The 72,089-nt window shown below is 34.6% G+C and overlaps 4 protein-coding genes across 5 annotated transcripts; 3 read left to right on the top strand and 1 right to left on the bottom strand.

Annotated features, from left to right (window-relative positions):
• Window positions 1-20,173: 20,173 nt before the first annotated feature.
• On the top strand, window positions 20,174-30,262 carry LOC114323387 (protease Do-like 9). 2 transcript variants are annotated; one of them, XR_014356575.1, is made up of 10 exons: window positions 20,196-21,050; window positions 21,558-21,757; window positions 21,844-22,024; window positions 23,886-24,077; window positions 25,560-25,792; window positions 29,015-29,116; window positions 29,285-29,335; window positions 29,437-29,541; window positions 29,623-29,855; window positions 30,007-30,262. XR_014356575.1 is itself a non-coding variant. In XM_082908931.1 (9 exons), exons 1-9 carry the CDS (start codon window positions 20,441-20,443, stop codon window positions 29,719-29,721), a joined length of 1,773 nt encoding a protein of 590 aa, XP_082765057.1. In that variant the 5' UTR covers window positions 20,174-20,440; the 3' UTR covers window positions 29,722-30,262. The 2 variants fall into 2 exon arrangements, 1 of the variants encoding a protein (XP_082765057.1); XM_082908931.1 differs by having other exon boundaries at window positions 20,174-21,050; window positions 29,623-30,262.
• Window positions 30,263-30,562: 300 nt separating this feature from the next.
• LOC114323388 (WAT1-related protein At5g40240) lies at window positions 30,563-34,602 on the bottom strand. The gene is made up of 7 exons (XM_082908932.1): window positions 34,177-34,602; window positions 33,999-34,061; window positions 33,763-33,879; window positions 32,994-33,243; window positions 32,542-32,703; window positions 32,246-32,397; window positions 30,563-30,906 (listed from the first exon to the last, which is right to left on the bottom strand). The coding sequence occupies exons 1-7, from the start codon at window positions 34,434-34,436 to the stop codon at window positions 30,735-30,737; spliced, it is 1,176 nt and encodes a 391-aa protein (XP_082765058.1). The 5' UTR covers window positions 34,437-34,602; the 3' UTR covers window positions 30,563-30,734.
• A 30,812-nt stretch (window positions 34,603-65,414) lies between these two features.
• Window positions 65,415-66,344, top strand: LOC145813146 (uncharacterized). The gene has a single exon (XM_082908418.1). The coding sequence runs from the start codon at window positions 65,415-65,417 to the stop codon at window positions 66,342-66,344; it is 930 nt and encodes a 309-aa protein (XP_082764544.1).
• Window positions 66,345-68,810: 2,466 nt separating this feature from the next.
• On the top strand, window positions 68,811-71,841 carry LOC114320009 (putative inactive receptor kinase At2g26730). Its single transcript, XM_028267098.2, has 2 exons — window positions 68,811-70,182; window positions 71,077-71,841. Exons 1-2 carry the CDS (start codon window positions 68,895-68,897, stop codon window positions 71,658-71,660), a joined length of 1,872 nt encoding a protein of 623 aa, XP_028122899.2. The 5' UTR covers window positions 68,811-68,894; the 3' UTR covers window positions 71,661-71,841.
• Window positions 71,842-72,089: the final 248 nt, after the last annotated feature.

Consider the following 72,089-nt stretch of genomic DNA (forward strand, 5'->3'; position numbering starts at 1 on the left):
AATAATTAGATTTAGAACGATTAAATTAAGCTCAATTGCTTAGCCTTAATCAAATTTGATTAGGCACACATATATAAGGGCCTTATTAAACTTAATTTCTCCTCTTGAATTCATTTTGGCTGAGATTAGCTCTCTAGAGAGAGAGAGAGAACCGACTTTGAGAGAGAGAGAAGACATCTTTGTGCATTTTAGCTCAAGATTTGTGAATTTGGAAGCTACACTCAAGAATTGAAGCTCCTAAGTGAGTAACCAACCCTTAATTCATGGGTTTGAGTTTGTAACCATATGATTTCAAAAGATAATAGCTGACCAAGAACAAGAATTGTGTTATAATTGATGAATTTGAAGTTAATATGCACATGCATGTATAGAATTACTATGATTTTTCATAATCAAGCATGTATCAAGTTGAATATGGAAATATGAGTATTAAAGCATACATGCAAGCATAGTTTTGTTGATTTTCATGGTTATGAGCATCATTTGTACTATTTGAAATGGAATTGGGGTCAAAGACTAACATGCATGTTGAATTGGTAGAGATATGAATTTTGGATGAAGTTTGAATGCATGGGTTTGATCATACAAAAGAAATTAGGATTTATTTGAGAATTAGATTGTGATTTTGAAAAATTTGGTCCCATACACTTATATTCTCATGTGGTATAATGTATTTGGATGTTTTGAACCAAAATCATGAGTTTTGGACCTTTGAAGGTCGAGTTTGAGCTTCAAGAACAGTTCTGGAAAACCCAGAATTCAGCATGTCCGCTCGAGTGGGGTAATGGCCGCTCGAGCGTGAAATGCTAGCTCCCAGCAGTTTTGCAGACATTGTCATCCGCTTGAGCGGAGATAATCACGCTCGAGCAGGGAAACTTGCACTCAAGCGCGGAACCCTATTTCAAAAATTTTGTAAAGTTGAATTGAGTTTTGTTTTCCGTTCTCTTCCACTTCTAAGCACCCTTAGGCATGCATTAAGCATTATAAATGAATTAAAAGGGATAAGAATGAAGCCTAAGAGGGACGTATGAATTAAGAATGGATTGAATCGTTTCCATATGTGTGTTATGTATTGTGTAGGGTCAAGCTCAAGGGAAAATCTTCCAGCAGATCACTGTGAGTAATATCTTAGTAAAGATATTTTGAAGTATATTATTTGTCCTATTGCTTTCTTCTATATAAGACTTATAAGATCGCTAATCTGAATTGTGGACAAATATTTGATATGCCGAATGATCAGGCCAAGGGCCATTTGATACGATTGATTGGGCCAAAGGCCGTTTGATACGATTGATTGGGCCAAAGGCCATTTGACACAAATGATTGGGCCAAAGGCCGTTTGACAGGAATGATTGGGCCAAAGGCCGTTTGACAGGAACGATTGGGCCAAAGGCCGTCGGATATGAATGAATTAGGCCCGAGGCCGTTTGATGTGTTTGGAACCACAGTCACCTGACCTATATATATATATATACTAGATAGAAATATGAATTGGGCCTAAGGCCGTCCGATGTATGTTGTTCTAAATACCGTTCGCGTAACTTCTTCATTTGATATTATTCACTAGGCTTTCACTCACACTCATTCATGTGTCTGTAGGTGAGCCAAGGGAGGTCCAAACCCAGCCTCAGTGAAGTTTGTGTGAAACAATCAAGGTTTTGAAGAGTCAGCCTATACGTCTCACGCACGAGACTTGTTTTCGGCTTTTTGCTATTTTGTTATATTGTTTTGTCATGTTGGCGAGAACTTTGGATTACGGTTGTATATAGTTTTGATTGGCTGACCATGACTTGAATGATCCTGTTGTGTAAAGCTTATATGTTAATTTTTCTTGATGTGAGTTATTAATGTATGATTGTGAAATGTTATGACATGCCATGTAAGTACAGCTCTATGGACAAAAGTTTGAAATTGCTTCCGTTTGGCCCCCCTTAACTCTGTTAAAATATATCTTATTTGGTTTAAGGTCGTAGGTAATCTCGTAATTACTGGCCGGTTATGTCCTTAACCCATGGGGACGGGTTTGGGTCATGACAGAAACTTCCATCGCTCGAGCAAACAGCACACTTTCGAAGTTATTGCTCGAGCGATCATTCTACCACTCTAGTGAAAAATGAGAAGTCCTAGAAGTTTTACAGAGCTACAATAGAATAATTGGGAGCATGCAATCTCTACTCAAGTGACTACTTCACCACTCGAGTGGTCACGCCTACAAATGACAAACTACTGAGAGCAATGAATCTCCGCTTGAGCTACAAAAAGACCGCTCGAGCGGTCAGCCAATTTTAGCTGTCACATACCCATACAAGTCTCCATACTTTGAATACATATCACATATCAATTTAAAAGACACTCATAATTATAGTACTAACAATTAATGAAAAATCACATGTCAAGTGCAACGCACATGCCTAATCACTAGTCTATACAAAAATATTGAAGAGAATCAGAGATATCCCTACCTCTACCAAGGAGAGAATGAGACCCAAAGATCCAATATCGATGAAAACACGATCCGCTCAGATTAATATGAGGCCCCCCTTGTACTCTTCATTTTTGTATAAGAAACTAGGATGAGATTCTCACTCTAAGAAGATAAAATCTAAGGTTTAAAGAGCTTGGAGCTCAACAATGGCTGAAAAGATAAAGAAGAGAGAGAGAGAGAGAGAAAGAATATGAAAAGAATAAGGAAATAAAGGGCTAAAATGACTTTTTAAAGTGCTGATCCCGAACAGACCGCTCAAGCGAACATTTTACCGCTCGAGCGATGAACGCAATCTCTCTCAGAAGTTTTGCAGGTTTACAATGAAAATACTAGAAGTCTCGCGTCTCCGCTCGAGCTACCACTTGATCGCTCAAGCAGTCACCCTAGATACAGCTAGTCACACAGGTCACTTCCTAAGGCACTCCCAGTATATCAACCTTATTTTCATGTGTAACCATTTAAGTAAATGCTTTCATTTAGCATCTTACATTTATATTTCATTTATGTAAGTTTACAATAAAAATAAGGAAATACCCCCATTTGGATTCAAGGAAAAATATAAAAAAATCAAAATCCAATTAATTCAAAAAGTGACTCCCCATTTTTAGTGCAAAAATAATTTTTTGACTGAAATTTCTAAGTTTGACGTTGAAGTAAAGTGATTACTATCTCATAGAAATATCTCATAAAATCAAATTAGACTATTTAATATATAAGGAAGAATTACTGCCACATATTATTTTCAAAATCGTAAGTTTTGAAAAATCGAATTTTTTTACACTTAGAAAATTTTCAAACTAAGTCTAATTTTTGACATAAAACTCGGATCTTGATCCGAACCATTACATGTTTGTAATTAATTTAGCACTATCTCATGTAATTTACATGCTATAGATTCAAGCTTATAGGATTGTGAATTTATCAATACATGTAATGGTATTTTGAGAATATTGATGGAAATACGAGAAATGGTGTTCATATTATTATTAACTCTGAATAAATGTAGAATTACATATCGCTTCCGCATGTATAATCTATTTGATAATTGGGATTGGTCAACGAATACAGATTGTACCCTATGGCTCGGGCTTTCTACAATTTGAGAGCGTTACAATAGCCTTCTTCTTAGCTATACCTACCTTCGGCAACCCCCTTTCCTTGTCTCTATGACAATCCAACACCTCTAGTAGGCCCATCATCTTCATTACACACCACCACCCACCTCATTTTCCTTCTTGATGACCCTCGCCCCTTTCCTTTTGCATTCTAGCAACTAAAACCTTTCTCATTCTGATGATTGGAATCTTTTCATTTGCAAAACCCTAGCCACAAATACTCCCACAACCACCTATCTCCTCCTCTCTTAGCCCTTTCCCATTTCTTTAACTACCTTCTCCTTTGCAAAACCCTAGCCATGAAACCCAACAACCGCACCCCTTTACCGCAATTGCGAATTCCAGCAATCACCACCTCTTTACTGTAATCCTGAACCCTAGCCAAAATTGCATTAGTAAGATCACAAGAGAGAGTAGAAGAAGAAGAAGAAGAAGGATGATATGGAAGAGTGGGGGTGTTGGAGGGTAGCATAGGGTTGTGGGAGAGTGAAAGGTGACAATGAGAGGTTGGAGACGGTGTTCGGAGCTAGTGAAGGTGGTGTATGGGTTAGTGTTAGAGTTAGGGTTAGAATTAGGATTAGGGATAAAGATAAAATTGATATTTTATGTTAGGATAAAATAATAATAGAAAAAAAAAAATTAAAATAAGAATGAAGTGGATGGGGTCCTAAGAACCACGTAACAACACTCCTCTGTAAATTGCTTTTCATTTTTTTACTTGTTTTGTAATTTTGAAAAATTAACCATTAATTTACCCACCCCCGGCGCCGAATTGTTAAAAAACAAAAAAAAAAAGGAGACGACACAGTTTTTATTTTATTTTATTTTTTATAGGTAAGGAATGAAATACTAGTGCCAAAACAACGTGATAAATCCTTTGTTGTAAGGAAAAAAAAAATCATTTTTCAATACCTGGACGTCCGGGAGGACGACTGGCCAGTCAACTGGAAAGAGAAAAATGATTTTTTTTTTCCCACACTCAGAAGCATCACTTGCTCTAGAATTGCTATGAAAAACACACTGGGCGTCTCTCGCTCTCTCTATCTTCACAATTCACAATTTGCTCTACAATTGTTATGAAAAACTCGAAAACTCACCTCAATTTACCCATTTATTGATCTGGGTTTGTTTTCAAACTCAACCAATGTTCCTGGTTTAGTGGCCATTTTTTCTTCGTGGCTTCTGTTGAAACTCAACCAATGGTTCATGGGTTGTGTTATCAGATCACAATTTGTGTTGCGAATGGTTGTGAAAACTAGAAAACCTACCTCAATTTACCTATTTCTTGATCTGGGTTTGTGTTAAATCTCAAACTCAACCAATGTTTCTAGTTCAGTGACCATTTTTATTCATGGGTTATGTTGAAAGCCAACCAATGGTTCATGGGTTGCGTTCACAAATCACAATTTGGGCTATGAATTGTTGTGAAAACTAGAAGACCCACCTCAATTGACCTATTTCCTGATCTAGGTTTGTGTTAAAACTCAAACTCAACCAATGTTTCTAGGTCAGTGACTCAGTGACCAATTTTTCTTCATTTGTTAAAGAATGAGCAAAATCTATACATTTTTATAACGTCGAAATGGATGCTCTGCAAGAGGCTTCAGTTGCTACTACAAGAAACAAAGGTCTGGAGCCACACAAGGCAGCACTTTAGCCAATAGAGCCAATCAAAAAATGCATACAGATGAAGAAAATCAAACAATGCCATATCAATCTGTTGTTAGTAGAATGCAAACTAATTTAAGTGATTTCCATATTTGGTTAAAGAGATGGTTGACCGGGGTCGACCTCTAGTGTAAAATTTTCACAAAATTTTGCTTGAGGTGGTTATCCAGGAGGATGTCTGGCCGAACGTCTGGCCGATCGTCTGGTGGTCCACACTCAATGGTGAAAAATCTAGAAATCCCCTAGATATTTATTTGTGATTATGTATCAATTTTAAGCAGTAAACAACAATCCCAATCAAACAATCAAGACAAATTGACACAACGATTTTACGTGGAAAAACCACAATTGGACGCCTCCAATTGTAATAAAAAACCACGGGCAAAAGCCACAAAACAATCCACTAAAAAGACATAAAGGAATTACACATGTATACTCTCAATTACCTAGCGAATCCACGCCCGAATTGAACTAACCCCAATATGCCACTTCTAGCCCCGTCTTCACCTCAGAATTGTCATGATGATGAGTCACTCCAGAATCCACCAAAGCTTCAGGCTCGAATTCTTCAGAATCCATCGAAGAACAACTCTCTCTTTTGTGTAGAATAAATAAACAATCATTTGATGTATATTTCTTAAACCATGAGTTGAATACTTAATTAAACATCAAAGAAAACTAACAAAATAGCCCCAGATATAAACCCTAGAACCCAAAAAGAAGATCTGGAAGCGTTACCCTAGATTTGGACTAAAACACGTATTTATAGAAATCTGTTCCACGATATCCGCTCAAGCGCCGGAATGGCCACTCGAGCGGACCTACGCTCGAGTACGGGAAATTCCGTTCGAGTGGGAAAAACCAACTCGCAGTATTTTTGCAGGCGATCAAACTTTTGGAACCAAGGATTCTCCGCTCGAGCGGGGGAATGTCCGCTCGCGTGGACAGGCAACTTCGAATGCATTTTTGCATTTTGCTTTGGGGGCGCTGCCCCTTGACCCCACCTGGGCGCTGCCCCAGACCCACCAAGGGGCGCTGCCCCCTGGACCTCCGCAAGTTGTGAAGTGGCAATCATGAAAGAATTAGCACCACAAGCTTCTCTGCAATGCACAATTCGGGTTGGATTCGCATCTAAAAACTCATAGCCTTACTGAAATAAAAAGTGCGAATACAAGTACAACTGAAACGAGTTTTGTCAAACGGGATTGCCAAGAATAAAACCTAACAAATGGCTATACACAATGAATTGCTGAAAGCTACAAGACATCTTCAGTTTGGTGAAAATTTTGGAGTGTTCTTAATTTGATACCAATTTGGTGAAATCATTGGAGGACAAAAAGTACTTCTTTTTCACCAAATTCGAATTTGATGATGAATTTGGTGAACGATTGGAGATGGCCTAACATACACTCATGATATCATTTATTATCAATTAGCTTACTTCATTCTCTTCTCCATTAAACTTATTTTTCAAACTCAAAACATTATTGCCTTTGAAGATTTGGGATTTAAGAATATTGAAATCAATTAGTTTTGAAAATTTGCACACCATAGATGACACTGAAATGACTGGTTTCCATATAAACATTAAAACTATTGATTTGAACATTGAAAAAGTTAGTTTATCACTTAGCTTTTTGGTTTTTTTATTTATCCCGTTCGTATGTTGAAAAGATGAGTTTGTTTGTCTTGTTCGAATGTTCGATTATTTATATTTTGTTCAAATTATTAAAATTAACCACATATTAAATGTTTAGACATAAAAAAATTAAACATTTTAAGTTAGTTCAGTTAAAATAAATTAAACTTTTATTCATTGTTCAAATATAAATTTTTGAACATATTAAGTTTTTTTAACTCTTTATTTTTGAACATGACTAATTTGATAAATTTGATAAATTTTTTTACAAAATTCTATACCCATCCAATGTAGTAATATTAAAACTGAATGTGTTGTTGACTACAAAAGTGAATTTGCTATTAAAGAGGTACGCTCATGTTTCATCATATTTACCATTAACATACACTCATAAATCAAGGGTGAAAATGGCAATCTAAAACGACGATAAAAGACGAGAGTTCAACACCGACAATAAAGATCAATACCGGCAAAGATGGAGGTCAAATGAAACACTCCGTCGGCAATTTGAAATGAAGTGATGAGGCACGACGAGACGTCAACACTAACTATGAAGATCAACACTAGCGAAGATAGAAGTTGAATGAAACCTTCACTGACGATTGAGATTAAGGCCAACGAAAATTGTCTCTGTTCTAAAGATTGTGGGGTGTTTTTATTATGTGTAGTAGTGAAGAAGAAGAGTCTTTAGTGTCTGTAATGGTGTGTATTTAAATAGTTAGTGATGTGTTAATATAAGATTAGTAATGGAAAGTTAATGTGTGAAATAAGATATTTTTAAACCTTAAAAATTATTTTGTGTGTGCGCTAAGTAATGTTATGTATTGAGAGTATTAGTAGTGTGTGAATAGAATCACCCTATTTGTTATTGTCACTTTGGTTGTTGTAAACTATTTCATTTTTTTTAGAGTAAATTACAAACACACCCCACGAGATTTATTTAAAGCACAGATTGTTTCATGTTATTTAGAAATTTACAAACACTCCATTGTCAGAATTTTTTATTTAACAGAATTAACTAAAAAGATATAATTCATAATTGCTCTCCTATACAACAATAAAATTACCTAAATTATTAATTGAAACATATTAATATCATTAAAAACTATTAATTGATTTCATGATTTATTAATAAAATGGGCGATTGTTATGAAATTAAAAATCTCAGGGAATATAATGTAATTTGCAGGATTAAAGGGGTGATTTTTATTTTAATCAAATCTTAGATGGTGTGTTTGTAATTTATCATGTTTTTATTATTTATATATATATATATATTTTCTTTTTTTGTAGTAGTTATTGTTAGGAAAAATCTTTTATAAACTCACACTCTCATCAGTACAAGTTGAGGATACACGTGGTTATAATGGGGACATTGTGATGACCGGGTACGTAAACTGTCCTACTTTCTTTTGTGCATGTTGGGTCCAACACTTTTTGAAATCCATCTCTTGATTTTTGTCTCCTTTAACTTCAATGCTGAGTCCCACTTGTTTCGGGAGGCTTGAAGTTGAATCGGGGATTGTAGACGCGCCCCCGAGAGGGTCTCGCTACTACTACAGTTCGGACTCGATTTGTGTCACGGTTCTTAATCTGAACCAAAGAGTCCAAATCCGGAAAATTGTTTTGAGAAACAAATTTTTGAAAAGAAGTGCCAAACATGGACTGCTTTGCCAGATACAGAGTCGCCACCTAAATATTTTTTATGGGTGAATTTAGGAAACCCTGACTCGGTGCCAAAGGCCACATGTCCGTCATCACCAAAGTTGCCTCGGCTCAGGAGCTAGGGTACGATTGGGGAAGGTCAGCTATGAGCACCCCCTCTCGCCCGATCCGAAGATCGGCCTCTACTAACCGTGATATCCGTTTTTGAAAACGTTATGTGTTCTTATTCCATTTATTAGCCTAGAATTACTATGTTATGCGCGCAGCAAACAAGTATAGACCAAATCGCCTAAATTGGAACAAACATTGCATGTTCGTTTTGAAGATGGTTTGCTACTCGCAAGTAGGCTAAAATGCAGGTTTTGCCATCCTCGAGTGGGCTTTTAGAAAAGATGGTTTTGCCACTATCAAGTGGGCTTTAAAACTCGCAGGTTTAATGTATTATTCCAATTTAGGTAATTCAACCTCCATCCACAGGCATTCAAGTAGTTATCTCACATAAGCAGCTAGCCTCATGGTAATCATGCAATTATGGCAACATTCACACGCATGCAAGGATGCTAAAGCATAAAAGCTCACCTAGTACTCCAAGCCAAAACAAAGACTAGTTAGTAATCATATGCATGATCCTAGTCCATGTTAAGTGGCTAATGCATCGCATACAGAATGCAATTAGGTTAGGCTCGGCTAATCCTAAAATGGCATGTGAAATACAATCATTTGATGCACGTATTCAAGTTAGATTTGAAATACTTATGCAGTTAGTATGATGCGCCGAGCCCGGTGCATACAAGACAAATGTATGGATGCACGCATGCATAGCATAAGGTATGCTAAATTAAACATGTCCTAATTCTAACCATCAAAAGCAGGTAAGTAAAAGGGAGAAAGAAGTGGGGATTAGAAAACATGTACACACTCACCCACACTTATTACAGATTCGCCCTCGCTCGGAGGGACCAAAAGAATAATACAATTCGAATAATGAATTAACTATCCTAGCTAATTAATTATTACAGACCAACTAAATTAATTAAACAAATTAATTAATTTAAGAAAGCAAGAAAAAGGGCCTCGGGAAGAGGGCTCAATGCACGCGTGCTCGGGTCTTGCTCGGAAGTCCACTGCCATGCGTAGGCTGCCTCTGTTTTCCCTGCTCTGCCCCTCTGAAAACTGCCAAAGTCTCAGAATTGCTTCCCTGGACATTGGGAGACACCACCGGCTGAGGAGAATGGCCACCGGGAGTAAGATGTGGTCATCGGCTGTTGATGAATCTAGCGGCCACGAATTTATGGCCGGTCGGCACTGAACACTGCCGGTCGGCCAAGAATGTCTGCAGAACCTGTAATTGACAGCAGCAGAGGGCAAGGCACAGCATGGCAATGCATTTCAAGCAATGTACGCACCGACCATATCCCTTATTATGTTTATGACTCAAAGGGACATGGTCCTTGGTTCTCGAACCATCAAGCGCGCATTTCAATGCGTGATAGCCCAAGAGACCAAGTTGTGCATTTTTCGTTTCAAATGTAATGCAATGCACATAGTCAAACCAAGGGGCTTCTACCTCTATCATGACTCACTTCAAGAGGTGAGGCAATGCATGCACAATGCAATGCAACCTAGGCATGCGAGCTAAGGATGCAACATGGCAATGCAATGTGTACATGCAAGTATGCAAGCAACCATGCGAGGTGAGCATGCAAAAAAGCAAAGAGATGGACTTAAACATGATTAGGCAATTCTCAAACAAGCCTAAATCAGTGGCCAAAGTGCTCCAACATGGAGGCCACCACACGCACACACATGCACATGTTAAAGGGCTAATACTTAAGCACAAAAGGGCAGCTCTCAAGCACACTTGAAAGAGGCATAACATGGACAATTAGCATGTAAATTAAGCTTTGAAAATCACGCAAGAACATGGTGCCAAACCAACCCAAACAATGCAATCAAGGTATGCAAGCAAAGTCCAAGATTCAAAGCAAGCTAAAGGGGTATTGAACCACACTTAACAAGACCAAACATGGCATGAATTCAATGACCCAAAACAGAGTTTTAGCACATAAAACAAAGCCCAAAAGATTACTTAGATGGCGTCTAAATGACTTGAATTCAAAAGCATGCACAATGACCAAAACATGGAGCATGCAACACAAGCCTTTGACACATCAAAGGGACCATGAAATGCAAGCATACAAGCATACTAAATGGACTGAAATGACATGGAAAATGGTCCCAACCCACTAAATCAAAGCAAGTAATGCATGCTATACACTCACACCCTTAAGGCCAACAAGCCAAAAATGCAAAGGGGCTATACAATGCATGCCAAAGTCAACCCAAACAACTAAGGACAGACCTTAATCATGGCGAAATAAACATGAAAGCTTCACAAAGCCAAGCCTAAAATATGCTAGAACAATGGTTTACAACCTAAGGCATGTTAAGGCAACAAAATGGCATTACAAGGCATGTATGCTAAGCAAGCATGGTGTATCAAAACCAACTTAAAACAATGCTATTTCATGGCAAAATAAGCATAAATAATAGCTAAGGCATGGTCAACAAGAGCCTAAGCTAGGTGCTCCCTCAAGAGGCAAAAATGGTCCTTTTCAAGAACAACAAGGAGAGGGGGTGGCCCTCTCCTTCTTGGGACCTCAAGGCACCATCCTTACCACTGAAATCCCTCAAGATTTCAGTGGTGAGGAGGCCCAAACACCAAAGTCCCAAAGCTCACACAAAATAGCACAAAACAAGGGCCAAACAAGGCTTAAGATGGGTCAAACAACCCCAAAGCTTAAAACACTCTTAACAAACTATTTAGAGGCCTTAAAAACAGAACTTTTATGTATTATATGAAAAGCCAAAAAATAGTTTCAAGATAGGTAAAAGTAGTGTGCAAAAATGAGGTAAAAAGGGACTAGTTTCTTACCCTTGAAGTCCTCCTTCACAAATGATGATCTTGTTGCCTCCTTGAGCTCAAATCCAGTCAAGAACACCAAGAACAACCCTCTGGTCCCTCAACAACCAAGAAAAGGTGTAACACTATGTGTTTGTGTGCAATAGTATGGACAAACACACACTAGACACACACAAGAGAGAGATATAGAGATAGGAAATATGTATCAACCCTAACCCTAATCCAGAGCTCCCTCTGAAATTTTTTGTAACCCTCGTGCCAAGAGAGGAGCCCTCTTCTTATAGGCAACTCCCTCTTGTAAGGCTTTCAAAACAAGCCATCCAACAGGGAAATCCCTCCATACACGTGTATGGAGGGGAGCAGAGTGGGTGCCAGCTATCACAGCTGGCACAAAATATCTAATAAAAGTAGATGAACAGTGATCGGCCATTCAAAATTGCCATTTTGGAAAAATAAATGGCCAACCGGCAACAAAGAGTGCCGACCGGCAATATACATTGCCGATGGCATAAAATCACTGGCCGGTGGCCTCAAGCCATGGCGGGTGATGTGTGGGGATGCCTCACAAGGCATTCCCTGCCCCTCCAAAGCAAAACACAAGTGTTTGGTGCAAAACCAAACACAACACGGTCGAGTCGAGAGATCCTGAGGCAAGGCGCGCAACCGAGACCTCCGGAAACTCAAGACGAACACAAACAAGGGTAATCACCAAATGTTCCAATGGTGACGTCCAAGTCTTGAGGACGGTCAAAAGTGGGGTGTCTACAGGGATTTTACACTTAAGCTAGAAATTTTTCTAGGCTGAGGGTTGAGCTGCACGTACTCGGCCTTGGGCCGCACGTACGGGATAAGGGCCGCACGTGTGGGAATATGGGAGATTTCTGGGCTGCACACTGCATTATATACAGGTGCAGGGCAAGTGCGGGGGAGGAGTGCCGCACATGCAGGGATCAGTGCCGTATATGCGAGAAACAAGCTCCACAAGTGCGGAGACAAGTGCCGCACGTGCGGGACGGACCTGAGTCCGAAAACTCTATTTTTCCTCCTTCATTTGGGCTGCGTATATCACTTTTTGGACATTTCTCTCTCACTCTAAAAATCATTTTGCTCCTCCTTCTCTCTAAATACTCTCACCAAATACCAAAAACCCTTGATTTCTTGAAATCCATTGGGTCTTGATCCACCATCTTTCACAAGTTTTGGAGAACAAGCAAGAACTTCACTTTGTACGGTAGAGATCGAATTTTTACAACTTTTGGTTCTAGGGTTTCATCAAATCTCTTTATCAAGCTTGAGGTAGGGACTTCTTTGAGTTATATATACATGTTTATGCAAGGTTGATGTGATTTTGCAGTTTTCTTAAAGACATTATGAAAGGTTTTGGTTTAGCTCAAGAAATTAATGGTTTTGCAAAAGAAATCCATCTTTTGTTTCTTTGAAAGATTTTCTTGAATAAGTGAAGCACATTGTTATAAAAATGATGTTTTGGGTGAGAGTTTACCAAGAAATAAAGAAATGCATTGTTTGGGTGAAAAACCTAGAAATTTGGGGGTTTTGTGGATGATGAGAAATTATGATTCTACTTGTGTTAAATAAATGTTCAAATGGAGATTTCATGACATTAGATGGAAAATGTCAAATTTCTTAGTATATGCGAAATTAGTAAATTTCCTTGGAATCTATTGTTGATGTAGATATGTATATAAATCTTGAAATGACAAAATGTTGAGACCACATGAGATGTGGAAATGTTGCAACACTTGGATAGATGTAAAAGTTCATGAATTGTACATGTTAAATGTATTGGAAAAAGGAAGTGGAAATATTTATTGTCATGAATTTAAATGAAATTATGGGTATCATGTTTGATACTGTTGAAAGAAGAGTGGAAGGTTTAATTATAATGAATTATCGTTGAAAGATTTGACTATGGAGAAATGTTATGTAGCGATGATGATTATTGCATTGCGTATTCATTCAATTGATTATCACAAAATTATTATTAAGTTTTGGCATATATCGTATTGGCATTTCTATCATTGCAATGTTGCAAGTTGTGAGCTGAAATTTCACAACATTTTCATTGAGAAAGAAACGTTATGAAATGAAATCATGGAAATATTTTTGGAGTAAATACATTGGTAAGTCCGGATAGGGGGTGTAGATGAAATTGTTTAAGCTGGCCTGAGTGTCCGGGGTGAAAGACCGAAAACACGTGCGGATGAGGTACCACTTCCCTTCCGGTTAGCAACTGGTAAAGTGGAGTTTTTGGTAGTGTTGGTTATGCCTACTTGCAGACACCAACCAAGGGATCACCTTAGTCGTATTTACCGCACCATGGAATAAAATTGTAAATTTCTAAATTTTTGAGATTTCAAGCTTTTGTTGAACATGGTATTGTTTTTAAAAACATGTAAATGAGATCCTCCTTAAATGGCATTGCATGGCATTTGCATTTTATATTAGAAATCTTTCATAACTGTATATACTTTGTTAAGAATTCTCTACTGGGTTTTACGCTCACCCTTATAGATTTTGGTGCAGGAAAAGATGTGGTGATCCCGCCGAGTTGAGGGCATGGATATATTTTGTAGAGAGTGAATGACTCTTATTTTGTTTTAATTCATTTTGCTGGCCAAGGGCTATAAATGTATGGGTTCGTGAAACCATTTTTGTGTGACCGGGCTTAAGCCTCGGAATATGTAGCCCTCAAGGGCATTTTATTTAATTTTTTTTGGGATTTGATATTCTACATGCTATAGATTCATGTATTTTAAATCATTGAATGTATAATTCGTATGTGGGACTTTTTGTACAAACCTTATTGATTAATGATGTAAAGGTTGGAGGGTTATTATTATTCTTTAATGGATGTTGGTTGATATACCTAATTTATGTTGGATTATTTTGGGGCGTTACAGACATAAAGATTGAATTTGTTGATGAAAAATCTATGCGTATGGATTTAAAAATTTTAGCTTCATAAAATACGATCTATTTGTCAAAATTTGTATAGTAATGTTACATCTACTAAATTTGGTCTTGCTTGAATTGTCTGAATTTGTGTATATCGGTCGTCCAGTAAGTCATCCTAGAGGTCATCCAGCCGGTCATATAAAAGGATGCCGGTCATTGGGACGGATGCTGGTTGACACATCGGTTGAAAAGGGTGACAACCACGATAGATAAGGGTGACGTCGGTCATCCTGCTGGTTGTCCGACCATGCCATTCGAGCAAAGTCAGTTTCCCTCTATTTCGGTGGACCAAGCATTTTTCAAAATTTTATCTATCTATTCAATTTTTGAACCTATTTATCCAAATTATTTAGCATACCTTTCTCTATATTTTTAACATATTTGTTCAATTTTTTGAACCTATCTATCCAAATTATTTTAACTATGTATATTAATTTGTCCAAATTATTTTAACCAACATTTTTAACCTATCTGTCTAAATTATTTTAACCTATGTATGCTAATATTTTTGTACTTTTAATCTATATGTCCTAATTGTTTTAATGTTTTTAATCTATTTGTCCAAATTATTTTAATCTATCTGTCCAAGTATTTTGCCTATCTGTCCTAGTATTTTTTGCTTATATTTCTAAATTAAATATATCTGTCCTAGTATTTTTTTGCTCATCTGTCTAAATTATTTGTCCATGTCAGCCGAGTAAATATTGAATGCAATGGTGATACCATGTGGCGGTATTATCATTGAATAAACAATTTTCATTTATGGTAGAGACCACGACATTATGAAGTTACTTACAGTTTGTTTATCTAATCCGTTTACAATTTTTTATTGGATATTGACACATGTGCAAACAACATTTTTTTTTTTTTATTTCAACAAGCACATCGTCGGAAAAACAAACTTTTTTTTTATACATAATTAACTCGAAAGAGAACACATAATATGATGATTCTCGTCCTTTCCCTCTACTGCAGTAGGAGCTTTTTTATGTGAAAAAGTTACATAATATTAATTTTGAATGACGAAGGTTTTTAATATGCTTCTGTCCTTATGTACCCAAGCAAAATATGTGTGGATCTATGCTTTAAGTCCATAAAATGAATTTATATGCTGAGTTCCCTTATTGTTATTGTTTTTATTTTATTTTTTATTTTTTAAAACTCATAAACATTTAAAAAAAAAAAAGGTAAATTACATTAACACCCTCTGAGGTTTAACACTAATACATTTGTGCCTTTGTGGTTATGAAAATTACGTCCCTCTCCCTTTTGTTAGTTGATCGTTAAGTCAATTAACTGATTTAGCGTATGTTATCAATTAAGAATTTTAAAATGCCTCAAATACCCCTCTCAAATAATGAAAGAGAGAGATCTTCATCCACCAACGGCACCCCACACCCCTTTCACCCCTTCCTACCTGTGTCTCAAGCCCCCACAACATTACTGTATGTCTCCCAAGTTCTACAACCAACAGAACACCTCAACCACAACCATTACAAAAAGCAAGCAAAGCAAAACTCTGCGTCCATGTGTCCTACTGTTTTTCTAACAACTAATAGAAGCTCAAAGAAAACCCAAAAGATAATCAGCAATATGAAAATAAAATATATCCACCACCTAAAGCAAAAAATTAAAGTCAGGCTCTTTTTATTTTGTTTTATTTTTTATTTTTTATTTTTTTTAGGCCAAGAACATATTGAAATAGACTTTTCCTAGACATGAAAGAATACAAATTTGATGAAAAGATATTGGACTTTTTTTACTAAAATTTTTATCAAATTTAAATCTGATGCAATATTTGGTGATCCAATCCATTTGTTATTTCATATTATCATGTCTTGTTCATGTGTCTTGCAAAAAAAATTAAAATTTTCCCTATAAGTTAAATTTAGTGAAATTAATATCTATTGAATGAAATTATTCATAAGAATATTTGATTTTAACTATTTTTTTTTTTAGTATTGATAGAGACCCCCTCCAATCACCAACCCCACCACCCCACACACACGTGGCGGGTGGTGATTAGAGGAGAAGGAAAAGAAAAAAAATAGAAAAGAAAAACTGGCCAATAGGAGGAAAAGGGGGTCAAAGGGAGTGGGAGGGAAAGGGAGTCTTAAACATTTTTATTTTATTTTTTCTTAATTTATGAGTGTGAAAGAGTGGGAAATAAACTTTTACTAGTACACAAATGATAGGGATATCTACTAAATCACTAATTTTTTTTTTATCAATTACACATATGAATGTGGTCTCACATGAGTGTAGAGCCAATATACAACATTGATAGAAAATTTGATAATCTCATTGTAGTTTGGAAAGCTATTGACATTCTTTATTCTTTATTTTTTGTTTTACTTATAAGATTTCAACTAAAAGTGAGGCATTTTGTTATACGGAGGCCGAAAACAAGTGCCTCACTTGCAACCCTTGAGCCAGCACCGTGTATCCACTCCAACCTAAGACCTTGTTTGGGAAGTAATTTTTTAGTTTAAAAGTTAAAAAATCATTAAAAAAATTAAAAAGTCAATAACTTATAAAAAAAAGTCAAATATTTCATTTTTTCTCTACTTTTTACACATCTTTTAGTAAAAAAATCAAAAAATTCATCCCAAATATATATATATTTTTTTTACATTATATTTTAACCAAAAAACTAAAATATTATTATAAAAATTTATTCCCAAATAAGACCTAAGTAGAACTACAAACCAATAAATTCGTACCATTTATATGGAGCAATATTCATTGTATTCTTCTTATTTCCAATATTTTTTAATGGAAAATGGGTGGGAGGATTAGAGTGTGGCAGTGGGTCCCCACTGCCACAGTTTGTGTTGTGTCGGTTTATTTATTTATTTATTTATTTTTTTCTTTACCACCTTAGTTTAAAGTCACTAAATTAATAATTTCTATCGCCACCTTTTTAATATGACCAAACGATAATCAATCCAAACCCAGTTCATCTAACAAACTACCTTGGTTTCTCTAATTCAAAACCTATTTTAGAATTTTATCGAACAAGTCATCTGCATACTTTCACAATAGCCAAATTCATGTAACAATTATATAGCTATATATATATAGAGAGAGAGAGAGAGTGAGAGAGAGAGAGGCAGAGGTAAAAGGGAAAAGGGAACAAAAGGTAGTTGTTCAAGATAGAAGGTGGGGGAATGAGAAAGTGGCGGCAGTGATTGTTGACGGCAGTGTGGGTTGTTCACGGTGGACTGGGCTGGGAGATAATGTTCTTCAATGTTTCTATTTGTAAAAACCATCTCCACATCCTTTTTATCTCCACCATCTTGCTGTTAATAGTGGCCACATCTTCATTACCTTTTATGTTATGCCATCAATGGTGAATTTGGGAGTTTGAGGATTTATGTGTTGATGGATTCGGTGGTTATGGTGGAGTGAGGGGATATTAGTGTGGTGGGGATTTGGGTGTTGATTTGTTGGTGATGAGTTTGGTGAAGTGATATAGATTGTGAGAGTTTAACGTGGAAAAAAGAGGTTGTATCAGGGTGGCTGTTTTGAGAATAAGGTAATTTTACATTGGAAAATGTTTGAGGGCCACAATTTTTGTGGCTCAAATGGCTCAAAATTGCCAAAACGACGTCGTTTTGGCAATTTTAAAGTTGTTTTGTACTCAAAACGACGTCGTTTTAGCAATTTCGAGCCATTTGAGCCACAAAAATTGTGGCCCTCAATCATTGCTGTTTTACATTTTATGTTAATTATGTCAAACAATAAATCCTGACGAGGAAGGCTGCGTAATTTTTGAAACAAACCTGGTAGGGAGCCCGAAATGCTAGAGCTCGAATTTGCCCGAATCCTTTTTTTTTTTTTTTCCCCTTTCTCACTGAGTGTTATACACTCAAGAAAAAAAAAAAAAAAAGATGAAGATGAAGAATAAGCAGAAACATAAAAGAAGAAGAAGGAAGAAGAAAGAAAAGAGGGGAGTAGAGAGCAGAGAAAGAGAGATCAACCAACATCATCAACAATTCAAGAGGCATCAAACCCAGATTTTGATTCATCATCATCAGATTTTGATTTTGATTCAAACCCAGATGTGTACGTATCACCATCATCATCAGATCTGTATACATCATCATCAAAAAAAAAAAAAAAAATTAGATTCAAAACCAGATTTTAATTTTGATTTTTGATCTTCTGTACACATCATCATCAGAGAGATTTAAACCCAAAAATAAAAAATCAAAATCAACACATCATCATCATCAACACAGATCTCCCTCTCTCTCTTCCTCTTCCTCCCTCTGCTCTCTCTTCCTCTTTCTCTTCCTCTTCTCTCCTCTCCTCTCCTTTCTCTCTCTCGCCTCTCGGCTCTGTATTTCTCTCTCTCGCCTCTATGCTCAAAAGGAAGAAAAAGAAAGAAAAGGAAGAAGAAGAAAAAGAAAAAGAAAAAGAAAAAAAAATGGAAACCCAAAACGATATTATTTTAGGTTTTGAGCCAAATTCGAACGGTTGATTTCGAACCCTCAAACAATTTTCTTTTTGAAAGGTGGAAGAAAATTTTGTATTGAACTCAAATTTCAAAAAGGTGTCAAATGTAATTTTTTCCAAAAAGAAAAATACTAAATCATTTCTAAAAATCATAAAGAATATAAATATATATATATTTCTGAAGGTTTTGTGAGGAATTTTTTGAATACTGTTCTGATATCTGATTGGTGTTTGTAACATTCTTAATAGTATATAAATTATTCCATCTAAAAAAAATAATAATATATAAATTATCTATGCTTTCATTATTTGAGAATTATTTACTATATAACCTTCACTTCTTCTTTTTTTTTTTTTTTTTTTTTTTTGATATTCTCCTATTTATTTTGATTATTTTTTCTGTCTCAAAATATTAATCTCTTATTTTATTTTTATTATTCTAAAATATTAATTCTTTTTCAAAAATTAAGGACTAAAATAATATGATTTTTTTATTTTGCTGCTTTTTTTTAAAAAATTTATTAACAACACAAAAACTACAATTATAATAATTGATATTCTTAAAAAAAATACTATCAAAAGATAATTTTAAAAAATTAATATTTTTAAAGTGTAATAATTATATTATTAAAAAAATTAAATTTCTCAAAAAGAATTATTATTTTGGAACGGAGAGATTATTGGAGTGTTTTAAAAAGATGATTAAAAGTTATTTTTTAATTTTTTAAACGTTTTTGTAAGAGAGAAAAGTGGGTTAAAAATTAGGAAATGACTTTTAACCCATTTTTCAAAGTAGGCCATTATTCTTGCCGGTAATGTAATGCTGATGACGCAAAGGAATCTCCTCTACCCTGAACGAAGGGTAGAGCAAACGACGTCGTTCCCTATCATTTTTCTTTACCTTCTCTAAGAGTGTAAATCTGACCTGGCCCGGCCCATGTCTGGCCTCGCAGGCTCCCACCAAAATTTAGACCGGGCAGGGTCAGACCAACCCACGGGCTAAAAAATTAAGTCTAGGCCCAAGCCCAAGCCCAAGCCCAAGCCCAAAGGTATATGGGCCTTTGATAAGCTCAATGGGCTTAAGCTTGAACTCCAGCTTAGGCCGAGCTAGGAAGGGCTAATCTCTTTTTTTTTTTTTTTTTATCAAAGTTTTATTATTTTTTATTAAAAAATACACGGGATACTGTGCAGACAGGACCCTAAGTGGGTATTAAGTGAGTCAATAGACTACAGATCAAGTCAAACGCCCGAGCCAACCTTCAAAACAATGACCCAAGCCTTAGCTGAAGTATTCAAACTTAAATACAAGCAGGGCTAAACGGACCAGACCCATCTCCAACCACGGGTGGCCTTTGGACCGCCCACGGACCGCGGACCATTTTTACGCTCTTAACCTTCTCCGCCTTAACCCTGTGTAAATTCTGCGTGCATTTCCTTTCTTCCTTCTCCATCTCTTCCCTGTCTCTAGTAATCGCAAAAACTCTCTCTACCAACTTCTACATTCCCAGATGGGAGACAACAAGCGCAAACGAGGCCGAAAGCCCAAAAACCGACTCACCGAAACCCTAGATTTCCCAACCACCACCACCGCCGGCGAAGGCGCCGGCGGAGCCTCATCTTCCTCTCCCGCCATCGACAACGACGTCGTCTTCTCCGTCACCAACGTCGAGCTCATTGACAACAACCCCGCCACCACCCACCGCCGCCGCCGCGGCCGTCCCCGCAAAGACTCCGACCACTCCGACAAGACCGACAAAACCCTAGTTGCCTCTCCGACTCGGCGCATCGAGAGCAATGGCGTTCATAATTTGGTTTCGGTTGAGCAACCGTCGGCCGCCGCGACGCCGAGGTGGGAGAGTGTGGCGGTGGCGAAGGCAGTGCCGTCGATGGACGCGGTGGTGAAGGTGTTTTGTACACACACGGAGCCGAATTTCTCGCTGCCGTGGCAGAGGAAGAGACAGTACAGTTCGAGTAGTAGTGGGTTTGTGATTGGTGGGAGGAGAGTTTTGACGAATGCGCATTCGGTGGAACATTATACGCAGGTGAAATTGAAGAAGAGAGGGTCTGATACCAAGTATGTAGCCACTGTGCTGGCTATTGGGACTGAATGCGATATTGGTGAGAATTTCACTATCTATTGTTTATTGTTAAAGACTTGTTTTGGGGAAGCATTTGTTTGGGCTTATATGTGATTTTATGTAATTGATTATTGTAACAATATCCAAGTATGTGCTTGTGTGTATTTGTATTTAGTAAATGAAAATGATGGGTTGAATTTGAAAGCTGTTTAGAGGGGTTTGAAAATGGCTTAGAACAATTATTGGGTGTGAAATTTACAGTTAACATTTATTGTTGAAAAATGAAAAAGGGCATGATGAAGCTTGATATTCTGTGTTGCTTTTAATAGCTAAATAGATGAAGCATTATAGGACTCCCTTCTTTTTTAAGTGCATGTCTCTCTTACTGTATTGATGGCAAGTTTGGAAAGTTTGAGTACTTGCTTTAGTTCTTTGATTGTTGCTTTAATTTGCACTCATGTTGATCATGAGTTGTAATTATGCAAATTGAAATGATGCAACTTTTTTTTTTGTTTAATGTAAATTTTTGGTGCATGTGATCTTGTAGCCATGCTTACAGTAGAGAGTGATGAATTTTGGGAAGGGGTTTCACCTGTGCAGTTTGGGGATTTGCCTACACTTCAGGATGCGGTGACAGTTGTGGGCTACCCAATTGGGGGAGACACAATTTCTGTAACAAGTGGGGTTGTTTCACGCATAGAGATTCTTTCTTATGTTCATGGATCCACTGAGCTTCTAGGGTTGCAGGTTTGGACTTATTGTGCCATTTTAATTGTATTTATAGCCATCCCATTATCCAATCTCGATGACCATTGGTTATGGTTCATGTGCAGATAGATGCTGCTATAAACTCAGGAAATTCTGGTGGACCTGCCTTCAATGATAAGGGGAATTGTGTCGGTATTGCGTTTCAGTCCCTTAAACATGAAGATGTGGAGAATATAGGTTATGTCATACCGACGCCAGTTATCATGCACTTCATTCAGGATTATGAGAAGAATGGAGCATATACAGGTATGTTTATTTGCTACTTCTGATTATTTTGTGCTAGGGTCTGGTTTTATAGCTTTGTATATTTGTGCATCGGTCCCTTGTTGTCTAATTGGTGTATATGTAAAATGTTACGGGTTCAAAAGGAGAGAACTTATTTGTAGAGAAAAACATGAGAAAGAAGATGAAGAATACAATGGGGGAAGGGAATGGAGGGTTGTCAATCCTTGCATTGAAGGTCATTTTATATAAATTGGATAATACAAGTTTGCATAATTGTCCTTGAATGAAGAATGAAATGGCTTTTGGACTATACTAGCCTCTTTACACTTTTCTCAGCTCATGGAAAGAAATATATCTTTTCTATGATCCCAGCCAAAAATACACTTTCCAAAATTATTGGGATTTGTGTAAGAATCATTAACTTGAAGTCTAGGTACTGAATTCAGTCTCTTGGTACTTTTCCTTTAATGAAATGACATTCTACCTCTCTATGCTTGTGTAATCATGTTTAAACAGGCTTCATTTAATCCTTCTATGGGCATTATCATCCTAAATTCCTAACAATAGTTACTGTAAAATACCTACACATCATGTAGAAACAATAATTTAGACAGCCTAATTAGCATAAATTGCAGCATTTATTTCTAAATAGCAATGCTTAGAGTAGACAACTCATGCGCTAGTAGTAGAGTTAAGATACCTCTCTACTTCATCCTACCTCGTGATGAGTCATCCTGGGTGAGTGCATAAATATTTTGATAAGATTTAATGCATAGCTGTAGGAGGATGTATTAAAAACAGACTATTTGTTTTACAAATTGCTGAGATCAACACACAAACAAATGATGTCTAAGTTACATGAGCAAAAGAGGATTGTGAGAGCACGGAAGTATTAATGCCAATATTCTATTAGAGTGTGGGCACCTCCATAATGCTTGTAGTTTGGTGTATATTTATCTAAATCCGCATATCATACAGGTAATTAGGTTTGACAGCACAGGATTGATGGACAATATCACTAGTGTTGTGCATTTCATCAGCCCAGTTCAAAAGAAACGCTTAGTCCAGTATCATATTTTTCTTACTGCAGATTCCAGAATACGTTTCTGGGTTCAATTTGCTTTGTACTCTTTCCAGAACTAATATGTCCAAAACCAAAATGGTTATTGTAAAATCAGCTCAAGAAAAGTGGGTTATATCCTTGTAATGGTGGCAGGGTCAAGACTCACCATCCCTGAGCAATCACAGCTCCAGTTCAATTACAGCTTAGCTTAGATCAATTATGTGAGCTGCCTCTTAAAAATCATCATTTAAGAAAAAAAAATATTGTTTTTTGAAAAATCATCATAAAGTCAAGAAATAACTCATACCAGAGATTGTCATTCTCATTTAGGGCTTATGATGTAATCCATGTCATTGATGTCAGTCAGCAGTGATTTAGGCATTGGTAGAAGTTACTACATGGATAAATGAGAGGTACTTGCTTTTTGATCTTAGTTCCTGCTACCAATTAGTCATATTTGGTTATCAGGTCTGAAGGAATAACAATCAACGTTGAGCACAAGCAAAGAAGTACACAGAAATGGAGATGGAAATAAATCGCTTTTAGTCCTCTAATTCTAAACTTTATGTATCATGTATAGGTGCTGTATGCATGTTAATAAATACCCTCTTTTAATAGAAAAATAACTGATATAGGAGCAATCTATCATGAATCTCTGCATGTTTTGCATTTGCTTCTGATTTTTATAGGTTTTTGAGGAATATTTGGTCTATCTTCCGTCATATTTCACTGGTATGTTAATTGTCATCGTATTTCACTTTTTTCTTATTATGGAACAAACCGGTGGCTATATTGTCATAATTGAATGTTATGTGCTAGGATTTCCAATACTCGGGGTTGAGTGGCAAAAGATGGAAAATCCTGATATGCGAATTTCAATGGGGATGAAACCTGATCAGAAAGGTGTTCGTATACGAAGAATTGATCCCACTGCTACGGAATCTGAGGTCCTGAAGCCATCAGATATTATACTCAGCTTTGATGGGGTTGATATTGCCAATGATGGAACAGGTAATTGTGGGAAGAAAAAATAATCTTCTTGACATTTATCTTTGTATTGTTTTATTCTCTATTGCTTCAAAAAAGAAGTTAAGGATCATCAATAATGTTAGTTTGTGGGATTCTGAGGTTCAAATATATGTATCCCTACTACCTCAAGCTGTGCTATAAGAAAAGAATCCTGGGTCTGGTATCTGATTTGACTTGTGTAATGTTCATTGCACATGCATGAGTGTCACAAATACCATGACTCCAATTCGTAATTGTGATTTAATCCTTGGTTAGTCTATGTAGTGGCTTATCAGAATTGCAATTGATATATATATATATATATGTATTGCAATATAATATAGCATAATTCAATGCTTAAAACTGCTCATTGATGACTTTTCAATTGTCCATTGTTCTTGTCATCTTTGATAATAAAACTAGGTTGGGTGCTGCACTCCTTATTCTGATACATGTTTGGTAATACATTTGGGTATTGTTTAATAATTAATGTAGGGATGATGGCTTGGACTTGCCAGGCTGCATGATCCATATAGTTGAATCTTCGTTTTTTACACTCGTGGCTGATGTAACTTTTTATAACACCTTGGCATTGATTGATGTCTGAAATTTGGAGTAACATTTTTACTTTTTACCATGAGGTTCTCTTACAAAATCCTCTAATTGCATCCTGGAAAGATACCAATATTATGTTTTTGTATCATAATGTGGCTTATAAATTAGGATCAAGTACCTAGAGGACAAATACTTAAAAACAATTCTAGTTGTGGTTTGTGCCACTATAAGAATGTAAATACAGAGTTTAGCCCCATCAAGCTCAGGGTTGAATAAAAATGTGCTCTCATTAATGATTGGCCTTGGCACAATTATACTTAGTTGCATTCTTTGCTGCAACATATCTATGATATTGTTACTTTTATGAATTCGTCATAATAGATAATCATAGAATTAGAGAAGTTCATCGTCTAACCACTTGGTAAAAAGCATTGTGAAATGTAATGTTTTTATACTAATATTGATGAATGAAGTTCATTAATGTTTTTCGAGTATAATGCTTCAACATTGGTTTTTGGTGGTTCATTTTTACACAATCGAAATTCATGGCTGTGCTTTAGGATTAAGTTTAATTTGCATCTTCCATTGTGGGGGTATAAGTCAGTCTTTTTGTTTTTCATAACATGAATATTGTAGCTTTCTTTATGAGAAGCAATTGCCTTGTTACTTTCTTTGGAGTTCTTGTTATGATGTCACAGGATTTGTTGAAAGTCTATTTATGATCTCTTTTTTGTGGTGTTGTGTCATGCAATTATGTTACTTAATGAAAACAAGGAAAAAAGTTATTTTTACTGCTATAGCTTGATATGTCTTGATATTTGGAGTCTGTAACCTTCAAAATGGGGATGGTCATATTCAGGTTATTTTTCCGCTCCATTGCAATATGCTTCCAGGCTCTGGTATTAACTTTTTTTTCTTTTGATTTTTCAGTTCCTTTTAGGCATGGTGAGCGCATAGGTTTTAGTTACCTTGTATCCCAAAAATATACCGGAGATATTGCAGCAATTAAAGTTCTCCGCAATTCTGAAACTCTGAAATTTAATGTCAAACTTAAGAGTCACAGGAGGCTGATTCCAGCACACAACAAGGGCAGACCACCCTCATATTACATCGTTGCAGGACTTGTTTTTACAACTGTTTCCGTTCCATATCTGCGTTCTGAGGTTTGCATTTCACTTTGAATGTTTTTTTTCTTAATTTAAGCTTGTTTAATAAAGCAGACAAGCCTGAGCAGTGCCTAGCTTGCCTGGCATGTGAACATGTGGCGGTGAGGATTAATTTCTTTTATGTTCCATGTCAAGCTTGTTTTGTTTGTCAAAAGATGTATATATATATATATTATCTATATTATATTCTGTATTTTAGATTATGCATGTCATTTTTTTTAGCCATTTCTTTGAGCTTTAACTGGGAAATGAGGAGTGTGAAAGGGTTGAAGACCTTGTGGCAGATTTCATTTTAATCAAGCCAAACTGGAAGGCTTGCAAGCTTTGTGAGTTATGGCTGTGCGGAGCTCAAAGAAATATTTTTCATTTCATCTCTAATCTTGAACTTTTCCAACATCTGCTGGTCCAAGCTCAAACAAGCCAATACTTGGTTCAGCTTGGTTTGTTTGCAACCTGAGTTTAACTTGAAAGCTTTATGCTGTGTTTGGATCATGGATTTGAGAAGGGATTTGGAAATAGAAAGGGAAAGGGAAAGGGAAAGGGAAAGGGAAAGGGAAAGGGAAAGGGAAAAAGTAGGTGAAATGTGAATGAACTATAACTACATTTCACACCTTTTCCATTTCCCTTTCCAAATCCCTTCTCAAATCCATGAACCAAACACAGCATTACTGAACACTACCTCTCTCAGTACCATCTATCACTTAGGTAGGAATCATTTCCTCTCAGACTCTGATGTGGAGAGGCTGGCCATGCTGTAGGAGAATTTATTTCTAGTCACAATGAAATTCAAAGCTTGTCAGAGTCAAAGTCCAATTAATTAGGTTTTCCCCTATAAAGGGAGGCAACATTCTTGACCAGCTGAAGATGAGTACAGCCCTTAATAGATCGCCTGATAATCGCACAACAGCCTTTGATTGTTCAACTAGTTCTCTTCAGAAAAACTATACCAAATTGATTGAGGCTCGTAGGAACAAAAAGATGTCAAACGTAATCATAATTTTTTAGTTTCAAGCGGCTTTCTTCGAGGGTGCTGTAGACAACCCTAGTTTTTTACATTGATTTGTGCAAAGTGGTTACGTTTTTTTTTGAACAAGCAATAACAGAATTTTATTGATAACCAAAAGTGAAAACGAGAGGAGGACAAGAAGTCCTCATACAATGACTAAAGATCAAAGCAGCAATCCAAACAGTAAAGACAAGAAAAACGAAAAAGAAACCAATCTATCACTGAGGTTGGCAAACAGCAGCCCAATCCTTAGAGATTAAAAACAGAGGAATTTCTTTGAAAGGGGAAGTCACACAAGCCCAAACTGAAGCAAAGTGGTTACATTGAACACTTGAACCTACATTATCATGCTTGGCAGTTTGATCATTTCCAATTGCTCCAAGCTTTATTGTTGTTATTATTGCCATGTTATTATCCATGATTAAAAACTGATGTAGAATAAGATTTTGCCAATTCTAGGACAGCATGTTTTAAGTGACAAGGATCTAGCTTTGTCCAAAGTGCATATGATTTCACTTGAAGAGGCCTGGGCACTTGGTATTTTTGTAATATAGAAACCGATAGTCACTAGACTTCACTTGTTGTCATTGACAAGTATGCAAACCACATGTGATTTAAATGGATGTTTATCATTTACCAAAATGGAGGAGTTTGGTGATGGAGTACACTCTTTTGGCAATGTTGATAGGAACACAGTCCCTACCTTGATGTGCCAAGCTTCATTTGATGACAGCTAGTTGATTTTTTCAATTGAAGGCTCTTTGATTATGAAACTAGAGAAGTTTGGTGCGCAAATGCATTAGACAAATTGGACACAACTCACATAACTCAAAACTTTGATGTGTTCTTGCTGGTAATTATTTTAAAGTGATGTAACAAAGATTGGGGCCTGACATATATACCACAAACTAGTTAGACTTCACGGTAGAGAGGTTGACTTGAGGAGGTTATCATCTTGCACATAAAATTTGGTGGACCAAACCTTTGAGAGAAGAGAAGAACAAACTGACTCTCCTTTTTTGTTTTTCTATTATGTTAAGTTTTGTTCTTGTTTTTTTTTTTTTTATTGTTTTCTTATTCTTTGTTTTCCTTTTTGTAGAATAGTTTACCTAGTTTAGCAATCTTGTTAAGGACACATGGCAACTGGCAATGGAATTCTTTTGTTAGGAACATGACAATCAAGTGTTCTAAAGTAGTTGAACCAAAATAAAATAAATGGAAAGGCAACTTTTTGAAATCACCATATAGGTCGATTGGAAGTTTGGAACTGCAAACAAGCTTACCTGTGCACTAATGGCTTGACCTTTGTTCATTCAAACCTTTCAAGTTAGGAATCCTAGTAAAATTCTAAGAATTGGTAGTAAATTGAAGTCAAATTATGCAAATCCTGGCTTGGATTGCCTAAGCTTGTGAAGAAAGAACTTTAGTTCTCAGAGTGTCAATTTTTATTTTTATTTTTATTTTTTAAAACTGTCTCATAGTTGTCACTTTGTAAGTGTAAAATGTAAAAGATCTTCTAGAACTTCTACATATCTTGTTTGTTGTTGAGATTATCCATACCATGATATCATCACTCATGACAATTTTGCAATAGATATATAATAGTTGAGATGTGCTTTAGTGTATTATCTCATTGTCTTCCAATTTTCTGCGGAAATTTTTTTTATAAATAAAAATTATAGTAACTCCTCTGTAAGGAATAGAATCCTTGGGAAACTGGTGTGTTTAATTAGTATTTTGTAGGTGGAAATAAAGATGTCGATGAGATGGATGGACGGATGGCAATTTTGGTGAGAGTTGAACGACTGATTTTACAAAGCCCTAAAATCTCATGTTTTGGGTCAAGATATTGATATTGAGAAAGCTGGAATGGTGGTTGCCAATCTAAAACAGTAGGGGTACAAAGAAGTTTATGAAATGACGTTCTTTACATTATATTAGATAAAAAGCAGATATAAAGAGTAATAACACATTACAAAATGACATTAAGGCTCTGATATTATACCATGTATTTATGCCAAAGTTTGGTTCTAGCTGCATTCATATCTATTGTGTTATATTATGCCTACTCAGATAAAACTTGCATGAGCATTGACACAATCTAACAGTCTATTCTAGAGTTGCTATTGCGCTACATGTTTTTTTTTCATGGTCAAGTTTCGAACTTTTCATTATAATACATTGTCTCAACTCTTTCTGCATCTTTTTGTCAGTATGGTAAAGATTATGAATACGAAGCTCCAGTCAAGCTGTTGGACAAACTCTTGCATGAAATGCCCAAATCACAAGATGAGCAGCTTGTTGTGATTTCTCAGGTTTCTTTTTTTCTTTTTTTTTTTTTTAAAAAAAAAAAAAAAAAAAAAAAAAAGAAGAAGAAGAAGAAGAAAAATCGTAATTGCTTATCTTATGCCTATGTAGCTATGATGTTAAGACCTGAATGTGCTTTGTTGCATTGACATTTGTTCTGGTCATTTTTATAAAAGGTTCTTGTAGCTGACATCAACATTGGATACGAGGAGATTGTCAACACTCAGGTCAGAAATTTCTAATGGATGCACAAATTTTCATGATGCTGGTAATGGAATGCTTCAAACCGGCAATTGCTAAAATGCCTTTATTTTGTGTGTGTGCATAGGTTCTTGCTTTCAATGGTCAACCCGTGAAGAATCTCAAGAGATTGGTTAGCATGGTTGAGAGCTGTGGTGATGAGTTTTTGAAATTTGATTTGGACTACCAACAGGTATCTCAATCTCACTCTCTGCTCATACTCTAAAAAGATTGGTAGGATTGCCTTGCTTAGTCATGCATGTGGTGTTTGCAGATAGTGGTCCTTCGAACAAAGGTAGCCAAAGCAGCAACACTAGACATCCTCACAACACATTGTATACCTTCTGCCATGTCCGATGATCTCAAGTCATGAGATCAGATCATCCCCCTTCGCCTCCAGCTACCCTGATTTTGATTTTTGATTTTTGATTTTGATGAGGAATGCATTTCAGCTAGCAATTTGTTGGTAGATTTCAAGATATTGTCTAGTGAGGAGGTGCTGAGAGTGTAAGTATATCAATTTAGTAGTCTGGTGTGTATCTTGGTAGGATCGATGATTTCTACTATTTGTAAGGAGCATAGAAGAGCGCGGAGGAACTAAAGTAGTTGATGTTCATTCAATGTTTTTTCTCTTTTTCTTTTTCCATGAATTTAACAGGGCGATTCAGGAAATTGATAGAAATTTCATTTTGGAGATGCATATGATGTTTACCAGAAAGTCTGAAATGGACAAGAAAGACACCGGGAAGCTGAGAAATCTGTATGTCTCTGTCTAATCTGTATCTCTGTGTCTCGTGTTTTCATTTTTGTTTTCTTTTATTATGTTTTATGTCATGAGATTTCAACCTCTTGAACTCCCTATAAATAAAATGTCGACAAATATAGAATTAAATGACAGAAATTTTTTAAGAATATATGCATTACTACAATAGATCCAGTTTAATGATATAATGTGATTCCAAATGGGTCTTGGTCTTGTCCATATGCATTGTTGGTGCTTTTTGTGGCTTGTTAGTAAATGAAATGGAAAATTGCATTAAATGAAAATAACTCAAAATAATTACATTTTTTTATAAGTATCCTTAGAAATAAGTGAGTTGTGTTACAAATTTCACTTGCACTAGATACAAGTTCTGTTATACTTCTATGAAAATACAATTATTTTTAATTTGTTCTTATTTAAATGGAATTTTTTCTAAATAAAAACCATAAAATGAGAAGGGAACATTTTCTTGTCCTTTTTCTTTCTTGCTTTTACATCAATACTTACATTACCTTGTTACAGCAATACTTACATTACCTTGTTACAGCAATTTTACCTCCATAGTACATTGTTTGTTTCAAAAGAAAATAAATAAAAAAAGGGGAACATCATATTAAAAGCATTTATGCGACCCAGTGAGCCTGCAAGAGAGGTGTCTTGTCTTTGTGTTTGTCTGAGGATGAAACTGAAGGCAGCCCATCATCATCAACTCCATTAATTGCCTTTTTCTCTTCTTTGGATTGTGCCCATATCACTCCATAGAAACCCATCACAATTACAATTGCTCCAATAATACTGCACAAAAATTTTTAAAAAATAAAAAATAAAGATATTTAATACATTGCAACCAATCAATACACAGCTGGCTCAATAATCCATGCTATAATGGAACACTAAGGAGTTTATTATTCGAGTTAATGAAATGAAACGACGGTCCTTTCATTATAATCTAATTTATTAATCCTCTAATATCTTATTGAAAAGAAGAAAAAAAAAAAACTAACAATATACATCATATTATGAGTCATGAAAGCTTTTTCATTTTTTATTTTTTAGAATATGTTCTTCTAATTTTGTTTTCATGCAACTTCTTACAAATTAAAAGCTAAATAATAAAATTTTGTTTGTTTAGACGGAAAATATTTTTATTTTTTTTATATTTTTTAATGTTTGATACAATGAAAAATTAAAGTCAATGAAAAACATTTTTCATGATCAATAAAAAATAAACCTATTTGAGTAGAAAATATTTTCTATTTTTAAAAAACAAAAAACGTTTTCTAGACTAAAATTTTATCAATGTCATCACATCACCACCACCACTCTTACCTCCACCACCACTCCACCATTACCACCACTATCACTATTGGCATCACCATTGCCATCACCCCACCACCATGCTACCACCTCTACTTCCACCTTCGTTCCACCACCACCACCACCACCACCAAACATAGAAAAATATTTTCTCAAAAAAATATTTTTCATTAGAAGATGTTATCCACCCAAGCAAATGAAGCGTAAGAAGCACATGCAAAAAGCATTCCTTCTACTACTTCTCAATAATCAATTTGATTAAACTTATTAAGTTATAAGTAAAAGTTACACTAAATTTCCAGATACAAATTTTTAAATTTAATAGCTATAAGCAACCATATAAGGTCATTTGTTTATGTGGTGGCGCCATAATAGAGAATGGATAATTACTTTCCCAGGAAGTATGCAAGAAATGGATTGACTCTGCTTTAATGGAACATCCAAACACGGCCTTGCTACTGTAAATCATCAATTTAAACCGCCCAGCAAAACCCTTTCTCGAAACAAAGGGTTGGTCTATTACTAGGCGTAATGCCTAGATCAAGCCTCACCATTTTCATTCTCCTATTTTTCTTTTAACATTTAAAAATGAACAATAAGAACAAAGAAACTAATCCCCTTATTGCACCCAAATCTTCCTATGATGACTTTAAGCCAAGGGGAAAAGTCAAACTTCATCACATGGGAAGATGTCTGTATCCATGAATGGAAAACGTGTAATTAATCTATTTTGATTAGTTCATTTTAATCATTTTTCAAATAGACTGGTAGCTGTGAAAGAAATAATAATAAAATACTGTTTTTGCTTTGTCATTACCTTCCAACATAGAGTGTGTCACCAAGGAAAATAACACCAAGTATAGCAGCAATAGCAATGCTTATTGGCTTGAACATCGCCACAAACACTGGACCTTTCTTATGTATGCACCATGTTACTACTGAAAATGTCACAACACTTCCAAAAACAGCCTACAAAAGTAAGAAACACACACGCGCGCGCATACACACAAAAAAAAAAAAAAAACCCTCAAATTAGAATTGAAGAATGCAAGAATTACATAAAATAAATAAATAAATAAATGAAGAAATGTTTCTCTTTGTATATAGACTTACTGAGTAGATGACAGAGATGAGCTCAATATCAGGACTTAGCTTCCAAGCATTTGGGTTGTTTCTTTCTGCAAATAATGTAAGAACTGCGCATTGAATGGTCCCAAACAAGCAATAGAATGCCACTATGGTTAGCTCTGATGGGTACCCCTTAAGAATTGCTGCCTTCAAAATCAGTATGCAATATGATCAGTGTAAGGGATCGAATCAGGTGACTTTATAAATTAAGTCTACCAAATCTCTGAATTCTGTATAATCAAACTTCTTCTGAAGCCTAAATTCCAAACCGGTTTGAGCTAATCTTACAGATTTCGACTCTGGAAAAGTTACTCTACATCTATTCCTTGCCATTTTGAATCTAGCAAGATCAGCCATTGATACCGCTGCAGTCCTCTTATTAAGAAAATGAATAATGTGTGTGTTTGAGTTTTTGTGTGTGGGACTTTGAATAGTACCTGAGAAGTATTCCATATTGAGACAGATAGACTAGCTGTTGCAAGAAAAAGGCCTCCAAGAACCCAATTGCTTTCAGTTGCCAACATTTTGAAGGGAGAATCTTGAGAGGAAAGTGATGGGGATTGAACAGGCAAGGACCCTATTGGAGTACCCTTGTAGAGGGTTACTATCAATGCTCCTGAAATTGAAACCAACGTCCCCATGATTTTTACCCGACTTCTTGTGCTTCCCAAATCTAACCTCTCCATCCTAAGAGGAAACAAGAAAACAACAAAGCATGAACAAACAAGTCTGTACATACAAGTTGATATAATCCACCACAAAACACATTTATCGGTTACATTAGCGAGCGTTGAATCCAAAACTTCTGGGTTTATTGCTTGTCCCATACCCTAATTGTCTCCACATTTTGTTTTTTTTTTTTTTTTTTTTTTTTTTTTTTTTTTTTTTTTTTTTTTTTTATCGATTGCAAGATTATAAGTTTAAAAGAAAGACCTTAATTTGTTTTTGGAAGATTTTCAAGGTGAAATCTTTTGCTATATCTAGGGCCGGATAACCATACATAATTTGGTTTGCTGGAATAATTTAGGCACGAATGAAAAACTTTTCCTTAATCTCCTAATAGAATGATCATTTTCCTAAATTGACGAATGGTGATTTTATTCCAATTATCATTCCACTCAACCAAACACTTCATAAATGTACAGTGTCTCTCATACCCTCACTTATTGAATGGCGTTTGAGTAAAAAAAGAAAAAGAAAACAAACCTGAAGATAACAGCAAGCAAGAAAGTGAAAGCAGGAATCAAGTTGCTCATAGCAGATCCAAGGGTAGGAGAGCTGTAATTTATCCCAGTAAATACACAATTTTGCATCACAGTGATCCTAAAATTAAAAAAAAAAAAAAAAAAAAAAGCCTGTTAATTTCCTCTACAGAGGAAACAAAACCCATTTCTTGATTCAATCAATTGAAGCTGTTAAGAAGCAGTTACAGTCTTACAGACCCAATAAGGCTGAGGAAGAAGAATTTACAGAGGAGAGACAGAGTGAGAGGAGGCCTCTTTTTTCTGCAAGTAACAAGAAATTAAATTGAGGCAAATAAAAACGAGATTGGGTATTGAATATTGATGATCCATATTTGAAGAGAGAGAGAGAGAGAGAGAGAGAGAGAGAGAGAGAGACCTGTCTAAGAAGGTGGAAGCAGGGAGGAGGATGAGGGTGGCAAGAGCATTAGAGTAGACAACAAAGACAAAGTGGCTCATTCCTCTGGACATGGCTCCTTTGCTGAGTGTAGTTAGGCCAACATCAAAGCATTCCACCATCACCATCGCTGCAAATGGCACCAATTCCACCAAACACGACTTCCACCCCATCTCTCTTCTCACTCTCCTCTCCTTCTCTTCCTTCCTAAATATACAAATATCAGACCATCTCCCCAGCATATGGTGTGATTTTAAGAAAAAATTATTTGATCTAGACGCTATGTGACGGTTCTCTTTATTAATTATAATATTATATATATATATATATATATATATATATATATATTTAATCACCTAACAACCCTCACTTCTTTCCCCCATCCATTCTTTGAACACCACTGGTGGTAGTGCTGTGACAATTTGGTGCTGACTGCTAAGTTGACTGGTTGTTCAAAATAAATAAATAAATAAATACAAAACAAGTAAATACATTGTAAACCTTTTTTTAGGACTTCAATAACAAATTGAGTAAATTAACAAATATATTATTTGAGATTTTTTTAAAATATAAATTATTTATTATTATAACGATTTTGATTTAAACGCGACACGTTAATTATTTTGAATCTGAGATTTTTTATTTTAATGATTGTTCATATTTTCTTCCATCTTATTACTTGTTGAGTTTAGTTATTGAAGTGTCTTGGCTGTGTTTGAAACAAATTGGGAGTTAGTTTTTCAAAACTGTTATTGCCCAAATTTTGGCTTGTTTGTTCGAGCGAACTTTAAGAACTTCTAGTATTTTTGCAAGTCTGCAAAATTACTGGGAGTATGGCATTTTTCATTCGAGCAGTGTTTCTTGTGCTCAAGCGGTATTGGCTCGAGCGGTCCTTCTTGTGCTCGAGCGGTGTTTTAGAACTCTCAATACTTTTGCGGGCCTGCAAATATACTGGGAATGTGGTGTTCTTCACTCAAGCGATACTTTGTTCACTCTAGCGGCTTCTCTTTTTGTGTCTGGTCGCTTGAGCGATCTATGCATATATCAGTTCCGAAAAGTCACTTTTTAAATCACTTTTTCATATCTCTCTTCCTCTAAACGTCTCAAAACCCTAAATCTAGACCATCTCTCTCTAAAACTCACATTCAACCTCCAGGTACTCTCAATCTATTGATCTTTATACCATAGTCTCTTTGTTAAAAAGGTAGAACTCACCTAGAGCTTTATTCTAATTGGAGCAAAGTTCGTTTTCGGCTTCGTCGAGTTTCAACTCTTGTTCTTCTTGGTCCTTGTCTTTGAGGTAGGGATTCCTCCACATTTTAGTATGGTTTTTAACTTGGTTATTTGTTTTTTTAAAGAAATCTTGATATTGTGGAATTTTGAAAAAAATAAAGGGTTTTGGTTTGAAATCAAAAGAGGGGTTTTCAAAATGGGTTCTTAAAAATGAATATTGATTGTAAATATTGTTGAGTTGTGATGAAATAGTGGATTTTTATCCTTGGAGTTGATTTTTGAAGAAATGAGATTTTGCCCTAAATTGTGAATATTTGATTTTTTGTAAAGAGAAAATGGAATTGATGTTTGTTTTATGAAATTGAAATGAGGATGATAGTGGTAGTGGAGTTGGATATGAATTATCACTCCTATCTTGAAATATTGGAAATTATTTATTTGTTTAGAGATATCTGTTTTGGCCTATTGGTGAAGAATAGTTATGATTGTTGTAGAAATTGCATGCGAATTAGGTGAATTGAAACTAATTTATCATCTATTTGCATTGAGCATTGTAACAGATTTAACACATTGAGAATGTTTATTGTTTTGAGAAAAATTGGTGAATACCTTGGTGAATTTGAGTAGAGAGTGTAGTTGTGGTATTAAGTTAGCCTGTGTGTTATTGGTGAAAGTCCAGAAACCCATGCGAATAGGTACCGAGCCTTCCAGTTGATACCGGTAAAAATGACAATTGGTAGTGCTTGTAGCCTACTTGCAAACACATCTTAGAGATTCTCAGTATTGTATCCACTGCCTTATTTTCTATGGTAAAGAAAATGATTTCATGAACTGTGACACAAACTTGGCATTGGATGGTTTTGGAAAGAGATATAAAATGTTTTGGCATGAGCATTGCATATGTATTCACCTTATAACTCTGTTAAGATTCATACACTGTGTTAGAGCTTCTTTACTGGGTTTTGGGTCACCTTATGTGGAAAACTATTTTCAGATACTAATGATATGTCTCTGCCAAGGTAGTAGCTTGGAAGGACTAGGAGCCAAGAGTTTCATTTTTGTTATTGTTGTATCTATTTTTATACAAGTTTAGGGCTTTATGTATATTGAGTTTAAACTCACTTTTGTTGTAACCAAGCACCGTCTTGGAAAGTTGTAGCCATTAGGACAATAATTTATCTGTTTTAACTTTTATTTCATATCTCTTACTTATGACACATTTTATAGATTCAAGATTAGGACTTCTGAATGTATAGTTGCATGTGTCATCTTTTGTAACTATTGATTCATATGAATGTAAAGATATCATATTCTGAAATGTATTGTTAATTGGCAAAGATTGTTAGATGGTCTTATTGTGATATTTTGGGGATTTTACAACTTGGTATTAAAACTACTAGGTTTGAATACTTTGGGATCGTGGGGAGTGGTTTGTACCACAATGGGTTCTCTTGCTAGATGATATTCGAAATAAACCTAGTATGTTATGCCATATTATGCTTATATGACTAAGTGGTGTGGAATTTAATTTCTAAGATATTGATTAAGTCTGCGAGTTTCTAGAAGGCCTGTTAAAAGAGCACTTGATCACTGCTGTTTCTAACTAGAACTCTAGCAATGTCACGGGACGATTATTATCTAGAAAGGAAATTCATATGTGTTTATGTGACTATATGCTTATATGGAGTGAATTAATTGTTGTCCATCACATTAGGACACGAGTGAGTTAACTTCGACACATTTGTAAATGTGCCAACCTCTTGTGTTACCTCCATTAGGATGTTAGGACATAGACATATAGTGGTAGGCATGGTAGGCCTAGATGGCTGGAGGTGCCGTTATCGGATGATATTTTGGCATAAGAAGAAGGGGTTAGTCAGGCTAATGTGGCTGAACTAGTTAGTCAGCAAGCCATGGGTGCTTTAGCCCGTGAGATGGTTGAAGCCTTACGGAATCCATAGACAATTTCAGAGCTGAGAATCAAGTCCAGGTCTAAGTAGTTGAGATAGGGTTGCCATTTTTGAAAAGAGAGTTTTTTCGGTCGAATCCGGATGAGTTTTTAGGAGATCCGAAGGAGCCACTGAAGGTGGAAGAATGGTTGGAGCAGATGGTGAAGACGTTCGACATGCTTGGCATCGAGGACGATGGGCTTAGAGTGACCTTGGCATCTTTCCAGCTGAAGGAAGATGCGGGTCAATGGTGGAAGTACATGTTATGAGACTTTTTTCAACGCCTTTCAGGACAAGTTTTTGCCTCCTATTGTTAGTGAGAAGTTAAGGGAACTGTTTTTGAAGCTCAAGTAGCTTAATACACCAGTGACAGAGTTTGAAGCTGCCTTTACTAGTCTGTCAAGGTTTGTACATGAGCTTGTGTCGACGGAGGAACGTCGTTGCTTGGAGTTTGAGAAAAGATTGAAGACTTGACTTCTTTTCAAAGTGGCCGAGTCTATGATTAAGGATTATGGTCATCTTGTAGAGGCGGCAACGACTCACTTAGAGACCGTGATTCAGACTAAGGATAAGCAAATAAATGGCTCCAAGTCGAGGAGTCAGAGGTTCAGGAGAGACTCGGGACAGTAAGAGGCAAAGGGGTTCTACCCCACAACAATCCCAGGGAGCACAGTCTAGGTCCACTTTTCTTGTACCGAGTTCTGGGTCAATAAGAGGTGGTCAGGATAGGATTACTTGCTTTAAGTGTGGTCAATTGGGCCACAAGTCTATAGTTTGCCCGCAGAAGGAGGGAGGGCAATAGTCTGCACCGTCTTCAGCTCGTTCTCAGAGCCAGAGTTAGGGGAGAGGGCAGCTACCTACCTGTTATCAAAGTGGGCAATCAGCACACTTAAGGAGGTTTTTCCCTCCGGCAAGTGGCACATCTGGTACACTTGGTTCGAGGCAGATACAGAGCCACTAACCTACACCATCAGCTCAAGCCTCGAGGGCTAATTAGGGCAGCTCAGTCAGTGTATCAAACTTATGCTCTAAGTGATGAGTAGGTAGAGCAGAGACCTACAGGGTGTGTGTATACTGTTACCACGTCAGATTTGTTACCAGCACCTTTGGTAGTGAGAGGTAAAAGCATCTCCAATAAAGTTGCTATTCAACCTGCCAAAGTTAAAATTTGACAGGAATGGCAAAAAGAGGGTGTCCAATGGCCTGCTATTTTACTTGCTAAAGATAGCAGATGCCATATATGTTCTCAAATTTGGCAAGTTGAACAGCAGCTCCCAAACTTGCCAGATCAACAAATATCAACAAAATTTGGCACCAAATTCAGTTAAAAAAAACAGAATTGAAACAGTAAGGGTGTGTTTGGTAACGTTTACGTTTTCAGTTTATACTTACAAAAATTTTATAAACTGGTTTTTGTTTAATTTTTGTTTATTTTTAGGAAAACATAAACTACAAACGCGTTTGGTAATTGACAAAATATTTAAAAAAATTTAAAAATTTAAAAAAGAGTGAGAAATGACAAGTGGCGGCAAGTGGCGGCGGAAGACGGTGGTGGAAAGTGGTGATGGTGGGTGCTAGGTAGCTGGTGGTGGTGGAGGGTAGGTGGTGGTGGTTGGTGGATGGGTGACAGTGGCGGGTGGTGGGTGGTAGTGAGTGGGAGGTGATGGTGGCGAGTGGTGGGTGGCGGATAGCGGATGACGGGTGGTGGGTGGTAGTGAGTGGGAGGTGGTGGTGACGGGTGGTGGGTGGCGGATGGCGGATGGCGGGTGGTGATGGGTGGCGGGTGGTGGGTGGTGGGTGGTAAGTGGCTGATGGTGGGTGGCGGGTAGGTGGCAGGTGGTGGTGGTGGGTAGGTGGGTGACGGTGGCGGGTGGTGGGTGGTAGCGAGTGGGTGGTGGCAGTGGTGGTGGTGGTGGCGGGTAGTGGTGGGTGGCGGGTAGGTGGTGGGTGGTGAGTGGCCGATGGCGGGTGGTGGTGGATAGCGGGTAGGTAGCGGGTGGTAGTGGTGGGTGGGTGGGTGGGTGACGGTGCGCGGGTGATGGGTGGTAGCGAGTGGGTGGTGATGACGGCGGGTAGTGGTAGCAAGTGGGTGGCAGATGGCGGGTACGTGACGGGTGGTGGTGGTGGGTGGGTGGGTGGGTGACGGTGGCGGGTGGTAAGTGGTAGCGAATGAGTGGTGGTGGTGGGTGGTAGGTGGTGGTGGCAGGTGGGTGGTAGGTAGTGGTGGCAGGTGGGTGGCGGGTGGTGGTAGTGGTGGGTGGGTGGGTGACGGTGGTGGGTGGTAAGTGGTAACAAGTGGGTGGTGGTGGTGGTGGTGGTCGGTGGTGGTGGTAGGTGGGTGGCGGGTGGGTAGTGGGTGATGGTGGTGGTGGTGGCGGGTGGGTGGCTTGTGGCTGGTGGTGGTGGGTGGCTGGTGGTGGCAGGTGGTGAATAGTGGTGGCAGGTGGGTGGTGAGTGGTAGTGGCAAGTAAGTGGCGGGTGGTGGTGAGGGGCGGTGAATGGTAGTGGCAGGTAGTGGGTGGTGGCGGGTAGATGACAGGTGGGTGGTGGTGGTGGTGGTGGTGGTGGCGGTGGCGAAAGGTGGGTGGTGGTGGCAAGTGGGTGGCGGTGGCGGGCGGTGGCGGGTGGTGGCTGGTGGTAGCAGGTGGGTGGTGAGTGGTGGTGGCAGGTGGTGGTGGAGGGTGGATGGTGGGTGGTGGTGGCGAAAAACGGTGGTGGAAAATAGTGGCGGGTGGTGGCTAATGTTGGGTGATAAAAAAAAAAAAAAACTGAAAACTCAAAATGGAAACACATTTTTTGTGTTTTCATTTTTTGGCCAAATTTATAAACTGAGACCACTAATTTATAAATCAAAAATTTTACCAAATAGGTTTTTATTTGAGTTTTTAAAATTTTTGTAAATATAAAGAGAAAACTAAAAACGTAAGTGTTACCAAACGGCACCTAAGGAACCCAAAAAATTCAAAATCAAACCCAATTTTCAGAATCAAACCCAATTTTCTATTTTGTTGCCAAATTAACAAATTTCAGAATGAATTTGACTAACCCAAATTCGGTTTCTCTTAATTTTTTTTTAATCATTTATCACCAATTTAGTCAATCCAAATCAGATAGTATGCATTCATTATAAACCAAACCAAATCAAATGGACAAAAATAAAATAAACGGATAAACATACCAGATTGAACAAAAATAGATGGTTGACCAAAAATTAAACAAAAAATCAAAATAAATAATTAAGAAAATTTTAGCAAACATGCCAAGTTGTGTTCTTTGAAGATCCTTTCGGAGATGCTTGAGTTCTTTGAAGATCTGGTTTGAATCCATCGCCAGATTTGAGTTTCAAAAATCACGATCACCTCAGATCCACATCAACAACCAAAAAATTAAAGAGAAAAAAATCAAAGCACATATATATATATATATATATATATATATGAGTATCTATATAGATGAAGATCATACCAGAGAGAGAGAGAGAGAGATGAAATAGGGGTCAATTATGTGGAGGTGAAGACTTGGAACCAAGGACAGAGCAAGAACGAGAGAGAGAGAGAGATTGGAGAGTAGACAGATCAGAGAGTAGAGAGATTGGTAAAGACTTGATCTCAAGGATAGAAACACTCAGACACAGACAGAGAGAGACGTTTGGATGATGGACGAGAGTGAGAGAGGGAGAGGGAAAGTGAAAACAGCTTCATAGGTAGAGAGAGAGAGAGAGACGTTTCGATCATGGAGGAAGAGAAGGGACTGGGTTGAGGAGAGGGAAGATAGAGAGAGTGAGGGGGAGACAGAGTGAAGAGTGAGACGGAAGACAGAGTGAAAAATGAGAGAGAGAGAGAGAGAGAGAGGTCTCAATTATGGAGGAGAAGAAGAGAGAGTGGTTTGAAGAGAGGAAAGATAGAGTGAGAGGGAGACGAAGACAGTACATATCGATTAAAGGGGGGGTGGGCGCATATCAGCCATTGATGTTTTATACGCGGATGGTGGAGATGGTCTCATTGTGTGTAAAAAGAGCCGTTGTGAATATGAAAATTGTAGAAAAATCTTCTGCGTGGGTACAGAGAGTTTAGAAGATATGAAAATGATGGGTAAATGAATATGAAAATTGTAGAAAGTCTTGTGTTATATTTATAGAGAAAATTGTGGGTGGGTGAATGATGGATGGTTGTTAGGTGGGTGGATAAATAATGGATGGTTGTTGGATGGATAGTTGTTGGTGAATGAATGTTGGGTTAATAATGGATGGTTGTTGGTGGTTGGTTGTTGGTGAATGAATAATGGGTGAATGATAGATGATTGTTGGTGGGTAATTGGTGATTGTTTATTTTTTATGTGTAGTTAAAAAAATTTGTTAAATATGTAGTGATATGTTTTTTGGCGGGATGAATTATATTTATTTTTTTTTTCTAATTTGTCATTTTTTTTAATTTTATATTTGTCTAGTTGGGAATAATATAAATATATAATTTTTTTTTTTTTTTTTACAAACAAGTAAAAAAATGTCACAAAAGACAAAAAATAAACAAAAATAAAATCACAAAAAAACCTATATCCAAATAACACCTACAAACTTGGAGGAAAAATTGGTTGAGATTTGCCAAAATAGTAAATGACCATTGGAGTACCATTGCTATAATTTGGCAAAATAGCACTATTCATTGCCAAATTATAGCAATAGCAATGGCATTATAGCAACAATGGTTGGAGATGCTTTAACTTCTTGTTGTGTAATTCTATTGTCAATGTGTTGATTGATATTGGTGTATCGTATTCTTTTATTTTGTCTACATTCGCATCAGTATTGGGGTTAGAAGTGGCACAGTTAGTATCTTCACTTAGGGTAGAGTCATCTGTTGGTGTTGAGGTTGTGTTAGACCAGGGGTGTCGATGTTGTGAGATAGAGGTTGTCGATCTCCAACTTCCTTTCACTTTTGTGTTGATTGACATGTTGAGGTTTGATGTTATTTTGGACATGAATTGGTTGTCATCCTATCAAGCCATTATAGACCATTACCGTCAGAGAGTTATAGTGTGCACCTCGAGTGGTGATTGTTTTTATTTCCTAGGGAATCGAGTTGATAGAGCTTTGTTTCCAATGTGTGATCCGCGTGGTCGGGGGCGAGCTTAGTCTCCTTCTCACTACATTCTTGGGTGTTGAGAGTGATGTGGTCCGAGTTGAGTTGTTGAGAGTAGTTTGTGAATATCCGGACATCTTTCCTGAGGATCTTACTAGTTTGCCACCTCAACGTAAGATTGAGTTCTCTATTGAATTAGTGCCTGACACGACACTGATTTCCATGGCACCGTATAGATTTGCACCCACCGAGTTGAGTGAGTTAAAGATTCAACTCCAAGAATTGCTAGATAAGGGCTTTATCCGCCCTAGTACTTCGCCATGGAGAGAAACGACTCTCTTTGCCAAGAAGAATGATGGCACATTGCAACTTTATATTGATCACTGGAAGTTGAACTGGGTAACTGTTAAGAACAAGTACCCATTGCCTCATATAAATGAATTGTTTGACTAGTTGAAAGGGTTTGGCTGCTTTTCTAAGATAGACATCAAAACAAGTCATCATCAGTTGAGAGTGAAAGAGGAGGATATCTAGAAGAGAGCATTCCACATGCGGTATGGCCATTGTGAGTTCCTAGTAATGCCTTTTGAGCTAACCAACGCATCGGCCTTCTTTCTGGATTTGATGAACTGAATCTTTCGTGAGTTCTTAGACCGCTTTGTGGTTGTCTTTGTTGATGACATCTTGATTTACTCACCCTCTGAGGGGGAACATGATCGAGGAACACTTACGAATTGTACTTGAGTTGCTTAGAGCCCACACATTGTTGCTTAGCTCTCATCCTCAAACTAATTGGCAGTCAGAGTGTACCATTTAGATTCTAGAGGATATGCTTCGAGTTTGTGTTCTTGACTTTAAGGGGTCGTAGGAGAGGAACTTGCCTTTAGTGGAGTTTGCCTATAACAATAGCTTCCAAGCAAGCATTGGCATGGCACCGTTTGAGGCCTTGCATGGCCGACTGTGTAGATCTTTTGTATGTTGGGCCGAGGTAGGTAACACACCTATATTAGGTCCTGAGTTAGTGTGACAACCCTCACCTCTGATTAGTGTTAAACTGTGTTTGAGCGTGATATGTAACTGATTAGAATGAAATCTCGATCTGTTTGTATGAGTGTGTTGCTTTAGTTTCATTTCTATCTGTTTGTCATTTAACGATCTGTTCATATTTTGACTTCGAATTGCAAATTGAAAGCCTTATCGGTAACCGATTCAGAGATTGATTAGTGTTTTATGCTAATTAGGATTTATGTGATTTTATGGTAGGTTTAATTAAAATTTGATTTGAAATTATTAAATTAGATTAAATAATGTTAAATTACATTAGTTTGGTTTAACTACCTTATTGCCATTAAGTGGATAATTCTAGGCCATTGTTTATTCTCTTTAATACATGTTGATGCACCATGTTTTTTGTTCATTTTCTCGACCCAAAAACGTTGAGAGAGAGGGAGATAGGAGAAGATTGAATTCAACTAGAAATTTTTGCTTGAACTTAGGAGAATTGAAAAGGTTTTGCAAAATTAGACTCCTACACTTGGAATTCAAGACCTAAGGTAGGAAATTCACCCTCTTGAACTTGAACTTAAGTTGTTTCTTGCATGGTTCATGGTAAATTAGTGATTTGAGTCTAGAATTTAAAGTGTTGTTTTGAGAGTGAGTTCATGCATGCATGTATATATCTTTGAATTGTGAGGTTGTTTTCATGAACTTCTTACATGCAAGTTCACATTTTGGTTGTAGTCCATGAATTCACCATAGTTTTGAGCTCAATCTTGCATTTGATCATGTTTTAGAGCGTTAGAATTCATAAGAACACTTGCATGTTATGCTCTTGCATTATTCTCCAAGTTTCTTTGAAATTGGTGTTCAATTGGCTTACCTTTGGACTTGATTTTACAAATTGATCTTCAAAAACATGTTATGATAAGAGTTTGCAAGTGTTTTCCAGAAAAGGGGCCCAAAAGGTTGAGTTTTGATAAGTTTAATTCTTGGTTTGAGCTTTGGAGGCAAGTCTGGAAATTCCAGATTTTGGCTTCCACGCTCGAGCGACCATTTTTTTGTTCAGAGCTCTGCTCGAGCGACGGAATGCTGGCTCGAGCATAAATTGCAAGCTCTCAGGTTTTTGTGCACGCAAATGCACGCTCAAGCGACAAGACCTACGCTCGAGCGAAGAGCTGTGTCTTACGCTCGAACGAGCATCGAGCGGGGATTTTCAACATCCAGTATTTTTTGCATTTTTACAGACCGCTCGAGTGAGGAAGTCTACGTTCGAGCGACCCCTCTGTTTTGGTAAGCTCACTCGAGCGTAGAAAGCCACGCTTGAGCGAGACCCCTGTTTCAGCAAATTTTGAACAGTGTTTTAAAGTGTAATTTTTGCATTCTCATCCCATCCTAGGCATTCCTAGGCCATGTTTAAGGCATCTTTATGAGGATAATGTTATAGAACCACACCAAGTATAGTTAGGGGCTAAGTTATTAATCCCGAGTATGTAACTTAGTGTGCGTTCGTTCTGTAACTGTGTAGGGTTGGCACCCGAGGACGCTGACTAGCCTGTCTGTAGCCCAGTAATCTATGAGTAACAATGTTGTAAAGTTATGTTAAATTATAATTATTTTCTGAATGATTAACTGTACTGCTTTTTGAAATGATATTATTTACTGAATGAATGTTTGTCCTATTTTATGAACTGTACTCGTGGCATCCATAGCAACTGACTGTTACTGTTACTGTTACTGTTACTATTACTGCTACTGCTACTGTTATAGAGATCTCTGTCAGTTCTTATCCTTGGAACTACTGTTACTATATTGATGGCCATCAACTGACTGTTCGGTCGATTAAGACCTACTGTACTGTTTTGCTACTGGATGTACCACATATGACTACTATGGTATCTAAATAACTGTTATGGCATGAAATATGAGCCACTGATTGAATAACTGATCTATAGATGCAATTGACTGTTTTAATTACTGAAAGGACATTTATTCTTAACCCCTTTACGCATTTGTTATTCACTAGGCTTTAGCTCACTGTTTATACTTATATGTAGGTGTCCAGGCACCGGACCTCAGCTAGGAGCGTCAAGTTAAGCTCTTGTTTTGTCAAGCCAACCACCGCACCTCACTTCGAGGTTCCGAGTCCGTTCAAGCCACGGCTGTTTTGGGGTGTTTCAGATTCACCCTTTTTGTCTCTGTTTTGTAATAGATGAATAAGACTTTCCGACTGTACAGTTAGGATGAAGGGACTTGGTCCCTCACCCGGATGTTGTGTATATGCGTATGTATATATGTTTTGTTTATCAATGTGGCTTGTGCATAAAGTCTTCTTGGCATTCAGGTTTTCACAGCTCAATGGACATCTTTTATTTACTGTTTGGTTTCCGCCAGTCCCTTTACTCTGTATTACTGCCGTTACTGTTAAGCAGGCCTACGGTAATCACAGATTATTGGCCAGTTGCGATGCTAAACCCATAGGGGCGGGTTTGGGTTGTGACAGTTAGTCCAGAAAATAACAAAGAAGGTTGCATTTATCCGTAAAAGGTTGGTTTCGGTTTAGAGTCGTCAGAAGAGTTATGCTCGCTGTAGGAAGATGCTGTTATCATTTGAGGTGAGAGCTCACGTCTTCTTGAAAAATCACTTAGATAGGATTTGATGAGATTTGAGAAGAATGAGAAGTTGGCTCCCAGATTTATTGGGCTTTGAGATCTTAGAGCGCATTAGGGAGGTACCTTATCATTTAGCCTTGTCGTTACAGCTTTCTGAGGTTAATGACGTGTTTCATGTCTGTATGCTTCAGAAGTATGAGCTAGATCTTACATGTGTTGGATTGGACAGAGTTAGAGATAAATGAGGATGCCTCATACGATGAGAGATCGGTTAGAGTCCTAGGTACAAGGAACCAGGTTTTGCGAGGCAAGACAATTCAATTGGTAAAGGTGCTGTGGAGACACCATGGTGTTGAGGAGGCTACTTGGGAGCGTGAGGCGGATGTTCGTGAGAAATATCCAGACCTTTTTGTTGATGTTTGAAAACTTGTAAAGAAAATTTTGTTATGTTAATCAAATGTAAAACATTGCATATGTTTTAGAAAAAGTGAGTTGTATGTTCAATGTTGAGAACCTCATTTATTGTTGTTATGTTTCGACCCGGTTAGGTCTGGGCTTGGGCCCATCTTAGAGCCTTGGGCCTGGGCCTAGGCCTTCTATTTGAAGCCTAGCCCGGCTTGGCCCAAAAATTTTTTTGTCCTTGCGGGCGGTGGCCCACCCCGACAACAGCTAAATTTCAAATAAAATAAAATAAAAGGCTTGCAATAGTTTAAATAATAAGCAAAAAATAAAAATAAAATAAAGGCTTGCAATGACAAAAAAAAAAAAAAAAAGTTCGATCTTGTCCTTGCGCAAGAAGGCAGAACTGATGCTTGCCCGTTGCTTGCTGCCTTGCCTTGTCACGCATCACATTCACATCATTGCAATTTGCAATGAATGGAAACAAAATAAATAAATAAATAAATTTAAATGTCTGTACCTCTATAGACTATAAAAAAAATAAAAATAATAAAAATAATATTCTAATTTAACAATCATATTCCGTTGGTCAATTTTTTTTTTTTAATTTACAAATTTACTTCAATCTTCCAAACATCTATAAATATCCTTCATTTTTCAAAATAAATCTCACAGATAATTCTCTCTCTTAAACTCTCAATCTCTCTCAACTCTCAATTAATTTTAAAGTGTCATCCTTAAGTGGCAATTGTAATTGCAGAAGAAAAAACTTTTATCAGAAGAAGCTAATTTTTGTATCGCATTCTCCAGTCGGTAACATTAATTAGTTTAATTAAATTTATTAACTAGTCATTTTTTGCATTAATTATTTTTGAACATTTATTAATTATTATTTTTTTACTCATTATTTAAATTAATTGTTAGTTTTTTTATATTATTTACTTACATTACTACGGATCCTAATATTTCTAATATTAATGTCGATGTTGATACATTTACTACACAACATGAATCTATTGATTTTCCTTCTAATATCTCTCTTTCAACAGTTGGATCATCATCAAGAGGCACAACTAGTAATGTTCGGGAACATTTTGAAAAAATATCTATAAATAATTCTAATGGTGTAATTACATTTAAGGCAAAATGTAAATATTATAGTGCTACATTTGCAGAAGGTACTAGTCATTTAAAAAGGCATGCTAACAAACATTTACAAAGTCAACAACCTAATATTAATTAGAAGTCAAATGCAATTAGGGGCTTCATCAACTGGTAATTTGTAAATATTTTCATATGATTCTATACATGCATAAAATTCTGTAGTTGATTACATTATTAAAAAAGAGCAACCTTTTACTACTAGTAAATGTCCCAATTTTACCGAAATGATTCACAAAAGTTTTACCTCGCAATATCAAAGTTTTTCAAGAAATACTACTAGAAACAGGATTTTAAAGAAATTTAAGGATGCTAAAAATGAATTATTTGACATCTTTAAAAAATTGAATGGAAGAGTTTGTTTAACATCTTATCTGTGGTCAAATAATGGTTTAGAATATCAATGTATCACTGAACATTTTATTGATAATGATTGGAAATTAAATAAAAGAATTATTTCATTTAAATTAGTTGAATTTCCATACACTGACCATTCGCTTAGTGTAGAAATAAAAAATGTATTATATGAGTAAACTTTGCAAAATAAAATATTTACAATTAATTTAGATGATACAACATATTATAATTAAACTGTATCTCATTTAAAACTTTATAATTACTTATTGATAGTGATTTATTTTATATTCATTGTTGTGCTCATATTTTAAACTTGATTGTTAAAAAAGTTATGGATATATATATGAGACTTCTGTATTTGCAATAAAAAAATACAATTATTACTATTATGTCTTTTGTTAATCGAATTTCGGAACAAAGAAAAATTTGCCAACGAGAAGGTATGTTATTTAAAAAATTAATTTTAGATATAGATAGTAGGTTGAATTCAATATACAATATGTTAAAAAGAGCTTATAAACAAATAAAAACAAGCTTCTTTGGTTTTGGTTTTCAGAAAACACTTCTCAAAAAATTCTACTTTTTAATTTTTCGTATTGTCTTTATTTTTTTCAATGAATTTTTTAATATTTTAAGCAAATTTTTTTTTAAAAAAAATTTTAGACACACACCTGACATAAATACACTTAAAAAAAATATAATATTTGAGAAAAAAAAATCTTTAAAAAATTCACTAAATATCAAAAATACAAAAAAAAAACAACAAAAATTCAATTCATTTTTCGTATTTTGTGTATTTATTAATTTTTTAAAATATATTTTTACAAACATTTTGCTATTTAGATATATCTAAGTAAGGCACATCTAAAAAAGTAAAAAAATTACTTAAAATTTAAAAAATATTCACTAAAAAAAAAAAAGTCAATTTCTAGAAAATTGAAGCCAAACACACTGAATAGATTTATTTTTTAGAATAACATCAATAAAAAGAGTACTGACTCTCACAGAACTTAATTGATGCCGAGTAGCCTTGTATAAAAGATTTTTTAAAAGTTTTTGATATTTTAACAGAATTAGGAATGAGCGTATTCGGAAATGGGTAGGAGTAGCATCGATAGAAGATAAATTGAGAGAGAATCGATTAAGATGGTTTGATCATATTCAACGTAGACCAACAGAGGTAGTAGTGAAGAAATGCGATGTTGTAATGATAGATGGAAGTATTAGGGGGATGGGGTACGCCTAGATTAACGTTGGTTAGTGTTTTAAATAGAGATATGGATGTACTTAATTTGACTAATGAAATGCCCTTTGATAAGGCTACGTGGAGAAGAATGATTCATATAACCGGCCTCATTTGATGGTACTTAAGGCCTGATTTGGTTGGTTGGTATACATATATTCCTACTTCACCATTTGTTTTACATATGCTAGCAGAAATAATTATAGTTTTCGTAAAATATATAGGTAATTAATATTATGTAACCATTATTATTTTAATGGAAGCAAAATTTAAAAAATATTTTAATCTTTTTCCTCATCTTTTAGGTTTAATCATAATAATTGATCCTAAGTGTAAAGAAATTGGTTTACAAAAATTTTTAGAACGTATTTTCGCTGATCAAACACAGTTTGTCCCTATTATGAAAACATGCAACACATTACTTGAAGAATACATAGCGGCTGTATCTGTAAATACATCTAGACATATTACACTAGCAGTCTTATCACGAGGTGGAAAGTGTTCTTTTAGTAATAAAAAGTAGAAGAATATCTCAACATATAAACGTAAGTAGTTATGAACTACAATGTTATTTGGAAAGCCTATCAGTGGATGATTTTGATTATTTTGACATTTTGGATTGGTGGAAACAAAATGAAACTATGCGGTAAGTGGTTTCACAGATGGCCAGTGATATACTAACCATTCTTATTTCTACAGTTGCTTCAGAAATAGCTTTTCATGCAGTTGGATGGGTGCTAAACGATTATACCACAGTAGAGTTTTACCCCAAATGGTTGAGACACTGATAATATCTACAGATCATATCCATGCGCTTATGAGAAGACAAAATTATAGTGAAAGGGAGAGAATTCAAAATGATTTGGATGACATATCCTTGGGCAATGTAACTGAATTGTCTGTCCCATTCGATAATTGATCAACAATTTGTTTTTTACTTTTTCCTTTCATTATTATTTTTTTATTAGATTATGGAGGTGGAATATAATACAAATGATTGGTAGGCTAGTAGGTGCTAACCTAGTTCAGATGTACTTGACCTATAGTGATACAATTGCTTTACTATCATCAATAATCTACATATATTTTATTTAATGATATAATTTTTTTTAATATTTTATTTCACTTTGAAATAAAAATTATTCATTCAATAAATGTTATATAATTAATTTAATGATTGTAATATTGAAAGTTTTATTTTCATATATATAAAATTATTTATTTCAAAAGGAATAATTGTATACTTTTTTAGTTATAAGTTCATAATTAAAAAAACATAAGTCATAGATAGTTAAATTTAAATACCACCACACATGAAACATAACCAAACATCTCATTAATGTTAACTAAAATACTCTAGTACAATTTTTATTTTTTTATTTTTTATCCCTAATAAATAATCTACGTAAATAATGTATTTATCATTCATTTTTTTTTAAAAAAAGGCATGCCTAGGCCCGGCTCGTAGCCCGAGCCCAGACCATATTCTGAGTGGGCCTGAGTTTGGGCCTACGCCCCCACTTTTCGGACCATACTCCGGCCTGGCTCAACCTATCAAAAAAGAAAGAGCCCGAGAGACCAGCTTGGGCCAGCCCGAGCCCGGGCCATAATTACATCCATAATTGCATGGAACATGGATAGAACACAAGAAAACTACTATTCAGTCCACTTTTTAAAAAATAATTATAAATTTATTAAAAATTTATATATATTTAATTATTAATATTAATGAAATTTATTATTAATATGTAATTAATTTTATATAAATTTGTAATTTTCTAGAAAAAAATATGGCATATATATGGTGACATATTTTGTCGGTTTGGTCTCATTGGTGGAAGATGTGGAAAATAACACACCACACGCGACGGTTTAAACTTGAAAGGGATGGTGGCTTTAAATGAATTGTATGGCTGATGTCATCTTATTTCTTTGGGAAATTTAAAGGGGCTGTTACATTATGCAAACTCGAAGACGAATAGTCTGAAAATACTCAAGACAGAATAACTTCGACTGCTGGTTAATTAAGTGATTCTCTAAAACCAAAGTTAAAGAATAACTATCAAAGATTGAATGTAAGTGTGAATTGGTGCGTACCTTCTTTGGGTTGAGGTGCTCTCTTTATACGGGTTGCAAATGATCATTAGGGGCAGGTCTTATCACTCTTTCTGTTTGTTCCGCTATGGAATCATATATCATATACACAGATTTGTAAGTGTGGTTAGGTCCATGTTTGATGATCTACACATTGAAGTGTTCCAAAAACAATAATGTTTTCTAAAAATGAAGTGTTCCAAAAACAATTGTATTTATAAATGATTTTTCAAACAAGTTTCATATGTTACTTTTTACTTCTACAATTTCAAGAACCACAAAAAATAAATAAATAATGACAATGACTACCAAAACATGTTTGGTTATGATATATATAAACTCTAACCACCTAGAATATATTAATATAGCTACTTTATTTATAATCAATAACATTACTCTTATAACAATACCATTTATCTTGTAATCAAATACTATTAATCTCATAGTCACCTACTTTAATTTGATCATGATTTCAAATACAAGGATTCAAAATAAGTCAGAAAAAAGTATATAAAGACGAAAAACTCGAGTTATAGTCCAATCCTAACTTCACTTGAGGTATAATTACTTACATGATGGTCAAAAACTAACTGGCATAAATGCTTCCTTCAACTTTCTTGGATATATTTAAATTTTTTTTAGAAGTCCTTTTAGACTACAAAGTCTTAAAAAGTAAAATTTAAACACAATTTTTTTTTTTTAAATTACAAAAAAATAATGACTTTTCTAATTGTTACAAAACTCAGCTTAGTCACCAAATTCAGGCAACCAGCCTTGGGTTGGTCAATGCTTATGGTATTCATCCAGAGCGGCCATGGGGCAAGTTGGCAAAACAATAGTTTTGGGCCGCCAAATAGAGGGTCATAATTATTTTGATTTTAACTATCAAAATCCACATAGGTCTAGTCGTCAATACCAAACTCAAAAAAATAAAAGTAAAAATAATAATAATAATAATAATAATAAATAAAGAAAATAAAATAAAATAAAATAATTATTTGATTTTAATTTATCAATAGCCAACTAAATCAACGCTTAATACTAAATCCAATTTTTTGTTTTTGTTTTTGTTTTTGTTTTTATTAGGGAATGGCCCAAAGTAATTAAATTCGTTTTACTAAACTTCTCCCCAACCTAATTCACTATTCTGAGATTAAACATTTTAAGTTCTTTCCAGATGCCTTCAGATTTTGTATCATTTCAATTCTACTTCAATTGTTTGTTATTTGTTAGATTGTGGATTGGATTGTTTATTAATCAACAATATGTCTAAGTATACGAAATACCAAACATAGAATGAGGCACAGATGTTTGTGAGCCCCACTTATTGTGAGACATATGTGTTTCATGTTATCTTTAGTATTGTATTTCTAGTATTGCTCTTTAATCAAACATTGTTGAAAGTATTTATCTATATATGAAAAAATAAAGAAGAAAAAAAATAAAAGAATTAATTTAATCTCATACAGGAGTTCTTGATTCAATTTTACAAGTAGAAATGCAATAATAATCATGTTGAAGTGATGATTCAAATTTTTTTTTTTGATATTATAACTCTAAATTTTTATTTGATACATATATATATATATATATATATATATTTTGTGTAAACGGTTAAAATATAAAACAACAAAATTAGATTTATCTTAAATTTTTTGTACTAATTTCATCTTACAGTTGCCCCCTTTTTTTTTTTTTTTTTTTAAGGAAAATTTACTAGGCAATCCTATTTGATGAACTTATAAATGTCTATACATTTTTTTGTACTTTTTGAATGCATATGTTACCATTTGTTTTACATATGCTACCAAAAATAATTAAAGTTTTCATAAAATATATAAGTAACTAATATTATGTAACCATTATTACTTTAATGAAAGTAAAATTTAATAAATATTTTAATCTTTTTCCTTATCTTTTAGGTTTAACCATAATAATTAATCCTAAGTGTAAATAAATTAGTTTACAAAAATTTTTAGAATGTATTTTCGCTGATCAAACACAGTTTGCCCATATTATGAAAACATGCAACACATTACTTGAAGAATACATAGCGGCTGCATCTGTAAATACATCTACACACTACACCAGCAGTCACATCACGAAGTAGGAGATTTAGTGTTCTTTTAGCAATAAAAAGTAGAAGAATATCTCAGCATACAAGCATAAGTAGTTATGAACTACAATGTTATTTGGAAAACCCATCAGTAGATGGTTTCGATTATTTTGACATTTTGGATTGGTGGAAACAAAATGAAACTATGTGGCCAGTGATTTTACAGATGACCCGTGATATACTAACCGTTTCTATTTCTATAGTTGCTTCAGAAACAACTTTTAGTACAGGTAGATGGGTGCTAAACGATTATATCACAACAGACTTTCACCCCAAATGGTTGAGACATTGATGATATCTAGAGGTCATATGCATGCGCTTACGAGAAGACAAAATTATAGTGAAAGGGAGAGAATTCAAAATGATTTGGATGACATATCGTCGGGCAATGCGACTGAATTGTCTGTCTCATTCGATAATTGATCAACAATTTGTTTTTTTACTATTTCCTTTCATTATTTTTTTGTATTAGATTATTAAGGTGGAATATAATACAAATGATTGGTAGGTTAGTAGGTGCCAAACTAGTTAGGATATACTTGACCTAGTGATACAATTGCTTTACTATCATCAATAATTTACACATATTTTATTTAATGATATAGATTTTTTTAATATTTTATTTCACTTTGAAATAAAAACTATTCATTCAACAATGTTATATAATTAATTTAATGATTGTAATATGGAAAGTTTTATTTTCATATATATAAAATTATTTATTTCAAAAGGAAAAAAATTGCATAATTGTGCACTTTTTTAGTTATAACTTCATAATTAAAAAAATATAAGTTATACATAATTAAATTTAAATACCACCATACATGAAACATAACCAAACCTCTCATTAATGTTAACTAAAATATTTTAGTACAATTCTTTTTAATTTTTTATTCCTAATAAATAATCAACATAAATAATGTATTTATTGTTCATTTTTCGAAAAAAAAAGGCCCGTCTAAGCCTAACTCGCGGTCCGAGCCTAGACCCCATTCTGAGTAGGCCTAAGCTTGGGCCTAGGCCCCCACTTTTTGGACCATAGGCCGGTCTGGCCTGGCCCGCTAAAAAAGAAAGAGCCCGAGAGGCCAGCTTGGGCCAGCCCAAGCTCGGGCCATAATTGCACCCATGATCGCATGAATGGGTAGAACACAGGAAAACTATTATTCAGTTCACTTTTTAAAAATAATTACAAATTTATTAAAAATTTATATATTTAATTATTAATATTAATAAAATTTATTATTAATATGTAATTAATTTTATATAAATTTGTAATTTTCTCGAAAAAATATGGCATATATATGGTGACATATTTTGTTGGTTTGGTCTCATTGGTGGAAGACGTGGAAAATAACACACCACACACGACGGTTGAAACTTGAAAGGGATGGCTTTAAATGAACTGTATGGCTGATGTCATCTTATTTCTTTGGGAAATTTGAAGGGGTGTTACATTATGCAAACTCAAAGACGAATCGTCAGAAATACTCAAGAAAGAATACCTTTGACTGCTGGTTAATTAAGTGATTCTCTGAAACCTAAGTTAGAGAATAACTACCAAAGATTGAATGTATAGTGTGAATTGTTGTGTACCTTTTTCCACTTGAGGGGCTGTCCTTATACGGGTTACAAATGATCATTAAAGACAGTTGAGATTTTCTTATCACTCTTTCTATTTGTTCCGTTTTATATGGGATTATGTCTCATGTTCACAGATTCCTAATTGTGGTTAGGTCCATATTTGATGATCAACGCATTGACATGGATTCATTTAATTGTAATTCAGATTTTATTTCCCGTAATAATGTTTTCTAAAGATGAAGGGCTTGTTTGGTTTGTTTTTGGGAGAGTTATTTTTGAAAAAAAATTTGGGGAGAGAGTTTAGAAATTTTTTTGGTTTGTTTGGTTGTATATTTTGGGAGTTGTTTTTTTTGGAGTTTGGGATGATTTGATATTTTGAGAGAATTTGAGTAGATGTGTGTGAAAGAAAAAGTGATTGAGAATGAGAGAAGAGAGAGAAAAAGTAATTGATTAATGTGTAAGAGAGAGAAAGTGATTTTGAAAATTTTTTGAGAAAAACTCAAACCAAACAATTTTTTCGAAATTTTTTTTTCTAAAACTCATCTCCTAAATGCAAACCAAACATACCCGAAGTGTTCTAAAAACAATTGTATTTATAAATGATTTTTCAAACAAGTTTCATATGTTACTTTTCACTCCAACGATTTCAAGAACCACATAAATAAATAAATAAATAAAAAATGACAATGACTACAACGATATATATAAACTCTAATCACCTAGTATATATTAATATAGCTACTTTATTTATAATCAATAACATTACTCTTATAACAACACCATTTATCTTGTAATCAAAAACTATCAATATCATAGTCACCAACTTTGATTTGATCATGATTTCAAATACAAGGATTCAAAATGAGTCAGATAACAGTATATAAAGCCGAAAAACTTGAGTTATAACCCAATCCTAACTTCACTTGAGATATAATTACGTGATGGTCAAAAACTAACTGACATAAATGCTTCCTCCAACTTTTTTTAGATATATTTAAATTTTTTTTAGAAGTCCTTTTAGACTACAAAGTCTTAAAAAGTAAAATTTAAACACAATTTTTGTTTTTTTAAAAATTACAAAAAATAATATGACTTTTCTAACTGTTACAAAACTCAGCTCAGTCACCAAATTCAGGCAACCACCCATGGGTTGGTCATGACTTATAGTATTCATCCAGAGCAGCCATGGGGCAAGCTGGCAAAACGATAGTTTTGGGCCGCCAAATAGAGGGTCATAATTATTTTGATTTTAACTATCAAAATCCACATAGGTCTAGTTGTCAATACCAAACTCAAAAATAAAAAATAAATAAATTATTATTATTTGATTTTAATTTATCAATAGCCAAATAAATCAACGCTTAATACTAAATCCAATTTTTTGTTTTTATTAGGAAATGTCCCAAAGTAATTAAGTTCTTTTTACTAAACTTCTCCCCAACCTAATTCACTATTCTGAGATTAAACATTTTAAGTCCTTTCCAAATGTCCTCAAATTTGTTATCATTTCAATTCTACTTCAATTGTTTGTTGTTTGTTAGATTGTGGATTGGATTGTTTATTAATCAACAATAAGTCTAAGTGTACAGAATACCAAATATAGAATGAGACACGGATGTTTGTGAACCCCACTTATTGTGAGACATATGTGTTTCATGTTATCTTTAGTCTTGTATTTCTAGTATTGCTCTTTAATCAAACATTGTTGAAAGTGTTTATCTATATATGAAAAAATAAAGAAGAAAAAAAAAAAGAAGAATTAATTTAATCTCATACAGGAGTTCTTGATTCAATTTTACAAGTAGAAATGCAATAATAATCACGTTTAAGTGATACTGTAGTGCAATTGATTCAATTTTTTTTTTTTGATATTATAACTCTAAATTTTTATTTGATATATATATATATATATATATTTTTGTGTAAACGGTTAAAATATAAAACAGCAAAATTAGATTTATCTTAAATTTCTTGTACTAATTCCATCTTAGGCCAAGTTTGGCATATGAGAAATAATCCATCTTTTTATCTTTTTTCCATCACATCACCTCTCTACTTTTCTACACATCTTTTCGTAAAAAGACAAAAAGTGTACTTATTTAGGTCATCTCAAACAATCCCTTAATGTTGATTTTTTTTTTTTTTCTTTTTTAAGGAAAATTTGCTAGGCAATCCTATTTGATGAACTTATAAATGTGTATACATTTTTTGTACTTTTTGAATGCATAAATGAATCCTAAAATACTTATTTTGCCGTCCGTATAATCGTCGTAGGCAATGTAAAATGGTATAAATAAAACCAATGTGAGTAGGCAGCGCCTGATATTCATACTTGAGTGCATAAATCCTCTTCAAAACAAATCTTCCCAGACAAGAAGGGAAAAAACACAAAAAACAAAAAACAAAAAAATGTAGCAGGTAATTTGCACTTTGATCCTCTTCAAAACAAAACATAATACACAACTATTAGAATTAGGCCTCGTTTGAGAACAAGCTAATTTAGTAACTTTTTGACTATTTGGCTAAAAATATAGGTAAAAAAAACTTGTATGTTTGGGATGACTTTTTAGCTAATTACGAAAATATGTGCAAAAAGTAGAGAGAAAAAAGAATCTTTGACTTTTTGGTATTGATTGTTGGCTTTTTGACTAATTTAGTAACTTTTTGGCTAATTGACTAAAATAACCTCTTGCCAAGCGAGGCCTTAGTCTTCATTTGGGAAGAGTTAAAGCCTGACTTTTTGGTTATTTTAGCCTGTCTTTTAACTTCGTTTGGTTTTTATTCTTAATTTTTTTGACTTTTGTAAGAAAAAAAGTGTAATGATTATGATTTAGATGTGACATTTTGTCCTATTAACTTATGTAGTCAATTTTGTCTTTTGTACTTCTTTTAGCCAAAAAGCCAAAACCAAACATAACTTTAGAAACCTTTCAAATAAAAAGAGAGTGTCTGGTAACAATTGAATTCTGCCAAAGCTAACCAGCAAGATCTCTACTTTGAAGGGAGCTATAATCAATATGTTTGGTTTTAATTTTTTGAATTCAGTTTTTTTAAAATTATGTTTTTTGTTTTTATGCTTTTTTTTTTAATTTTTAGTTTAGTGATTTTTTTTTTTTAAATTTTAAGTCTTTTTTTTACTTTTTAAATGTACCTTACTTAAACATATCTAAATAGTAAAATATTTTTTTAAAAAATTAATAAATACACAAAAATATATTGAATTTTTGTATTTTTTTTGGTATTGTTTGGTATTTAAGATATTTTAAAAAAAAATCACAAATATTATACTTTTTAAATGTATTTATGTTAGGTGTGTTTAAAAATTAAAAAAAAAAATTCTTAAATTATTAAAAAAATTCATTGAAAACATTAAAATACAAAAAATAAAAAATAAAATTTTCTAAAAACTGCTTTTGAAAAATAGAAGCAAACAAGTTGAATAGCTTTCCAAATAACATTATTGAGAGTATCTATGAAGCATGGGTGTGGGTGTGGGTGTGGGCGTGGGTGTGGGTGCAAGTACTGGCACTACTATGATTTGAATACGTTGATATGGTAAAATTCAATAAAATTAGAGTACGGGTACGGGTATGGGTACGGTTTGATACATTTGTACAAAAATATTTACTTTTAATTTGGAATAGTGCAAAAACTAATTAAATGATTTAATTTATTAAGATCCAACATATAATGCAAAAAGTAAAGGTATAAACTAAAATTTAATGTCATTATATTAAATAACTTACAAACTATAGCTTAATTTTAAAATCATACCTAGTTTAAATTTAAAAAAAACAAAAAATCTAGTGAAATGAATTTTATTTTCGTAATAGAAAAAAATATTATTTTGACTGAGATACGATATGACTTACGTATATACTAGATACATCTGGGTATGTTAACAATTAAGAAAAAAAAATTTGAATATAAATTTCGTGTACCCAATACGTATATATAAGTATCATATAAAATATCATACACTGATAAGCATCCGGTGCGTGTAAAGCATGTTTGTCAAAGTTTCATAGAGGAGTACCTTGAATTGAGTGTGTCAAAACCCTACGGAGGTTTTGTTTGTTTCCTCTCATTAAGAAATTACTTGCTCTTATTTTTTATTTGAAAAATGTTTGGGACCTCATTTTTTTAGAAACCTTCATAAATTTCTTTGGATTTCAATTATTGATGTATATGTGGTACCTACTCATGTATGTATGGAGCCCACACCATTAATGGTTGAGATCCGAAATAGCGTTATGGGGGTCTCCAAGAAAAATGGGGTCTCAATTATTATTGTTTTTATTTTTTTTATGGTAACGGTTTTGTGAGCCTGCAAAGATGAAAATTAATAACTCCGTGTTTGAAGAAGAGAGTTACGATCAGGGATGGAACTGGGGGGGCTGGCAGGGGCGACCGCCCCCCCTCCCCCAAAAAAAGTTTTGAAAAACTTCCTAGATATAGTATTAAAATTACAAATATTTTAAAATTAATAGGTTCGCCATCCCAAGGTTTTTGCAAAAAATTTAAGAACCTCCACCTCCTAAATTTTTGATGTAGGACAAGATTTTAAGACTTTTTGTATTTTTAACTTAAAATATTGTCCTACATCAAAAATATCAAAACTAAAAATACAAAAAGTCTTAAAATCTTGTCCTACATCATCATCACTTGATGCGCATTGTCAATCACTGATATCATCGTCGTAATCAGGGACGGACGTAAGATTTTAATATCAGGGGCGAGTGTATATGCAATCAAAAAATTTATAATGAGTATGCGACATACAATATCAATTTCTACCCAAATATTACAAAAATATATAATTAAATGTTTTCATTCATCGTATATAATTACAAAATATTATCAAAATACAATTGTATATGTTCTAGTAAATCTATATTAATTTTCAAAAAAATAACTATTTGCTTTACATATCTACTTAGGCATCTAAAGTTGTGCTCGACGTTCTTTTATAATATAAAAAGCACCTATAATGGAATCTACATCAAAATCTCGAGCGATGTCTTTGTCAACATATGTTAACAAGTAGCTTGAAAGAAAGTCATCATCCATCCTATTGCGCAATCTAATTTTTACAATTTTTATGACTAAAAATGCATGTTCTGTTGTCACCGTAGAAACTGAAGAAAAGACACCCTTGACCACGAATATTTTTGTGAGTTCTGCGAGTTCTTTTTTAAGCTTTCATATCATTTATATATATATATATAGAGAGAGAGAGAGAGAGAGAGAGAGAGAGAGAGTAAAGTGGAGAAAGGGGCTTAAACAATTAGATTAATAAGAATTTGGGGACATTTTCAAGCGTGAGGCAGGTTACACGTGAGTAGTATTTTTTTTTTTTTAACCAAACAATTAAAAATTTTGGGCCCTAATCAGACCAAAAAAACTTTAACATATTAACAAATAAATTCTTAATTATTTTAATATTACTAAATTTAAAATAAAAAGTAATTACACTTAAAAAAAATATTATTATTATTATATTTAGTATTTATCAAAAAAATAATTAAAATTTTAAATTTTAAAGTAGAAAACTGACGTAGGACATGATTTTAAGACTTTTTAACTAAAAATACAAAAAGTCTTAAAATCTTATCCTACATCATTATTTTATCAAAAATATCAAAACTAAAAATACAAAAAGTCTTAAAATCTTGTCCTACATCATTATTTTATCAAAAATATCAAAACTAAAAATACAAAAAATCTTAAAATCTTGTCCTCCATCTGATGATAATTTTCCAGTTGTCTTATTTTAATCTGTTCGCATGAATTGTATTGTTGCTTGCTTGTAAGTAATGAATGTTGTTGACTTTCACCATGATATATTTTCAGTCGAAGATAAAATGAATTAAATAGTGAAAAATTGCAAAAATAGGAGTGCTAAAGTTGGTGAGAGTTTTTTTTTTTTTCAATTTTTTTATTTATTTTTATTTTTTCTCAGTTATTTCATGATCCAAATACAACCCTTCAAGAGATTTTGAACTCTTCACCTGTATTATGACAATTTCATGCCCTGTTTGTCTTATATTTTTGTCCAGTTTCATTTCTCTTTTATGTTGTGCAAATGACAATATGACTCCTTGGCAGGCAACATTTGAGGCCAAAAATGCCGAAATGGCACTTCATTTTATTGGATGTGAAATTTAAATTATAGTTTTAAACAGGGCTTGAGAAAATTTCAGCATTAAGATAAAATTAATTAACATTTTATAACAGCAGTAACTACTATGACAAGAAATTTGCATGTTATAGTGCTGTGAAAATAGGGTTTTATTTTTGGACTAAATTAGTTAATCAGTCTGACATAAGAAGAGAAGAATTTAGGTTACTCAGGTGATTTTATTTCCACTTATGTCTAATAATTAAAATTTTGAAATTTTAATTTTTATTGTATCTTAATGTAAATTTATTAATAAAAACAATACATATTCAATTATAAAATAAAATAATTTTTTTTTTCCTAGTACATCTAAATCACTTATATGTATTTTATATTCAACTCTCTTTATCTTTTCTTCCAAGTTTCAATTATTTTTTATTTATCTTTTTTCCCACTCCAAAACTCTAATTCAACTCACTCTGGCAGGAGCATTTGCACTGGAAGCATATTGGCATACATAAGCAAGTGCAGCAAAAGAAAAGTTGTTTCATTCTATCATCATCAACATCAATAGTGAGAACTTTTAACAGATCACTGTCATGATAGATACATAAATAAATAAACAAAAGGTATAACCATGCAAAGTGACTTTGAACTGGAAGATGCTCTTCTAATGAAAATACCACTATAGCCCGCAAGACTACAACTTTTCTCCCCTAGCGCCTTACATAAAAGCACCCATAAAGCTTGCCGCAACCCACATCACCAACACCAAAGAGATTAATCCTTATTACTAATGGTGTCGAAATTATACAAGTTCGAAGAAAACCTCTACTGCCTTGAGCTCTCAATCCTACAATATGATAGGGGTCTAACAACGGGGGCTGGGGGTTTGCCAACTTCATTCTCTTTCGCCATTTCCTTCGTCGGTGCTGTTGTTCCCTATATGTAAATAAAAAAAATAGTTGTAATGAGAAATTTATTTAAAGATTTTTGAAAAGGTTTTTAAAGTGGTGTAATTTGGGATTTTTAATTTGTTTATTATTTAGGTGTATCTTAAAAGGTAATTTAAAAAAAAAAAAAAAACATAAGGTGTGTTAAGAGTAAATTATAACCCTATGTAATTTAATTGAGTATATTGAGAAATTGGACGTATTTAATAATTTTTTGAGTGCAAATAAAATTTGTCAAAATCAATTCTAAAATTTTTGGGTCAATAGGTCCACGCTCTATTCTTTATAAGCTAAAAGAACAATTATAATGTAAAAGACTATTTTACCCTTGCCTATATGTTCCCTCTCTCCACGATTCAACTATTTGTCCACATGTCATCATATTATTTGGCTATGTGTACTTATTTGTCCATTTATCTACTACCATTGTCGTTGTTGGCCACCACCTGCTGTTGTTGGTGACTTTTTTGATGAACTTTCAAGCGATCAGCTAACGATAGTTCAATAGTGGGAGTACAATTGGAAAAAAAATGCAAAAATATAAATTTTCTTCTCACCAAACAATTTATTAAACATGTCCTTATCACCAAAAAAGATAAAATCTTAAACCAAGTAACATATGACTCCATAAGTGTGAATTTTTCACCAGTTATCTCAAGAATAAAAATGAAAAATCATGAATTGCTTGGGGGATGATGGAGGGACTAGTTTTAGGTTCAAACTTCCGTTTCTTTTTCTAGGATATTTTTGTCCTAACAATCACAAGGAGTGTAAAAAGAAATAAAGGTAAATTATATTGGTAGTCCCTGTATTTTACTACTAGTGTGTCATTTTGGTTTCCGTAATTCAATTAACTTGATTTTGACTTTTAATTTTAAATTTTGTATCAATTTAATCTAATTGATAACGGAAATTAGAGTTTTTTGAAGAAAAATAATCACTGAGTTAGTTAAAGTCAACTTACTAAATTGAACAAGTTTACAATTTTGTTTATAAATCATATTATATGTCGTTTATGTGTGTTTTTATTTATGAAAAACACTAACAATTGTAATCAATTAGACCAACTTAAGACAAAATTATAAATTTAGAATAAAAATTGAACTAATTAAAATTATAAAGATCAAAATGCCATAAAAATGAAAATATATGGATCGCCAGTATAATTTGACCAACAAATTAGGGTTGGGTAAAAAAAAAAAAAAATCGCAAACCGGTCCGATCCAGACCAAACTGCATGATTTGGCTTAGTTTTCCCAATGTACAGTTTGGTCTTGATTTTTAAAATAGGTGAACCGTAATTCACGATTCGGTCCATGATTTTATAGTTACGGATCCGATTTGGAATTGAATAGGATTGGTTATATATATATATAATTTATTACCTACCATAAATACTCAAATATCTTATTAGTATCAAATATATATATGTATATATAAGTTGTAACCTTTTACTCTTGCAAGTTTATTCTTACATAGTAGTACAACAAATTCTAAATTATTACATAAATAACTTTTAAGTTGTGAACAGTATTTTATGATCATGTTATGAATTATGACAATGTTTTTAAAAATCATGGTTCCAAACCGAATTGAACCACGGTTTACTTGTTCGGTTTAATTTGGTTTTAAGATTTTCATTGTTTAGGTAATATCACTTTTTAGTTTAAAAGTAAAAAAATCACTAAAAAAATAAAAAAAGTTAACAACTTATACTAAAAAGTCAAAGATTCACTATTTCTCTCTATTTTTTGCACTTCTTTTCGTAAAAAAAATTAAAAATCATTCAAAACATACTAATTTTTTTTACATCATATTTTATCAAAAAATTAAAAAATTACTAAAAAAAACTTATTTCCAAACAAGGCCTTAGTGTGGTTCCAAATTTTATGCAATCGTAAGTAATAGTTTGATCATGATTTACTGAACCAATCCAAAATCATACTCACCCTATTTCAGAGAGTCAGAACTATGGGGTTAAGTGTCCAATACATCACAAAGTGCCTAGTTAATTGCCATTTGACAAAAAAAAATTTAGTTACCTTTTTAGAGTTAGAGCTTTTTTAGCTTAAGATTAAAAAGGTTGTTTGGTAAATTTTTTATTGACTTTATTGAATTTTGTGAGAGAAAAAGTGAAATAATTTTGACAATTTTTTTTTGACTTTTTTTAATTTTATGAGAGAAAAAGTGAAATAATTATGATTTGGATTGAAATTTTGTCTTATTGATTTATTTAGTCTATTTTGTCGTTTGTGCTTTTTTAGTCCCAACCAACTTAGCCAAACGAGGCCTTAGTTCTATGCATTTTGGGCCTTGGGTATGCAACAGTTGTATGGAAAATCACATTTGCGTTTGGTATTGTTGCCTCTGCTGATTTCTGAGTAAGGATTTATAATTATAGACTGATTCAAAGCACATTAGATTATTCTAGCTGTGGAAACAAATACAAAAATGTCTATATCATTTCCTATTCAAATGTTTTGCTGCCAGTGTTGCTTGAACCGAGTCTATGAAACTCATATATTATGTTAATTAATTTGTTAGAGCTGAATAAATCCTTAGCCATGTGCTTTGTTTGGGTATGATTTATAAGTTGGTTTTTTTTTACCTATTATGAAAAAATATATGGAAAAGTAGAGAGATGGTATGGCCGAAATAAGTCAATAAACAATTTTTTTTAGATATTGCTAAAAAGGATTAACTTATTTGTATTATTTTGAGTCAATAAACTAGCTTATACGTTCAGTGGCAAAGGAGATAGAACAAATGAGTAATGCTATACTAACTTTTCTCACTTTCAAATGTAGGATTTGGGGATCTTGCTATGCCTTTGAGCATAGTAGGCTGTTGTGCTCTTTTGTAGAGTATCGATTCGAGTTTTTTTTTGATAATCTGAACTGTTCACATTGTAAGATTCATTGAATAGATCATCGATAAAAAAAAATCAAATTGATTGAATATTTGCAGTCCTATAACAAAAGTTAGGAGGTGTGCACGTTGTCTTTTGAGGTCGGGCCTACCTTGGTTTTATCAAACCGTTCATTAGGTATGATTTCGCCAAATATTTTTTTATGTAAAAATTAGATTATTTTGACAACAATAATTATATGATTGAATTACATTTGTCATTAAAAAAATATATGACGTATAAATTTAAAACTAAACTATCTATTATTAAGATAAATATGATTTAATTATGTAGTTATTAATATATAATGAACCTAATTTTTGGATGTAAACAGCTGGAGCCCCTCTTCCTTCCCTAGCAGCAGGCTCTCTTGTGTTTGGAAAGGTATTATATCTATACCAGAGAGGAGAAATAGCCTGATGGTATTTTACCTCAATAACGTTCATATCAAGGTAGGGGATGGGAATAGAACATTCTTCTGGAAGGATATATGGTGCAACAATTCTAGCTTGAAAGATGAATTTCCAACTCTTCACAGACTGGTTGTGAATAAGGAAGAATCCTTGAGATCAATATATGACAGGAGGGTACATTCAGGGGCTTGGAATTTTCAATTCAGAAGAAGGTTATATGAGTGGGAAGAGAGGGAAGTTAGTAGGCTTAATTTGCTCCTGGCTTCTGCATCTGCTCCATGTTCTGTTCTGGAGGACAAATTAGTCTGGTTAGCTGAAGGATCTGGGTCATTTTCTGTCTCCTCTGCATATAATAATGAAATTGACTCCCTTAGTCCCTCTCTCATTTCTTGCAAGTTTGTTTGGAACTCTCTTGCCCCTCCTAAGGTTCAATTCTTCTGTTGGTTAGCATGGAGAAATAGAATCAAGTCAGCTGATTTTCTTCAGAAAATTGGAGTGATACAAGCCAATGCTCCTGCTGCATGTGTTTTTTGCAATTCTGAGCCTGAATCTTCTACTCATCTCCTGCTGCATTGCTACTTTGCTTGGAAGGTTTGGGCTGATATGATGGACTGGTGGGAGTTGAAGGGGGCTATTCCAGGTTCAGTAGAAGGTATACTTCACTGGTGGGCTGGTGTGTCTTTGAACAGGAAAGAAAAATGGATATGGAAGGTCATTCCCTTAGCTGTCATATGGTCCCTGTGGAAGCTTAGGAATGAGTGCATCTTCAAATCTGCTTCGCCTCAATCCGTGGACCTGTGTGAGTTGATCAAAATAAGAGTTGCACTGTGGGTCAAACACCGATTCAAGGACTGCCATTTCTCTGTTCAAGATTTCTTAATCAACCTGAGGCAAATAAGATTGAGTCTGGGGAGCAGATCTGCCTTAGGCAGCTGACATTTGGTTGGAGCTGTCTTGAGGCTGCTGCAATGGAGATGCTCCTGCTGGGGTATTCCTGTCTTGGTGCATTGGAGACCTGCTGTTCTGTCTAGTGGGCTGCTTGGTTGATAACTTTCCAACCTTATTGTCCTGTTTTGCTTTGGCTGTGTCAAAAACAAAAAAAAATATAATCTGGCTCTGCTCTGGGTTGCTGATCTGGCTTTGTTATGGGATGTTATTGATCTTTATCAATAAAACTTGCTCTGGGCTGCTGCTGGTATGGAGTTTGGTGCTTACATTTGTTATGGGCTGGTTTATGGAGTCTGCTGCTGATATGGAGTCTCATATAGAGTCTGCTGCTGATCATTGCTGGTATGGTGTTCGAGGTTGCTGGTATGGTGTTTGGGGAGTACAACTGTATTATGCTCTCTTTTGGGTTGGTGTCTTACCAACTGTGAGAGTTGTTAGCCTTTGCTCTTTGCCTTTTTATTGATAATTGTCAATGTTTTTGCTTGATATTTATCTATAAAATTCCTCTTTGGCTGTTTCAAAAAAAAAAAAAAATATTATGAATGGTTTGAATCGTGAGCTCGGGGTAAGACCCACCAAAGAAGATAACAAGCCTTGATGAGGGGTGCGAAATCGGTTTTGCCCCAGCCTAGGCCGATTTGGGCTCCCACAAAAAATCTAGGCCCAAGCCTAGAGGATAATTGGGTCTTGGGCCGAGGCTGGGCCTAACATTTTATTTATTTATTATTAATATTTTTTAGTTTAAAATTCACATTGGGCCTTGGGCCTCGAGCCTCGGGCGGACTAGATGGACTGGGCCTTGGGTCAAGCCTCAGATCGGGTCTTGATTGGGCCAGTAGGCTGGACTAGTCCAAAAAAAGCATGGCCCAAGCCCTAGCTCAGAGAGTTGGGCTGGGCTGAGCCGGGCCTTAGGTAGGTAGGCAGATCATTTTTACATCTCTAATTAGAATACACCTACCCCTAATTTTCATTGCACATTTTTCTTTTTCTTAATTTGATTGTTTGTATATTAATTTATGAAATATGATTTTAAACAACATAATGCATTCAATTAATTTGTAAGTTGTGTGTCGAGATTTAGAATAATTAATTGTTTGAATTTGAAAAAAAATATTAAAGTTATATGATCATTACGTTTTTTCCTATTTTGTATTTCTAACTTAATCGGTCAAAATATTTAACCAATTTGTCAGTTTTGAGGATAGCCAGATTGGTGACGGGTTGAAAGATTCTCAATCCGCCAATAGTGAATCAATAAGTTCGGAAACCTAAACTTATCCACCTAGATTTTTCTGGGTAAATGGTTGTATGATAGAAATTAAATTTATACAATATGTGATCTATATGTAGAATAAATTTGAATCATAAGATAATAATTCTGAATTGTTATGTGTGGCTTCATAATATTACTGATGGTGAATTGGTTGGTGATTTTCTCTTAAAATCAACTCAAACCACACACCTCTAAGTTACCCCTCTTCCCTTGAGTCATCTGTATCATATTATTTTTAATGGGTATGATTTCAGATCCAAAGCATTGTTATATTTGTATAGTATTTCCCTAGTGCGCTCTCTCTCTCTCTCTCTCTCTCTCTCTCTCTCTCTCTCTCTCTCTCTCTCTCTCTCTCTCTCTCTATATATATATATATATATATATATATATATTATATAAAATTTTCATCAAAATCAAATGAAAAAAAGAACAAATTTCTTATCTATTTTTTTTGGGGTAAATTACAAATAAACCTCCCATGAGATTTACTTAAAAAACGAATTGTCCCATTTGGTTTGGAAAAATACAAATACTCTCATGTCAGAATTTTTTATTTAACAGAATTAATTGAAAAAGTGAAATTTCTAACTGTTCACCTATACAATAATAAAATTATCTGAATTATTAATTGAAATAAAAGTTTAACATTATTAAAAAATGTTAATTAACTTGATGATTTATTTATAAAGGACCTATTTGTTATTAAATTAGAAACATTAGGGGACATAATGTAATTTCTAAAATCGCAAAAAATAATTTGTAATTTAAGTAAAAATCAGAGAATGTGTTTATAATTTACCCTTTTTTTTCCGACAGGGACATAAGAATTAGGCACTAGTACGGAGCATCTTCTGCCCTAAGAAAGCACCATTTGTGCACTAGTGACCGAATACAAAGATTAGTATATCATTGTTACTAGCAACATCACAAACCACTGTATATACGCAAGCAATCCAACTAATTTATAACAATTTCAGAACTTGACCATTTCCACCTGCCGGCTTCTCATTTTTAAAAATGTTTTCTTTGTGCCTTTTTTGTCTCTCTCTTTGCTCATCATTTGTCAATCACACTCACATACACCAACAAACCATCATTGTAAATTTAGCCAATTGGCAAACCCTAAAATAATATAACTAACCATTTCAACCTTGTTACCTAGTCCCTCTCCCACAATGCCAATAAACCAAACACCTTCATAAGAACCAGAACCCAATTACACTGATATTTCCCCCCAATATTCTTCTCCTTCTTCATCAACAACAATGGCTCGAGTACTCGTTCCCATCCATGTAGTCTCTCTCGTGTTCTTTCTTCTCTTCCTGACTGGGAATTCAGAGGAAGAAGAAGTGAAGCTCGCGCTAGTCCAACTCATTGGAGAACTCTCTCCCATGAAAATAGGTCCAAGCTTTGGTTGGAATATGAGTTCAGACCCTTGTACAGACAAATGGCATGGCGTGTCATGTGATAGCAAGTTACAGTCTGTGAGAAAGATAGTTCTTGATCGGTTCAATCTAACCGGGGTTCTTAATGCAACCTCTTTATGCAAGGCTAAGTCTCTTTCTGTCTTGAGCCTGAATGACAACAATGTTGGTGGAGAGATCCAACAAGAGATATCGAATTGCCGGTATTTAACTCACTTGTATCTAAGTGGGAATCGCTTCTCTGGCAACCTTCCGGTCAATATCTCCCAATTAAGTAATCTAAAAAGGCTCGACATATCGAACAATGACTTTTCCAATCAGATCCCTGACATGTCCAGAATTTCAGGCTTGCTTTCATTTCTCGCTCAAAACAATCATCTAAGCGGTGAGATCCCAAAATTTGACTTCTCCAATCTCCAAGAATTCAATGTCTCCAACAACAATCTCAGCGGTCCAATTCCTCATGTCGTTGGTCATTTCAACGCGAGTAGTTTTTCGGGTAATCTTGAGTTATGTGGACAACCCTTGTCAAATCCATGTCCAATGTTAACACCTCCACCGCCTACAAAGGAATCAAAAAGATCCTCAAAAAAAGAGTTCCTTATCTACTCGGGCTTTTTTGTTGCTGGTTTAATTGTTGCGGTCATTGTTGCTGTGAAATTTCTCAAGAAAAATTTACCCAAAGGTGAGAAGACAATTGCGAAGAAAGGAGTAGTAGATAGCAGGACAGACAAGAGTAGTGGTACATCGAGTGAGTTCAAGAACAGGTCGGAGTATTCAATAACATCAGGTGAAAGTGGAAAGGGTTCGTCTTCGCTAGTAGTACTTGCCAGCGCAGTGATGAATGGGTTGAAATTTGAGGATTTGCTCCAATCTCCCGCGGAATTGGTTGGGAGAGGGAAGAATGGAAGCCTATACAAGGTTTTAGTCGATGAAGGGGTGACGTTGGCTGTGAAAAGGATTAAGGATTGGGGGATGACACGGGTGGATTTTGAGAAGAGGATGGAGAGGATGGACCAAGTGAAACATCCGAATGTGATGCCGATTGTGGCCTATTACTGTTCCAAGCAAGAGAAGCTTTTGGTTTATGAATTCCAGCATAATGGGAGCCTCTTCCAGCTTCTTCATGGTAAATTTCATTAATTTTTGATTATTTCTCTTCCTAAGGTTAGCCTGGTAGTATATTTGATTCCATGACCTAAGCATTATTGTAGATAAGGAAAATAGGGATAGAGAATATACATTGAAAACCTATGAAGTACAATAGAATGTATGAGTATTATATGATGGAGATATGATGATATAAAAAATTCTTAAAAAATAAATAAATATATAAAAAGATATAGATAAATTCATGAAAAAATAAAATTATAACTTTTAGTATTGTATTATACACAATTTAAATGGAATTGGGTATTAGTTTAAAAGGTAGTACTAGTAGGCAGTTTTTTTTTTTAAATAATTTTTTTTTATTAAAGTAGGTCTAATAAAATTTCAATTTCAATATTAAGTCTAAACTGTTGTAGTACTTTTCCCTTTTTTAACATTTAATTGTTACATAGAAAAAAAAAATGGTGTACACAAGTTTATTTGCTTGTCTGATTGTTGAAATTCAATTTTAGTATCATTATATATTTTCCTACTTATATTTACTTTCTATAAAATATGGATGTAGTAATGTATATGAGACATCTCTATGACACATCAACAATATGTCAATTTAATACGTTGTGAAAAAAGGGGGTATGAAATAAGTGAAATATGGAAAATTATTATTACATTCTCAATTTACTAATAATTCAATTACGTGATCTAAAGTATTGAAAAGTATATGATATATACCTCCCAAAATTAGAGAAATAAATTTCAAGTATTGGATCTATACCTGCGAGTACCCGAGGAGGATCAATATCCAAAATAGATATGATAGTGATACGGCTTTCTTTTAGAAGTGTCTATACTTCATAGTTGACAACAGAAAATAACAATACTAAATGTTTCGACTCATCATTGTTAATTTCAGAATCTCAAAATGGCCAATTATTCGACTGGGGAAGCAGAATAAATGTTGCAGCTAGCATTGCTCAAGCTTTGGCTTTCATGCATGAGGAGCTTCGCGATGATGGAATTGCACATGGGAATCTAAAATCCTCCAACATATTGCTCAACAAAGATATGGATCCATATATCAGTGAATATGGACTAATGGTGGTGGAAAGTCATCAAAACCAATCAATCCTATCCCAATCCGATAGTTTCAAAAACAACAATCCTTCTAAAACTCGCGCATACAGTACTTTCAAGGTAGACATTTATGGCTTTGGGGTGATTCTACTTGAGCTTCTTACTGGGAAGCTTGTCCAGAATAGCGGGATTGATTTGACTAGATGGGTCCACTCGGTGGTCAAAGAAGAGTGGACCGCTGAAGTTTTTGACAAGACCCTCATTTCGGAAGGTGCCAATGAGGAGAGAATGGTGAACTTGTTGCAGGTAGCATTGAAGTGTATAAATCCATCACCAGATGCTAGGCCAAACATCAATCAAGTTGCTATAATGATAATTTCTATAAAAGAAGAAGAAGATAAATCTTTATGCTCTGAAACTTGATAAAATGATTCAAATACATGTTTGTGATAGTCATATTTGGAAAACAAACACTTTCTTTGATGGTCCTTGAAACATATTTACATCTAGCTATAGTGTTATAGAGGTTTTACCATTTAACCTGTATGGAAGAAATTTTTTCTCCTAATTTAAGTGAGATGATTGTATTTTTGTGCATTATCAACTCCTCCATCTCTACACTTCTTGGTTCAACATAATATCTTATGGGTTGGTAGCAATGTCACTGTAGCATAGTATGAGTGTCAACTTTGTTTTTGATTAAAAAACAAAAATCTTAAGGATTTGATCGAGTGGTAAAGACTTGATACTAAAATTTAATATCTTGAGTTCAAGTCACCTTAAGAGGCCATTAGAAGTTTGTCCAGTTGTTAACATCAGAGTCCTAAAATTAGTTGAGGTACACACAAGTTA

The sequence above is a fragment of the Camellia sinensis genome, chromosome 15, assembly GCF_055761805.1.
Source record: "Camellia sinensis isolate YWXY chromosome 15, ASM5576180v1, whole genome shotgun sequence".
NCBI classification, from domain to species: domain Eukaryota; kingdom Viridiplantae; phylum Streptophyta; class Magnoliopsida; order Ericales; family Theaceae; genus Camellia; species Camellia sinensis.

Excerpts from the sequence above, each read along its gene's own strand:
- LOC114323388 (XM_082908932.1), bottom strand. The coding sequence starts at position 34,436 with ATGCTGGGGAGATGGTCTGATATTTGTATATTTAGGAAGGAAGAGAAG. Across the intron at positions 32,704-32,993 it reads CAATATGGAATACTTCTCAG|GCAGCAATTCTTAAGGGGTA; the intron begins GTACTATTCAAA and ends CTGATTTTGAAG. Across the intron at positions 30,907-32,245 it reads GACACACTCTATGTTGGAAG|TATTATTGGAGCAATTGTAA; the intron begins GTAATGACAAAG and ends ATTTTTGTGCAG.
- LOC114320009 (XM_028267098.2), top strand. The coding sequence starts at position 68,895 with ATGGCTCGAGTACTCGTTCCCATCCATGTAGTCTCTCTCGTGTTCTTT. Across the intron at positions 70,183-71,076 it reads CCTCTTCCAGCTTCTTCATG|AATCTCAAAATGGCCAATTA; the intron begins GTAAATTTCATT and ends TGTTAATTTCAG.
- LOC145813146 (XM_082908418.1), top strand. The coding sequence starts at position 65,415 with ATGGTATTTTACCTCAATAACGTTCATATCAAGGTAGGGGATGGGAAT.
- LOC114323387 (XM_082908931.1), top strand. The coding sequence starts at position 20,441 with ATGGGAGACAACAAGCGCAAACGAGGCCGAAAGCCCAAAAACCGACTC. Across the intron at positions 22,025-23,885 it reads GAAGAATGGAGCATATACAG|GATTTCCAATACTCGGGGTT; the intron begins GTATGTTTATTT and ends GTTATGTGCTAG. Across the intron at positions 29,336-29,436 it reads AGGAGATTGTCAACACTCAG|GTTCTTGCTTTCAATGGTCA; the intron begins GTCAGAAATTTC and ends GTGTGTGCATAG.